Source organism: Haemaphysalis longicornis, unplaced genomic scaffold, assembly GCF_048455015.1.
Source record: "Haemaphysalis longicornis isolate Haplotype H1 unplaced genomic scaffold, Haemaphysalis longicornis Haplotype H1 scaffold_8, whole genome shotgun sequence".
In the NCBI taxonomy this organism is placed as follows: Eukaryota; Metazoa; Arthropoda; class Arachnida; order Ixodida; family Ixodidae; genus Haemaphysalis; species Haemaphysalis longicornis.
In genome coordinates this window covers 129,817,179-129,888,334 of record NW_027526445.1, presented here as the reverse complement: position 1 = coordinate 129,888,334, position 71,156 = coordinate 129,817,179, and the positions used below count along the sequence as shown (strand labels likewise).

Here is a 71,156-nt window from a genome sequence, read left to right as displayed (position 1 = left end):
CGCGTAAACAGTATAGACGTGAAAATAAAAGCACTCGCTGCATAGCGAGTGGAAAGAATGGCGGGGTACGTCTGACTTGGACGTGGAAAAAGCGGTGTAACGACCGAGGAAAAGGGTGTACGGAAACCGGCTGGCGGACGAAAAATAACCGCTTAGATTGAATAAGTGTTGGGTCAGAAAAGAGAAAAGGCGAGGAAAGCGACAGGGGGGAAACAAGCGAAAACTTAGAGAACGATAGAACTTTCGAGGGTTTATTGGTGTGCTGCAAGGGGTGCCTACGTATATATATACACTAACTCGACGCCGTCCAAGCGCCCCAGCGGCGTTCCCCTCTCGCGTAAAAGTCGAACACGGACCGACGTGAGCTGTGAAAGCCATAAATCGGCTGGCGATAAAAATCGCGCGCCGTACTCACCGAAAGCGAGAGGTGCGAGGGCACATTCTTTACTGGTTTCCCGTGCTTCCCTTCACGCAGCTGCAGCGAAAAGTATATATATATATATATATATATATATATATATATATATATATCTTGCTTACGAGTGAAGTTCTCTTTGATTTGTATGAAGAAAAGCCTTGAAGCTGTCCAGATTTGAACGCCATTCCGGAGAGAAATGGAGTGCTCTCGATTTCTTGTACGGGTGTTAAAAATAAAGCTGCGTTGACTGGAATCTAACCTAGGTTTAACGGAAGACCGTTGTCATCTGCGATTAGGTAAAAAAAAAGAGACCCGCCGCGGTGGCTCAGTGGCTAAGGCGTTGTGCTGCTGAGCACGAGGTCGCGGGCTCGATTCCCGGCCGCGGCGGCCGCTTTTCTGATAGGGGCTAAAAGCAAAAACGCCCGTGTGTACGAGATTTCGGCGCACGTTAAAGATCCCCAGGTGGTGTAAATTAATCTGGAGCCCTCCACTACGGCGCGCCTCATAGCCTGCGTTGCGTCGGTGCATTGAACTCCACGATAAATCAATCAATCAAAAGAAAAAAAAAAGAAAGAAGCGCCGATCGCGCAAGGTTTAGGTGCAGCGCATCAAACTGAGGAAATGCGGGGTTCTCCGCTAGGCGGTACAGTTCTTCTTGCAGGGAGGGGTCTGGGCTTTAAGAAAGTATACAGGTCATTTTTTTAAAGGTTACGCTGTAACCTTGACGATTTCTAATGGGTGGTGGTACGGGACTATCTATACTCCGCGTCACAGCACTCGCTTATTCAGTCACTCACTCACTCACTCACTCACTATAACTCTCTGTCAGTCAGACAGTCAGTCATTCGCTTACTCACTGACTGACTCATTCACTGACTCACTCACTGATGATGATTGATGATTGATAGTGGTATCACCTTTGTAGCGGGGGGATGACGTGTGTCATCTTTCCAAAAAAACGACAAAAAGACTAAAAAACTGTTTAGCTATGTTTTACACTGTTTGTTTAATACTAGTGCTGCTCTTAGGGCAGGCACAAAAACATTAGGCACAAAATAGTTATTTTTTGTGTTACAGGTGGTAGCTGTCCTAGGCAATATTCCCCTCTCTGCTTTTCGTCCACCAGCATCCTAATATTCTTTTCGTCGCCTCGACAGCCTTGAAGTTAACTCCCTCTGTGCCACCTTTAAATCCCAGGGCTGCTGGAAGCCGAATATTTCCCTCAAGTAGATTTGGATGGATACCCTTGCATTCTAACATATGTGCTGCATTGTTTCTCTTTCTTTTCCGCAGACCACGCATGCCCCATAATTTTGTGAATACTTCCCCACAAAGCTCTATAACTCACTCACTCACTCACTCACTCACTCACTCACTCACTCACTCACTCACTCACTCACTCACTCATTCACTCACTCACTCACTCACTCACTCACTCACTCACTCACTCACTGAGTGACTCACTCACTCATTCACTATCACTCACTCAATCATTCACTATCACTCACTCACTCACTCACTATCACTCACTCACTCACTATCACTCACTCACTCACTCACTCAATCACTCTCTATCACTCACTCACTATCACTCACTCACTATCACTCACTCACTCAATCACTATCACTCACTCACTCACTATCACTCACTCACTATCACTCACTCACTATCACTCACTCACTCACTCACTATCACTCACTCACTCACTCACTCACTCACGATCACTCACTCACTCACTCACTCACTATCACTCACTCACTCACTCACTCACTCACTCACTCACTCACTCACTCACTCACTCACTCACTTACTCACCCACTCATCACTATCACTCATTCACTCACTATCACTCACTCACTCACTATCACTCACTCACTCACTCACTCACTCACTCACTCACTCACTCACTCACTCACTCACTCACTCACTCACTCACTCAAAAGAGAGCTACAGTTACACTACCATTGCTTCCCTAGTTGCGTCGAGAAAGCGTGCCGTAGTCGCATTTCAGAGACCCCGAGTTCGGTGCTTATCCCGTCCGAAAACTGTCCCCTCCCATTGCACTCACTTACTTTACGTTTATTCTCTTTGCCCCTTGGGCTGTTTTAGGGGCCGGTTGCAGTCGCCGGCCGGCTGGTTTTCTGCTTAGTGAGTCATTTAGTGCTTTCGCGTTGAAATACGTCTCGTATGTGTTAATATTCCCCAATCGTATTCCAACGACACCTACACGTGGCTTTCGCCGACAGGGTATCCAACAAAATCGAATCGCAGATCTTCGGAGTCTTATCTTCTTTACCTCAAACGTTTCAAAATAAAGGTGCAAGTGGCATCAAAGCAAAATAATAAGACACTCCCAAGCAATAAAACGTCCAAGCAAGGCAATATCAGAGCCTTCATCACCTTTGCCTTGATCATAGAATTGAGCTGTTGCATTTGTGACGACATTAAGCTTTTAGATGCTCTGATGATGACGGGCTCGCTTTAAAACTAACATACACACGTGTAGTATTGCAAGTTATTCCGAATAAAAACAAGCAGCTTATGCCCGATCATAAAATTGAACGATCGCTCGTCGTGCCGTGAACAGAATTATCGGTGCGATGTTCCGTATTTTGCCAACCTGCAAAACTGCTGCAAGGTTCGTGCCCTTTAAGGGGCGAAGCCCCTTAGGGGCTGGGACTGTCGGTGTCTCCTGTCGTCGTCGTCTCATGTAGTCATGGAACTAAAACACCTAAAGCACCGGGACACTAGTTTTCCAACGCCTCGCGCCGGAAGGTAAGGCGCCCTAAAAGTAAAGTGTATAATGAATAAAATCGGTTCAAAATAAATGAACACGATGTAATGATTTGTGGGACGCTCCCTGTCCGTTTCAGCAATCGTCAAGCACAAGCAGAAGCTGTTTGTAGACGGGTTAGAATTGTGTTATACTCAAATACCCATCGGGTCGGGTGGTTGGTCGAAACAAGAAAATGCATACTTACCTGGTCTCGTTGATTACAGAGGACGAGACCCTATGGCGAGGCGTGGCCTCATTTTTACCGGCCGACGTCAGAGATTTCAGCTGGCAACGTGGCTGGGGGTTCTGCCCATGGCAGACCGCATTGCAGCACGGGGTGTGGCACCCTCCAACAGGTGCCCACAGTGCGGGCGGCGTGAGACGCTGCAGCATGCGATGTTCGATTGCCAGGTTGCAAAGACCTACTGGAAATTGTTAGCTCGGTTGTTTGGACACGAACTCGACGCGCGCACAAAGTCACGCGACGCACGTGTTCTATTTTTACTGTGCGTTGGTGCCCAGATCATCTGGAAATAGCGCGACTTAGCGGCTCTCAGAGCGCGGCCGCAAAAGTACATGTTTCCAATGCTTCGGAAAATGCGCTCGCGTCTTTTCGATCACCTTGAGGCTGAGCTCGCCGCGCTGGGGGAAGAGCAGTTCCTTCAGCGGTGGTCCACACGGTTTATCCGTGTGGTAAACAAACAAATAGAAGTGTCTATTCTACCCTATTGACTGTTGTATTGACCTTGACGTGTTGTCGTGAACTTTCGAGGATGTGATCTACAGTGGTCTTTCAGAGTAAGTGTGCTTCTAATAGTGTAAGTACTAGTGAACTGTGGAGAACTGTGGAGTGAACTGGGTGTGTAGTGAGTGGTGTAGTGAGTGAAGTGATACATTTAGTGTGTATGGTTTAGGCGACCCGTGTAGTAATGAGCACAGCGGGTCTTTGTATCGGCTATTAATAAATTTCCTTGATGGTATTGCACTGCGCTCGCGTTGACTCCTGTCACTACACAAAACTAGTGCAGATGGGGCATGCAAATTGACTAAATCCGGTTCAACGCAAGAGAGGGCGCCACCCCCTCAGCAAGCGAGCTGAGGGGGTGGCGCCCTCCTCCCACCGACGCTTCTCCGGCGCCCAATCAGAGCGCGCCGCGTGGCAAGAGAAAGACTTACAATCTTTGGATACACTTATACACTGCATGCTTCGCTCTTCCCCAGGATTCACGCCAGTGGATATAGCCTGGGATTTGTTTAGTAGCGTTGCTCTCTAGATTAAAATTTCACACTAATTTTGAATGTAAAGTTATTATTTTTAGAGTATAACCTTACCGAATATACTTTCCTGTTAAGTGAAATACGGCACTCTCTGTGAAAAAAATACCGGACACCTGTCCTTCCTTGCAGCAAATGACGTCGTTAAAGGTCCCCAAACCAAGCTGGCGGCATATTAACACCGGCAAGGCGTCCAACGGTGTAAGAAAAAAATTCCCCCGCACCTCCCCGAGGGGGATTGTGAGGATGCAGAAATGCACTGGGTGCACCGATGAGTGTGATGCGATTAATGGCGAAGAGAGAGGCGAGAGTGTGAGCGTAATAATTTATTTTTTTCTTTTCCCACACCCGTCATTTCCGCTTCCTTATAGAGAAGCGTCTTCGAGACCGCGTTGAGCGCAACCGCCAACTGCAGAGGATCGTTCACGTCAAAGTCGTCGGGAATCGTTTCGAACTCACCGTCAGCATCATCGACGTCGTCTTCCTGCGGTTCCTCTCGTTCGCCGCCGTCATCGAAGTGATCGAGCCGACTCCAATCGACCCGAACGTTGATGGCGCGATACAGCGGGGTGTGTTCCAGGTGCTTGAGCCCAGCCAGGATGTTGCCGCGCTTCACCAACCCGCGCTTGTACGTTGCCGGACTCATCAGCCTCCGCTTGATGTGAACGTCGAACGCAACGTCCTCGGGTACCATGCGAGGAAGGCACCGCACAACCTTCGATACGTCGATGGGCACGTTCACCGCCTGTCCCTTGATTCCAAACTGCCCGTTGCCTCGAGTCAGCCGCCTGATGCTCATGAAGGGGAGTCGAGGCGCGATGAGCCGCTCTTCGACCGGGTTCAGATCGGGAAGATGCGCCGGCCGAGGAGGATAACGGTAGCCAAAACTCACGCAGCCCTCCTCTTCGCAGCTTTGTCTTCTCCTTCTTCTTCAGCGGTTCCCCTACGGGAAGATGACGATGGTGGTTGAACGCGAAGCTATCTCGTGATGGATTGTTTGGTTGGCCAATCCCTAGGGGCATCATGCCACAATCATCATCAGACGCGCTGCGCACACCGGCCAAGGGACGCACGACAACCCCCGACTATAATGCATTTCTGCATAAAACCAAATTGTTCACATGTTTTTATAAGGCTGCTCACTCAGGGGTGAGACAGCTGAATCAGATTTGGGAGCAGTTTCTGGAGCAGCGAAATCTCGGTTTTGGAGCAGAAGAACCTTGATTTGGAGCAGTTAACGAGATTTATTACGTCACCTTAGGAGCCTGAAAAATAAAATTTTTGGCAACTCGGGGGGGGGGGGGGAGTGCAGCCGTTTTTAATCAGTTTTGAACGTACACAACACTGAAACAGCCTTTCAATAACGTTTTTTTCTACCAGAGTATGACAAGGTACGAACTGCGCTACCTTTTTACAACCCATTTTTAAATTCTTAGGCTCTATGCATAGATAGCATGGAGTGCAATTGAAAATATCGAATTGAAAAACTAAGCAATCGTAAGGCAGTCATATCCTCATGTGAATGCCGAAATTATTGTTTCTGTGAACCCAAACTCGGCTTTACGCACAAGTATGGAGCCACGGCAAAAATTGCGCAAAACGAGGTGACAGTCGTCGCACCCCACCAGCCCTCCCATTCCAATCCCCAAAGCGCACGTTCACTACAATCATAATTTGAGTAACGTTGGTATGCTTAGCCACCTCCCTCTTGGCATTAAATTTCACTTCAGATAGATGAACCATCATTACTAGCGTGCAATAACAGCCCGGGCTTGAACCTTTTGCGGCGATGTAGCTTGCGCCGCTCCTTCTGCAGTGTCGACCATCCCATTCCCGCCGCTCGCAATCTCGCTGTCAAAGGCAGCAATAACTCAGCGTTTTATAACGCCGCAATGAGTCCGAAATTTCAATTCAAGCACGCACCGCGCCTCACACTCAATGCCGAAACACGGCGAATTCGCGGGCACCGCGTTATTTTTGATCAACCGTCTTTCGAGTTGCGCAACTTCCCGTAACAGATCAATCGATTGAATGTAAACCTATCCACCCTCATAACCAAAACCACGGTAGAAATCTGCGAAGAGCGCTCGGCCTGCACTAGAGTGAACTAGCCTCCGCGGCCACGTTTTCTAATGTCGTCCCAGTAATGTCGTTCCGGAGATACGGCGCTCCGAAAATTGCCGTTTTTTCATCAGCTTAGACAAGTAGTTTGTCGCCTCAGCAAACATAAGTATTTTATACAGGACCTTTCAGTGGTTTTAGACGGGAAAACTTTAGAAAACGCACGGAATATAACATGGGCAACCCAACATTGTGACTTTCGAAAAAAACTACTTCGGGGGCGATTTTATGCGTTTTTTTTATTGAATGGTCAATCAATTAAACCTTTAAAAATAGCATCACCTTGGGGTCAGTAAGCCGTAAGTAAGCGTTTTTCCCACTGCAAATGACGGTAGCGTTAAAATCGATTATGATGATGATGATGCCCTCAATGTTTTTGAAACGTACCCACAGGGAGACTGGCCAGTGCGAAATCACTTATTGTAATTCGCCAGGGCGTTAAAATACTAATTTATTTCCAGAAAAAGTCTAATCAAACGCGATAAGTAACGGTAGTCGTCGTCAACACGAATGCTACCCCTATTGCCGCCGCTGTAAAGATAAAATAAACAAATAAAACCGCACCTGTGCTCGTGTGGGATTTGAACCCGGACCGCCAGAGCAGCAGCCAAGTGCTCTGACCACAACGCCGACCTCCTTTTTGTATTGCAGGCTTCGACACAATCACGAGACCCAAACACAGTGCGTGACTGGTTGGGGCGTGCTAAATGACAGAGCTAATTCGGAGCCCTGCCAGAATAGAACAAGAATTAGCCTGATGCCCGTGAAAGGTTAAAGTGACAGCACACGAGTAGAACAGAGTCACGCGGATGAGAGCTCTGACTGTGGGGTAGCTGCCACGTGATTTGCAGTCAGTCTGCTTCATCCGCGAAGCGAACACTTTCATGTTCATTTAATCAACTTTCGTCATCATCAACTCATACCCCCTCATCTATGCCCCGTGGCAAAATAAACACTAAAAAAATTGGGTCAAAAGATCAAGAAACGAAAGCTAAAAAGAGACGCAATAGCAGTAAGCAAACCTTTGACATTCGCTAGACTTTCATGATCAAAGCACGTCGGCAGAAATTCAGGAGGAATTTGCATTCCTTCTATTCAATCGGCGCTACTTTTGCTTCGTTGTCCTAATTAATCGTCAATGGGAAAGAGCGTTGCAAGCCACACGCACCGATAGGCAGATGGCGCCAGTCCTTTCGCGCTGAGTGCACCAGAACCAGACGCTGACGCTATGCTCGCTTTGCTGTTACGTTACGCTCGTTACGCCAGAGTAGTTACAGTGAACGGTAACTTAGCGGCACAGGCTTTACCGTCGCCGCCGAGCTTCCTGAGCAGCCAAGTGTATACTGTCGCGTCTTGATTACAGCAAATGCAATGGTATGGGGGCTTAATGCTTGGTACAGCCGATCAAATTAACCGTCGGTGATGTTTATTATGTTATTGTCACTAAATGATGCTCATTGGCACGACAAACGACGAATTTTCTCAAACGGTGGTGGTGGTGATTTATTAAGAAAGCCGACAAGAGAGAGAGAGAGAGAGAGAGAGAGAGAGAGAGAGAGAGAGAGAGAGAGAGAGAGAGAGAGAGAGAGAGAGAGAGATAGAGAGAGAGAGAGAGAGAGAGAGAGAGAGAGAGATAACTTCTATTGGAAAAGGATGACCACTGGTCACGATGGACTAAAGGAATGGGGAGGGAGGGTAAAAGAAAATAAACAAATGCTGGTCATTCAGTTCGTGATGATCGCAATAGAGATCGCAATAGAGTTCAGAGTTTGTAGAGGTTTGCATGTTCGTTTGGGGGAGGACCCACTCAGAGAACCCGTGCTAGACCGCTTTTAATTGAATAAACTGCTATTTCAAATAATAGTTGTGCATGAGTTTGTTGTGGATCTTGATGTGGTTGGGGTGATTTCAATGTACGGTGCCTGGCGAAAGCTGGGCACCACCAAACTAGGTGTGTGAGGTCTGATGGAGTGGTGGTACGGTAGTAAGGACATAGAGGGGGCAGGGGAGGGGTATACCACTTGCGAAGTGTTTCGGGTGTGTAGGCTGAATTTGCAAAAAATTACACCATCTTCCCAGAGAGGAACCCTGAGTAGTATGCGAAGCAGCCATGGGGTCGATTCAAGTGCCCATTAGTTTTCAGTTCGTCGTTTCCGTTAGGTTGAGGTACGTAGCTACCGTTATATTTACCGTTTGGTTTCCACGGTAACTACCACACTTTTCACTTACCGGAACTACGAAATGGGAAATTGCGTTGACCCCATGGCTGTTTCGCATACTACTCAGGGTTCCCCTACGGGAAGATGGTGTAATTTTATGGGAAGGGGGGAGGTGTTAGAGTGGAGAGGCATTACAGAGAGACAGAGAGACGTTGTACGTGGTATGAGTTTGTCTTTATTTAGGCATTATCATCATCATGTTCAACGTGGGTGACGTCGAGCTGTTGTTGGCGTTCCCCTTTGATTATGACTGCCTTATGGTCTGTGAAATGTAAAGTCAGGGGCTGTTGTAGTGGATGAACCCTAAAGTTGCTGAAGATGAGGTCGATGCACGTTCCCCGGATGGTTGTGGGCTGCTTGTAATCACGGCCCACCAAGACTCGCCGACGTACGCCGCTGCCGACGACGATGAAACGTCGAAGGCGCGTGAAGCGTGCTCGTCTCGTGCCGGCCCAGGAAGACAACGGATACACTGTCGCTCCAGGAGCCATTAAAGGGTAAGACACCACCGGGCGTTGAGCAAGCCGAGCATGCGCAGTGGGGGTGTGGACGGCGCACTAACAACAACAAGGGATGGACATAGCCCCGACCATGAGATGCTTCGCATCTAATATATTTGTTAATAAAGATTTCGCCTGAGCGGAGAATAGGAGGTAGGCGGCTGAGGTAGCAAGCGGGAGTTAGGGCTTTTAGACGGGCGCGTCGATCCTTCTTGTACTGGCGGATGCGCATCGCTGGGGATGGCGAGGGGGACCTCGACAGCCTTACCCCAGGCACCAGTGGAGGGTGGGAGGGGAAACTCTCCTGAGCGGCCCCATGGGCCGCCTGGTTGCCTGAAGAAAATGGTTCGTGGCCAGGTACCCAGTCGACACGGATGTTGGTGTTGTTCCGTTGGAGGAGTTGAATTTGAAACAGAATTTTGTGGATGGCAGGGTGGGTGGAATTATACGATCGCAAAGCTGTGAGGGATATGTAAGATTCTGTGAGGATGCGTATGGAGGGCGGTAGAGGTGGGTCACAATCAAAGGCGATAGCTGACACTGCGTGGTTAATAGCGTACAGCTCCGCATCGAGGCTGGAAAGTTCTCTGCCAAGTATGGTGGTGTACCCAGAGAGAACCGGGGCCTCAGGGCATGTCCAAGCAAGGCCCGCGGCGTGATGGTTTACGCTTGCGTCCGTGAAAATGTCAAGTTCGTTCTGAAGACTATCTCTTTGGAGGCGTCGGATTCGCCGATGTCGCAATGATGTATTACTACGCCCCATAGGTTTGCTGTGCGTAGAAGTATCACGTGCTGGTCGCCGCCAGGTGCAATGGGGACTGGGTAATCGGGAAGTACTGGTAGTGTTCTGGCGTCCCACGCTGCTAAGGCGTGTCCCTGGTGTGTAAGGGGTCTGTTAAATCTCCTCCTGGGTATGCATCCGCAGTCACCACTATCATTGTCATCGTGCGGACCATGTCAGTAAAGTGATGATCCTCATTCGCAATTTTTTTCCTGACTATCCTGTTCAATTCAAAGATTTGCTTTTCCTTCTCTCAATATTTTTTCCGTACTCCACTTTTTTCTCTCTCTCTCTCTAAAATAAACCGGGTCACAGCCTAATCATTACAGGCAGCTTCTTGGCCAATCCCCCGCGTGGGTACGCGCCATGACTTAAGGATCCAACCAACCAACCAACCAACTAACCAACCAACCAACCGTAACGGGCAGCCATGGCTTCGGTCTCGCTTCGGTCGTTCTTCCGTTAACATTTTGGTGCCGTTAAGCCCGAGAGAGTGAACATGTGGGGCGAAGGAGACTACCTACGTCCCCTTCGGCTTGAGGTTCGAAGAACCCCGTAATTTGACTGACGTCGACCGCCGTTGCCCCGCCCTCAGCTGGAGGTCACCATGGCTGGCCCTGACTGCCCACCTACGACCGACGGGAACCTTCAACGGGACGCAGATACGCACCGTCACGTCCAGGGTACCACGCTTGGGATCAGCTGCACGTCCCCCGAGAACCAAGCTGGTGACGACGTGGACGCCCTGCGTTCGTTGAGAAAGTTTCTTCGCGCTGCAGTTACGAGGCTGCTAAAGGCAGCGACCCAGCTCCGGCAAGCTCCCTCACCGTGTGTGTTGGACTTGCTGGAGGCAATCAACGAGCTCGATCGGAAAGACACTGAACTTAACGAGCTGAACGAGGCGATAGATGAGCTTCTCGAAGGAGACGAGTTTGAACATGATTTTTACGACGTGATGAAATATCAGGAAAGGATATGCGGGGCCCTCAGTAGGTTGCGATCGACCTTGAAGGACCTGCGGGCACCTGGCATTAAATGTACAGGCCAGGGCACTTCACCCCGTCCAGACGACCCTTCCCACGTCGGTTGGCGCACGTCGACCTCGCGAGCAGTACTGCCGAAGTTGATCGCGACGACCTACAGCCACCTGAACGTTCCCGATACTGACAAAGTACAGAAGCCTGATACGTCAACGTTCCCGTCTGCCACGCTGTCTGCAATGTCGACTTCTGATAGGGTGAGGCCAGGACGTCCATTGGACTACAATTGCTCTAGGGAGGAGATGCAAGCAGATCCAGTTCCGTCAAACGCGACGTGCGACGAGGAGAAGTGCTTCTGGCCCCAAGGAGAACGAGAGAAGACATTGAAGACTAATCTTTCTGGAAACGTCTCGCATGTCTCCGTACAGGATCAAGCCGTCATTGCAGGGCAGGATTCAGTATTCCCAAATGCCGAAGACGACGCTGAGCGCAAAGACATGCAGGTGGGAACCAGCTACGAGGTAGTGTCGAGCGTCCAGATGAAAGGCAACCGTCATGAACACGAGTTTGCGCTTGTCATAGTAAAGAACGAGACAGCGGCAGTAATCCAAGCAGACGACGAAAGCCCCAAAGAAGTTAAGTACGTGAAAGAGAAGACATTTCCGCCATCATTTCCGCCACCGTTCGAGTGTGTCTCCGGTTCAGACGCAAGGAGAAACGAATACTTCCCGGAAGTTATTGAAAGCCGACCATGTCTAATAGACGAAGTAGGGCGGCAGGTTGCCCCCAGGCGCAAGATTGAGGTGTTACATCTTAATGATGTGGGAAAACATGAGCAACTCTTGCTCGGCCTTTCTGTTCCATGCAAGAAGACCGCGCAGCCTGGTCTAGAACCACCAGAACAGAACAGTCCCCTGGCTACGAGCACGAAAACGAGCTTGTCAAGAGAAGGGAATACCGAAAGACCGATCCGAGGTAGTTCTAAGACTTTTCTAAGAACGCGGCTCGACTGGATTCACACGAGCAACCGCACCACCGAGACACTAACAGTTGCCCGAGAACACCTTCCGGCCACTGGTCGCAAGACTGCAGTACATCAAACCTTTCAGGAATCTGAGTGCAGAGCTTAGTGGACATCCGTTTTGCCTTGTCGACGCCTCGCTCCACTGAAAGCTGCACGACGAGGCAGGCACCGCTGGAAGCAGAAAAGCGTGGTAGCATTCGAGGACGGCTACCCAACTGTATCGACTTTATGCCAAGAAAAACAGAACTAGGATTGCGGACAAATTGTTCATCGTCGCCACGAATTTCTCGCGGGCTGGAGTGAGAGCAGCAACAAGCCATTTCAAGCCAACGAAGAAGCAACCCACCTTTGTTGCTACGCCGCTCGGATCAGCTAAACGTGCCAGTCACCGAAAACAGCAGCCCTCGTTGCTTCTAACTACGAGCCCCGGCAGCCGGAAATATCGTGATAAAATGTGTACAGAACTCGCTTCTTCAAGGCTGATCTGTGACTCAACGTAAAGTAGCCTGAAACTCGTCAGGAGCAGCGTATCAGCCGTGTGCCGTTAAAGGAGCACACAGAAGCGGGATCGAGACGCGGTTGCAGCTTGTGTTGTGCTGGTACACTGAACGCTTGTGCTGGTACACTGAACGACGTTGCGCGTATTAATAGCAGACGTCAACGTTGCGCGCGCGGGAGTGTGTTAAATCTCCTCCTGGGTATGCATCCGTAGTCACCATTATCATTGTCATCGTGGGGACCGGGTCAGTAAAGTGATCGTCCCCGCGAAGGGCAGCCATGGCCCAGGTCTGCCTTGCGTAGTTCTTGCGGTACAGGGTATTTTGAAGTCCGCCTGGGCTTTGCCTCTTGAATGATGGATTCAATAGGAGGAACATAGATAGATAGATAGATAGATAGATAGATATATAGATAGATAGATAGATAGATAGATAGATAGATAGATAGATAGATAGATAGATAGATAGATAGATAGATAGATAGATAGATAGATAGATAGATAGATAGATAGATAGATAGATAGATAGATAGATAGATAGATAGATAGATAGATAGATAGATATAAACCTTTTTGTTCATGGAATGGCGGAGCGAATCAGCCGCCTCGGTCAAGGCAGCCGCTGAGGGTCCTGATGATGTGGGCGGCCAGTTCCCGTTGCTCCTGGAGACTCACCACAACAGCCAGCCACTCTCAGGTGTAATTGTGTGGTTGTGTAGGGTCGTAGGGGCACTCCCACAGAATGTGGTCCTGGGTAGGGGGAATAAGGCAGTGGGGACAGAGTGGGACAGGGGTGTCTGGCGTGCGTTTAAATAAATGGAGCCGAGTGGGTGTGTGCAGTGTATATGTTTGCGCCTGCCAAATTACGAATGAATACTTGCTCGCGAAGGGTAAGCCCGGAATGGAGGGGAGGGAACGTGTGGCGTGTGCTTAGAAGGTCAGCTAAGGTGGGGAGCGGAGGGGGAGGACAAGGATTTGAGGTACAGATTGCTCCAGTTTACCAATGGGTGTATGCTTTGGTAAGCTAGAGAATGTCCTAAGCGTCGCCCGATGTAGCACCTGAATGGTTTTGATGTGGGTCTCGTTGAGGTCGTAAGCCATTTACCCGTACGTGAGGGTGCTCACAGCGACAGCCCTGGCCATATTCAAGCTGGCTTTCTGCGACGCTCCACCATATTTATTAGACAATCGACGGATGGAGGAGGGAAGAAAAAAGAACTGGGGATATTGTTGAACTCAACGGGGAGTTCACCCTCATACAACCCAGTCCAGGGATGGGAAGTGGGGGTTTCAGGATAGGATGAGAGAAAGAGAGGGAAGAAGGAAGTGAGTGGGGGACAGTCTATGTCGCGTTCGTCTCGTCCAAGGCTCGACGGCTACAGACGATGCACTAGTCCTGTCAAACCAGGAAGTTGAGAAGGTGCGGGAAGACCTCCCGCCGTAAGGCGTCCGGACCCGTTGGGAACACGAAGTCTTCCAGCATGTGGCTTGGTGCACCGAGTCGCTGGAGGGCGGCCCGGAGTTCCTCCCTCGCGGTGTCATGATGGTTGCAAGAGCACAGTAAGTGCTCGAGTGTCTCGGGCTCTGGGCAGTCGGCGCAGGTGGGGGACGCCCGGCGGCCCTGGTGGTGCAGGCGGGCTCCCACGTTGCAGCAATTAAGCCGCAGGCGAAGCCGGAGCGTCCGGGCAGGCTCCGTGGGGCCCGGCCACAGACCACTCGGGTATCTGGATGCAGGACCTCCACCACCCGGTCCAGGATAGTCTTTGCAGCGTCGAATGACACCACGTCCCGGGTGGCTGGGACCCCTGCCTGGCGAGCAGCACCCTTGGCCAGGGCTCTGCTACCTCGTTGCCCATGATGTCCACGTGCGATGGCAGCCAGTGAAGTCGCAGTGAACAACCCTGGGCCTCCACCGCATGAAGCTTGGCCGCCAGCGACCACTCTATGCAGCCGCTGGAGCTGCCTGGCTGGTCGGCAGCTCGCAGACGGAGGAGGGCAGACAGGGAGTCAGTCAGGATGATGGCCCCACGGACCTGGGTCCCCTGCTGTAGAAATAGATCCGCGGCCAAGTGGAGTCCAGCCAGCTCTGCGTGGGTGGATGAGGCCGGAAAGGGTAGGCTGCACACCTGGCTGGTGCCAAGTTCCAGGGCCGTGCAGGTGGCTCCGGCTCTGCCCGTCGACTGTTGCACGGAGCCATCCGTGTACACCTGCAGAAGTCTGGCAGCGTAGTCCTGCAGCAGGGCGGCGACGTCTTGGCAGGTTGCCTGGGATGGAGTGGACCTTTTGCTACGCACCCCCGGCAATGTGGTGCAATGCGTAAAGCCTGCCCCGTGCCTAGTGGTGGTGGCTCCAGGCGGGGCCGCTGCGGCAACGCGATATGGTTCTCGTAGGTACTGAGCAGCATGCCCATTCGAGAATTGCGCCGGCTGCGGTAGCGCTGGAGGAGTACCGCGCCGTACGGTGTGCCCTGCAGGCAGTGGATGTGGTGGATCCCCCCACCCCCCCTACAAGGCCCGCATCTGGATAGGCCAGGAGCCTGCCTCCGGCCGCCACCGTCGCCGCCACCGTCGCCGCCACCGGAGGTGTACTGGGAAGGCACAGGCAAAGGTGGATGGCTCGGCGCTGATCCACCTCCAGTTCGTCCTACCGGCGCTACTTGACTTGCACCAGAGGCAGAGCATAGAGGACGGCGGACGACGCCACCCCGTGGAACACCCGCAGGGCCACGGTGTGTTTGCAGCCCTGGCCACGCGCCAGCAACCTCCGCATGCCCTGGTGGGCCCTCGTTGTGCATTACCGGAGCACCTTCCCCGCAGGTAGCCAGGACGACTGGCAGTCGACCAGGAGCCCCCAATACTTGGCACTAGTGCACCACGGAAAGGACTGGCCGTTCAAGGAGGGCACTATGCCCCCCTCCCCCTTGTGCTAAGCCTCGCCTGTCTCAAATACTTTGGATAAGTTACTGAGTCCGCAAAGCGCTCTTACCCCTTCAAAACTGTACTGCGTAGGCAAATGTAGGTTCTTGCGTAATTATTAGCAGATGCTTTACTTCTTTTATGAATAAATATTTAGCCTAAGCGGGAAACCTGGTCAACGTTATTTTATGCAAATGTGCCCAGTTGATGGCGGCATCAAAATCATGTTTTCTTTTTTAATATGCACTGGCGTTTTCTGCATTATTAAAGAGTTTTAGCTGACCGTTTTTGACGGTTCGCTCCGGTACCGGCGCTTAGCGCAATCGGAGCCAATGCCGTTTGCGGACAAGCGCACCACGCATGCGCAATGGTGCTCCCGCTTGCTATCAGAGCGGAGCGGCCCGTAAAAAACAGCCAGCTAAAACTCGCTATTCTCAAAATAAAATAATTGTTTGGTGGATACTTATTCCAAAGCATCAGAGAATTAAGCTACTTTAAACAAAAGTGCATACGTCTGACTAACAAAGTTTGTGTCATTTAGTTTGAGACTAATTCGCCAGACGTCGCCACTCGCATTACGGCAGCGCGTAAGCCAGAATATGGAAACCGCAAACGGTGTGCTAAAAGTGTCCTACCGTTTTCAGCGGTAACCAGAAACTCCGGCTGCCGGTAACACGGTGAACCAGGCGTATAGCCAGAAATATTTTTCGTGGGGTGTATGCACCATCGCTTGGAGGAGAAGGAGGAATAAACCTTATTTCTATATTAGTTCTGTAGTAGGGGTAATGGGGGGTCTTCTCAGTACAGAAGTCCCTGGGTGGTCGCTGCCAGGCGGGCCCTTTCAACCAGCCGAACCTGATCGCCGGGGTCCGGGCTGGCTAGCATGCCTTCCCACTGCTCATAATTGGGGAGGGAATAGGGGGTGTGTGGGAGCAGGCCCAAATCATATGGTAGAGTGTGCAGGACTGGGGACAGTACTTGCAGGTGGCGGAGTAGGAGGTGGGATGAATGGCGTGGAGGAGGGTGCCGTGCGGGTAGGTGTTGGTTTGAAGGCGGCGGTAGGTGGTGGCTTTTTCCGTGGGGGGGTGATGTAGCGTTCGAGGCGGTAGTGTTCGAGGGTGTCTGAGTTTTTGAGGTACAGAATGGTACGCTTCCGACGGTGACGCTGGAGTGTTGGAGGGGAACGCTCGGTAGATATGCGCGCGGGCGGGAGCATGTCCCGGGGTCCAGAGAATGTAGAGGTAAGGGGGGTTAGGGATGGATGGTAGGATGCGGAGGGCTGAGGGAGCCATGTGACCGGGGGCGTAATGGCGACAGGCAGCTCGCGAATCTGTGACTATGGTGATAATGTCTTGAGATGCAGTGGCTGCGAGGGCTATTGCGATTTCTTCTGCAGTTGTGGAGTCGTTGCCAATTACTGTTGCGGAAGTCAGTTCAATTCCTCGGTGATGTACTGTTGAAATTGCGAAGGCTGGTTTATTGGCATATTTGGCAGCGTCAACGTAGCGGATGTCTCGTGGCTTCACTTGAAGCATCTTTGGAAGCATTCGAATGCGGGCTTGTCGGCGACCCTGGTTATGAACCGGGTGCATATTCTTGGGTATTGGGGCGACGGAGATGCAATCGCGTAGTTCCAGGGGATGCGTTGGCGGGGGGGATGGGTGGCAGGTACTAGTTGGTAGCCGAGGTGACGTAGGAGGTGACAGCCAGTGTGTGAGAGCTTGAGCCGTTCGATCTGGTTGACATGATGGAAAAAAAAAAGAAAGAGATCCTGCGCCCCACCCCCCAAAAAACGTTATTAATTTTTCGCCTTTAATAAGCCGACACGTTCCCTTGTTATTTTTGTTTTTACCCTGCAGTATATATCGATTCGCTGTGCAAAAGCCACCAGAGAAAGATAGGGGTAAATATTAACACGAGCAAAAAGCCCTTACCCATTGGTGTTTTTCGTCCTTCATTTACGTCACAAGAACAGACCCTCCCCGGGCGGAAGTGGAACACGCGACACAAGCCTTTCCATGCGCCACTATGGCCTATTGTAATACGAACGCCGTAATCAGTTCCCCAATTGAAAACCAAACCTCGAATGTTCGGTATGAGTAGAAGGAATGCGTGGGAATCTTGTATTTCAGTGGACATTAGTGGGGTGAATTTGTACCAGGGCACACGGCGCGGAAGACAACGCGCTTGTTCTTGCCCTTCATCCCCGCTCTGGCGAAGTATACGTCTTGGCAGCGATGGAGTGCTTTTCGCGAATTGCAAGTAAACCGCAAAGAGAAGCTGGCCTCGGGAGACAGATAATGATCAAGTGGACGACAGATACAGATCGAAGAATCTTTGGCGACGGCCGTAAAACCGTCGCTATATTATGCGGTCAGGCACATGTGCTCTATCGGGATGCTACATTTTCTTTATTATTTATTTAAATCATCGGCGTGGACAGGGGCCGTCGACACAGCGACACGAGGGAGCCTTGTAAACGACGGATGACGGGCGTAAGCTTCAAGAATGCACTCCCGAACACGACCTGCGCGGAGAAGAAGAAAAAAACAGATTTTGCCTCTTAATTTCTTTTGCGCGTCACTTCACAGAGCACGTAGAGAAGCTGCGCTGATTGCTTCTTCAGGCATGTTTCACCACTTGCAACTGCGCTTGCGCATTGCTAATCCTCCAGACTTTTCGGAATGTGGACCTGATTGGCAAGTAACACCAGCTCTCTATTTGCTACATTTTGTTTTGTGAATTTCACTCTCTCTCTCATTCTCTACTCCATCCTTCCTCTCTCTCTCTCATTTCTGTCGCTGTCTTGTCTCTTGCCTATATCTTATAAAAGGAAGGTCCACGCAGTCGTCAGTCAAAGCAGATCTTGCCTTGGAAGCTTTAGGAGCTCCCACCAGAAGGACCATGATTTCCGTAAGCGCTGCCTATCTTCACAACCATGTCTCCCTCGTGGTGAACAATTTTGTACATCACCCGTTCATTTTAAAGATTGAGTTGAGTCGTTCTGTAAAAACTTTAGTACCCATCGTGAAAGTTGGCGACTTTGAAATCCCGACACAGCGAGTGAAAGTTGTGGAGATTCCTAGATATTCTCAGCAATTATTCGTCCAGATTTTCTCCCACAAAAAGTGCGCGAAGTGGTGCAAAGCAGGGCTTAGCTGAATACTTCAACTCTCGGGACCAGTGAAAATATGTGAGCTTGTATGGTAAAAATGGCGCGTAACGCCTTCATTGGCAGTTTTAACAGAGGTGGTCCGTGAGAGTAGACGGGCCAAACCACCCGTGTGTTCGAGATTTCGGCGCACCTTAGAGATGCCCAGGTGGTCAAAATTATTCCGGAACCCTCCACTACGGCGCACCTCAACGCCTTTTTGGCGTCGGCTCGTTAAACCTTCCAATCAATCAATCAATCAATCAATCAATCAATCAATCAATCAATCAATCAATCAATCAATCAATCAATCAATCAATCAATCAATCAATCAATCAATCAATCAATCAATCAATCGGAACTGGAACGGTATCGGATGATACTGGAAGTGCGACGGAACTAGTTATTTTATAATGGGTTATATGAATGCTTAAGGTGGATAGTAAAGAAAAGAAGAGAGGTTACCTTCGGGATGCTGCACTGTAACATGGTCAGAATCGGGAACTAGGAACGACACGGAGTCTTTTTAATCACTATTTCTTTCTTTTTATTGCTCCTTCTTCAGCTCGTCCTCGTCGTCGCCTTGGCCAGCGCTGCCTACGCGGGCTTCGTGCCCACGTACGGCGTCCCAGTGGCCGGCGTCCCCTACGCCCACCACGTGGTTCCCTCCGTGGCCTCCACCGTCCACCATGCACCCACCGTCTCCAAAGCCACCCACGTGACCCAGTACCAGTCCGTGCACCCGGGCGTGCCCCACACCGTGGCCAAGGTGTCCACCTACACGCCCGCCGCCACCGCCGTCCACACGGCGGTGCACGCCCCGGTGGCCACCGCGGTGGTCGGAGCACCCGTCCACCACGTGCCCGGGTACACCTACCTGCCCCGCTACAGCCACCGCGTGGACGCCCACCCGCTCACCTACCGCTACGCCTACGGCCTCAGCCCGTACGGGCTCCACTACGGCTACGGACCCTACGGATACACCACACTCGTCAAGCACTGTGAGTACGGCGTCATTTTCTTTTATTTATTCCTTTCGTGAGTGGATGTCGCGACTGTAAGAAGTTCGCTTGAGAAAGGCACGCGCCGTTACGAAGCAACGTCGTCGTGTCAAAGTGCAGAGCTTCTCATTCAACGTCTTTGAGGGAAAGAATGCCGCGCAAGCAAGAAAACGCGTTGCCGCGGAACATTCAGGATATTCGGGGTGGGGCGCTGCAGTGCAGACGGGATCGTCCGAAGCGCGTCGTCTGCTGCCGTGTAAAACCACGCGAAACGCGCTCATTTGGCCCGAGCGCTACAGAAAGAATTAGGTAAATAATACGGTAACCTATTAGATAAACAATAAGAGAATATTCCGCAGAGCAATTAATGTAGAAATGAAAGTGCGCTTAAACGAAATACGGGTTCATTTAGAGGAAGGACCCTTTAGTTTTTTTACACCCTTTCGGCCTGAGCCAGGTCTGTCTTTTTGCTTCATCCTTCTATCATAGGTATAAAGTGCGTATAACACTGGGTGGTGGGAACTTTAAAGCGGCCACGAAGGCAAACTACAATTTTGTCCAATTAAAAATAAAACATTTCGTAACTCGGTCTGCTCCATTCCAGCCGTGGAAGACGTTTTTGTTTTAACACCAAAAAACAAACACCGAAATTATCAAAAACGGTTTAAATTTTGCGCCACAGTGACACGTGATATGGGAAGGAGTGACGTAATATCGGGCAGCAATAAAAACCGTTATCAGTGTGTTGACTGCACGTTAGAATTCAAGTGACACGATCCAAGGGAACTATAGAGGCCCCACTACAATCGCCCAGTCAGGTTTCTTGGGGCTGGCTTTCGTCGGCGGCAGCCAATCACACATGCAGGATTTTGTGACGCCACAGTAAATGGGAAGTGGCTGGGGAGTCGCTTCTGCTTCATGTGTTCCTTTAATGTCAATTATTTGTTGGAAGTGTGCGATGGAATTGATATTGTTATAGGGACAAAGCGGTCTTTTTAGTGAGCGAAACTTGCATTTTGTCTTGATGGCCCCTTCAGAGCTCCCGAAACTGGCCCTGCTACTGCATTTCTTAAGCTTTAAGAGCTGAGCAGGAAATTGGTATCTCCGTGCCCTTAAAGTCACTGTTACAGCGCAAAGTTGAAATTCCGAGTTTCTACAAAAGAAAAAAGAGTGCGTTCGTGAGCCCGTAGTGAAGTTGTGCGCCCTTATACCTTGCGAGTGTAATATTTGTAATGTGTCTTGGATTTTTCAGAACACGGAATCCCAACCGCTCTGAAACAACACCATGAAGATGGGTGCCTTAATTGGTGGCAGCGAACCTGAACCAGCTGGCATTGTTGCTGAATGGCCAACGAGGCTGCGAATCCAAGGCTAGGAATAAAATAGTTTTCGCTGCTACACTCTCCCACTGCTCATTTCTTATTCCGAAAATCTGTAGACGCACTGCCCACCTACCAAACGCTAATTAAACCACGTTCGTAGTGTTGCGACATCAAAGCAGGCTCTTCATAAATCGGCTCTTATAACGTCCCGCATCGAGCCTACTCCCAGCCACAGGGGACAAAAAAGCAACGAAGCGGCTCATGCCACGGCCCGTAATTACCGACTACCCATATTAATACCCAACCCTTCGCCTTGTCCCCAACTCCATCGACTCCTCTCCTTGTCTACGCCGATACCCTTATCCACCACAAGGTACAACGATACAAATACAATCACCATATTCTATCCAGATACGGCGCATGCAGTGACATTCCGTAAAGTACGAACACTTTCCGTCTCAATACGCTTCACCACGCCAAGATATTTACCTAACACCCAGCCGCATGTCAATACAGAGGTTTAGCTTATCGTGTGTACCGTGGGTACCGGGACCCGACTGCGCATGCGCGCGCGGGCACGCGAGGCGGGCTTTCTTTCAACTAAACGAATGCACGTGCACGGAAAGGGCCGGCCGCCCGTCAGCGGAACTAGGCTAACCTACCGGTCGGGTCCCGGTGCGCACAGTACGCACGGAACACATGGTACACACGGTAAGTTAGCACGCTCTACCACATCACAGTAGAATGTCCCCGCACCCGTACCCAGCCACTACAATCCCACCTTAACTGCACAGTAGTGGGTGGAGTTTTCATTTTCAGATAGATTGCACTACGGCATAACAGAAAGTCTTCAAAGGTACAGCACTGAATCCGTTTGGCGCAAAAATTCGAGACTAGACGGGTTCTGTGTCCCCCATATTAAAATCTGGGGGTTTCCCAGGATGTATATTTGGGTTTGGAGGTGTTGCGTTCGTGGGTTTCCAAGAGCTGGGAAGGTCCACAACAGGTGTTCAGCGTCCCCTTCTGACGGAGCAAGAACACAGAAGGGACAGTTGTCCGCAAACGGCGCGTAATTTGACCCCTCTACCAGACTCATGTCGGTGGAGAGGGCAGTACAAGCTCGCAACCTCCAAGGCATCTGGACTGAGGATGCCTATCACCAGGCGGGAGCCCTAACATCGCACTTGCTGTTTGCAATGAAGTTTATTTGATTAATAAATTACGAAAAAGAAAACCCCACCAGTGATGTGAGGTACTCCTAGTGGAGTATAGGGGGGATGTAGGCCATCATGCTGATGTTCATTGACATTTTAACTAACGCAAACAATCTCTTACGCAAAGCCGTTTCACAATATTCGCCTACATCACAGGAACAGACAACCCCGTTGGAGGCATTCGGGCCCTCGACCTTACGCTTTATAGCGCAAGGCTTTTGCTCTACAACACCACTACGGTGGGTTGTATAGCTCACTCCAAAAACCATTGATTCCATTAAAATCAATAATCTATGAAGGTTTGGTTTGAATAGAGGAAATATGTTGGCTTGCACTATTGACTCTCCATCAGCGGTGTGAATTCGTCCAACGACACACATTTACAAACCCGCCGCGCGGAGTGTTGAAGTATCTTTCAGTTATTAAGAGAATAATCTTACGGGGCAATATCGGCACATACTATTATAAAACATGCCTCATAATACAAACATGCCTACCCTGGTATTCTGAGTCCTCCCTCCACTCGAACCTCTCCTGGAGGAGATCCTTGAAATTGATTTATGCATGCATTGCGGAATCCTCCCCTCAGCCGAGTGGAGGGGAATACGGCCACTCAGAGAATACGGCTCAGAATATGGCCCCTAGTATTGCAAACATGTCGTAAGGTGGAGCTGATATTCCAGAAATGGGGAGAATGTGGATTCGAATGCACTCGAGGACTACGAGCTCTACAGCAGTACATACCACATCACTCACAAATAGGCCGGGTACATTCCGCGCCTCAATTTGAACACACTCCCTTAGGGCCTCATCCCAGCAGAAGGAACCTCTTTACCTCCACACAATTTTTAGCGCTTGGCACCACATGCACAGAACTAGGAACTCTGAAACAGAATAGTGGGTGGCTGAGACAAGTCAACACTTTCCAACCTCAACCTTTTCACCTAACTTTAGTTGAGAGTGTTGGTTAGCTCTGGCGTCAAAGATGAGGTATCAATGCCTGATCGCACAGGCCATCGCCGAGACGCAGGATCAAGGCACCTGAACTGAGTACGCCTCCTTGAAGAACTTTTGGACACAAAAATTTTTACAGTTCAAAGGCGTTCAGGAGCGTAGCCAGAAGGGTTGTTTTGGTGTCAGAACAGCCCACGAAATTTTGAGAGCACCGTGTCCCAACGTCCCCTCTTCCGTTCTTTTTACCACGAAAGTGCTTTATGCCGGAGTCCACCAAGATTTATATGGCGTCATATCCGTCACAGAAATGACATCGCCAGAAAAACTTCGATTGACGCGGCTGCGCCCGGATTCGAGCCACGACCTCTCGCGGCAACGGGAGGTACGAAACGCGCTCTCGACTATAGGACGACAAACGCGCCCTATATAGTCGAAACGCGCCCTATATAGTCGAGAGCGCGTTTCGTACCTCCCGTTGCCGCGAGAGGTCGTGGCTCGAATCCGGGCGCAGCCGCGTCAATCGAAGTTTTTCTGGCGATGTCACTATAGTCGAGAGCGCGTTTCGTACCTCCCGTTGCCGCGAGAGGTCGTGGCTCGAATCCGGGCGCAGCCGCGTCAATCGAAGTTTTTCTGGCGATGTCATTTCTGTGACGGATATCACGCCAGATCTGAAGGCACATTTCACTTTCTTGTTTTACCAGTTCCCATGGAAGAGGGAACAACCTAATTTTTTTCCCATGCTGTAGACAGCCCTCATATATAACAGCGTAAGAAGGACGATAAAAAAATCAGAGCCAGCTTGTGCTACGGCGCAAGCCTGATTTCGCAACAGCTTTGTTCGTCTCACTAAGCTAAACTTGACGAGCGCCATATAAGTCACTCAAAACCATTTACCCTGTGTATATATATAGAGCTCGTCAGCAGAAGACCAAATCAAACACAAAGTAAAGTACATAAGCACTTTATTTGTACAGTACCCTATTCAGTGTTCGTAGAATTCATTGTCCGCCGCCGCAAACTCTTCGTCGAGCGCACCCTCGACGTTGAAGACCTGCGTTACTGCTTCTTCTTCTTGCTCTTATGAGCGATTGCATTATCGCTTCGCAGCGCGGTGCGCTTCTTGATAAACCGCTTCTTCCACGACGTCTGGATCTTCTTTGGTCGCCTCATCCCCCATGTGCATGGCACAGAGTCGGAGAGTATTATGATCGCAGGTGGTTAGCCCTTGCAACGCGGAGCGGATGACGTTAAGAGCAGACGACAGTAGTTCTGTCGGCGACGCTGTTTGCTCAAACCCTGCGCCACACTCGCTCATGGAAACGCGCTTCGGGCTCTATGGGAGATTCACCGAAGTCTCTAACCTAAGAAAAAAATGCGACTTCCGCTCTTTTCTACCTTCAGTCTCAGAAAATACCCTGTTACCGTTGAACATGATATTATTATGGCTTTCTTCCCCAACGCACAACTCAATCCCCCTCCCTCTCTTCCACATACCCATTTTCTCGCCGCAGGACCATCTCGTCCTTCCCTCCACGTTCAGTGACCTTTAGTGGACCATTTGTCAAAGTAAACCTAAATCTGCCCCTGGGCATGACGGCGTAACCTGGAAACACCTTCGCAACTTGCCAAAACCTTCCCTTGTCTTACTTGACCGTGTTAACCGCTGCTCGTAAACTGGCAAAGTTCCTGAACATCTTAAGTTAGCTCTCATTTTCCCTATTCACAAACCCAAGAAGCCTGCTACCGGCCCAACTGACCTTACCAACCTCCGTCCCATCTCGCTCACTCCTGTCTTCTGCAAACTTATAGAACGGCTCACCAATAACCGTATCACCCTTACCCGGAATATGCCCAACCGTACTTTCTACATGCACAAACTGGCTTCCGCCCAAACCTCAGCACTCAAGATAGCCTCCGGCTATACCGCCGTGTTATCAATCGCTCCAATCATAACCACTCTCCTCCCGACCTGATGAGTTGACCTTCGAAGGGCTTTTGATCGCGTCAACTATAAATGCGCCGTACTAGAGGAACTGGCACACGCCTACCCAATCGCCCGGGCTCAAATATGAATCCACAATTTTCTGAACACCGGGCCAATATGAATTCAAGGATCTCACCCAGGCTGGACTCCTCGCACATACTACCTTGAACGCGCGGTACCGCGAGGATCCATACTTTCCCAATCCTATTTAACCTCTCCATGGTAAGGGTAGCTCGAAATATCGAACGTGACTCTGTTGCACGCTTCAAAAGATATGCAGACGACGTAACCACACGAACGAAATCAATCGCCTTTTCATGCCCCGAAGATATAAAAACCGGATTCCAAGCCGCAGCAAATAGCCTTCAATGGTCCTTGGCCACTCTTGGTCTCGAATTAGTCCCTGAAAAAACTTAATTCTTACCCGTATTTGGACACAGACCCGCTCCACGCTATGATCTTCCAACTCTTCTCGCCGGTATTCCTACAACCGCCAGTTTTTACCCCATGGGATTGCTAGGAATCCTAATGGAACAGAAAAAGTTGTATGATACCCTTCATAACAGCATAGATCAGAATGAGGTTTCGTTTGGGTTATTTCTTGATGTTAAGAAATGGTTCAATACTGTGAACCATGGTATACTCTGTACTAAATTATACCGTTACGGCTTCCGCGGACCATTTCTATCTCTGCTACAAAATTGCCTTCGGGATCGTTCTCAAGTGGTGTCACTTCGATCGGTGCCCAGTGATAGCATAAGACTTAAAAGATGAGTCCCGCAAGGGTCTATCTTGTCACCTCTTCTTTTTAATTTGTATGCTAATGACTTAGCTACTGTTATTAAAACTTCAGAAATTTATCAATACGCTGATGACACCTTGCTGGTTTCTGGCAACTCTGGTTATTCTCTCGCTCTCTCAAATCTTCAAGACGATGCAAGAAATGTTGCGGATTGGTTCCAAGCAAATTTAATAACAATCAACCCTGTAAAAAGTCGGCTGGTTTGTTTCCGAAATCGACAGAAAACAGTGCCGGATGACCGCTTCATTAAGATACACACATCGAATTGTATATCTTGTTCCTGTGCCCGTATATTCTCTGTCGAGTCTGTTAAATACCTACGTGTATATTTTGATGGAGATCTTTCGTGGAACACACACATGACTCCCATATGTAAAAAGCTTTGAAGTACTGCCTGTATGTTGTACAACTTAAAAGTGTTTCTGCCTTTCTGTGTTCGAAAAATTCTAGCTCAAACTTTGGGTTATAGTGTTCTTCGTTATGGCGTGTGCTGTTTTTTCAACTGCTCTGCTACCTGTAAAAAAACATCCCCCTCTCGAGGGGCACGATCAAATGCAGAGCATTTCCGCGGGGGCGCGCCTGCAAGTCGTATGGATTACGTATTGGTTGTTGTTGTTGTAATTGTTGTCTTCCAGCGTAGACATTGTCGATGAAGTCGATGGTGAAACGTGAAACGTGCCGTGAACTCCCTGCCGCGGCTATGACACAACGTGGCGCGACTGATGGCGCGGCTGCTCCGCTGGAGGTGGAGGCAGGGGGACTACACTAGTGGCAGGGGACGACGCCGATGGTGAAAAGCGTGAAATGTGCGGTGGCGATGCGTGCGCGGAGCGTGCGGTCACCTCTTCAGCTGCAGGCCGAAACAGGTCGTCCGTGAGGCCGTAGTGCACGAGCACGGCCGCGCGAAGGTCATCGTAGGGGGTTTCGCTGGGCGGTGGTAGGATGAGGACGCAGCGGAGCTCGAGCTGAAGCGTCTCCCAAAGCATGGAGTGCTTGAACGGCTGTATTGTGACGTAGTTCAGCGAGAAGGTAGCCTGAACCTTGATAAACCAATCTCTGAGGTTGCGTGACTCGAACTCCGGTACGGGCGGGTCCCCCCACGTCGCCATGTCGGTGTGCCGCTGCAGGCCGGGTGACAGGCGCGGAAAGTCCGGGTCACCACTTTGTAGGAAGCAGGCGTGAAGCTGATGCGGCTTCCCACATTTATTTAGGTCGCGTAGGCCCGGTCAGAACGAGCGGCCACCCAGCTGCTGAGTCACGTTCCAACTGACTCTCGTGGAACTGCCCACGTGCCAGTCCAGTCCGCTGATGATGTTCGTGGTGCTGATGGGGACAATGGCGATGGTGTCGCTACAGTACCATAACTTACGCAGCCCAATCCTACGACCTCAACAAAACAGGCCATGAGAACACTTCAACATCTGCACAGAGCCACCCTTCTCGCCATCAGTGGGCTGCCAAAACGTACTTGTCTAGAAATTCTGCAAGCTGCAGTTGCTCTGCCCCCTCTTGGAAATTATTATTCAAGAGCAAGTAAATCAATCCCTTCATCAACGCCCAATTACTCATCAAGGTGCGCCATCGTCGCCTGGGATACACTCAAGCCACTACAACCCCACGACATCCCCCCGCCTCTGGCTCCGTGGAGCCGCCCTTCTGTTACGGACTCTACGGCCACCCATCCCGTCCCGCGTAACGCCCGACCCGTCCGGGCCCCGACGGCAGGCGCGTGGTTGCAGAAAGTGCCAACAGATGGCGAGCGCTACACGAACGCGGGAAAATTCAACTGAGTTCTACGCCCAGAGGGGTGTGAATTAAAAAACCTCGCTTGCCTTTTTATCCGCATGTTAGGAAAAAATACTGAAATTGATTTTTGGGCAATTGTATCAGCAGAATTTTCAAGCAAAAACAAATGCGATATATCAACTGGCTGTATTCCTATTGACGAATGTGTAAAAACACACTGACCCGCCACGGTGGCTCAGTGAGTGGCTAAGGCGTTGCGCTGCTGAGCCCGAGGTCGCGGGTTCGATTCCCGGCCGCGGCGGCCGCTTTTCTGATGGAGGCGAAAAGCAAAAACGCCCGTGTGTACGAGATGTCGGCGCACGTTAAAGATCCCCAGGTGGTCAAAATTAATCCGGAGCTCTCCTCTACGGTGCGCCTCATCGCCTCCGTTGCGTCGGCGCGTTAAACCCTACAATAAAATAAAAAATAAAAAAAACACAGTGTTTTCCGGAAATCCTCTGTCACGTCTCGATGCCGTTTATTGCAGGAACCAGAAAGATTCCAGCCGATGGCTGCGGCTAAAACATGGCGTCGGGTACGCTGCACCCTCTGGCGCGCCGGGACTTCGTCTTCGTCGTCTCCCATTCGTGGGCACGGGCACCCTAGCTCGGTACATAGCGTACCGATATGTAGCAAAACCATCAGACGCAACACACCCCCAGGGATGGACGACATAACCAACAAGCTTCTAACGAACTTGGATGATGACTCCATCATTGAACTCACCGCCCACCTCAACACGGTATGGAGGTCGGGCCAACTTCGGAAAGAATGGAAGACGGCAGAGGTGAGCCTTATTTCGAAGCCTGGAAGACCACAGAGCGCAGTGAACGTGTGTCCTATATCACTAACCTCGGGTTTGAGAAAGCTTCTAGAGAACGTCATCCACAAAAGGATACAGCAGTACCTCTAACAAAATAAGATGTTCCCACATACCATGTGTGGATTCGCAATCCCCTCTCCACGCAGGACATCCTTCAACTGAAGGAAGATGTAATGCTCAAAGCCTCGAGGGATAACCCGAAAGCCATCTTAGCGTTGGATTTGAAAGGGGCATTTGACATTGTCAGTCATACGGTCATACTTACACAACCGAATGGCCTTAACTGCGGGGAACGCACCTACAAATACATTCGAGACTTCCTCGATGGCCGAAAAGCCATTCTGAAGGTGGGACGTTTAAAGCCCAATGCAGTTTGTCTCGGCAACAAGGGCACACCCCAGGCTGCGGTACTGTCCCCCTTGCTTTTTAATATAGCTTTCGTCGGCCTCCCTCCGCTCCTGGCTGCCATAAAAGGCATACGCCATGGATTATATGGGGATGACATCACCCTAAGGGCCACTCATGGGTCAGTGGGAGATATGGAAACCAACCTACAACAGGCAGCCAGCGTTGTCAGGGAATACGCACGACAATGTGGCCTAGCGTGTGCACCGCAAAAATCTGAACTGCTGATCGTCTCACCGCGTAAGAAACTCCCTCTCGGGTCGCCAACCACCTTCCTGGAAGAGGATGGCCACCCTATTGTTCCAACTGACCAGGTGAGAATCTCGGGCGTTTTTTCTACAAGTGAATCGCTCCAACACCAAACTGCTGGACCGATTTGAGCACACCACGGAGCAAGTCTCCCACATGATCCGCAGGGTAAGCACAAAAACGAGAGGTATGCGAGAGGCGGTTGTGCTCTGGCTAGTCGAAGCCTTTGCATCTCTAGGGTTACTATATGTATGCTCTCGAAGGCTGAAAAGGACAAGGTAGAAGCTATCATACGCAAGCCATAAAGCTGGCGTTGGGACTACCTGCTAGCACATCGGCGCAGAAAATCTTACACTTATATATATAATACCTTGGATGAACTCCTCGAAGCTCCTCTTATTAACAAATTATTACGCCTCAGCTCCGCCTCCACCGGAAGAACAATTATGAACCAACTGTACCTGCGCTCACCGCTTCAACACCCCCAGGCCGATGCGACTCAGCTTCCGCATGAGATTCGCCAAGTCATTGATGTGGCTCCACTGCCCCGGAACTTGCATCCAACACACCACCAGGATCGCAGAGACACCATAGCAAAATCTATCTTCAAACGGCGCTGCCACAACTACATCACAGTGTACACAGACTCAACAGGAAGGAGAGCTATGACTACAGCTCAAGCCCTCCTCACAAGTGCGTAAATTCTTACCACCCATGCACTACAGCAAGAAGTGGCCATCGCCCTAGCAATTGCCCAAACCCCTGCAGAGATCGTTACTACGGACTGCCAACAAGCATGTAGAACTGTCTCGAACGGCTTCAGCTCACCGCTCGCCGCACAAACTCTACTGCAGCGCCCTCCACAACACCGCGTAAGAATCATTTGGGCTCCAACCCATGCCGACGTGCCCGGCAACGAAGCTGCCCACCAGCATGCCCGAGATCTGATACACGGGGCTAGTCAGGAGTTCGGTGAGCAGTGGCGTGTCTGTTCCCTCTTGTCCTTCAAAGAAATCACGCAGCACTACCGCCTGCTGCGAACAATGTACCTTCCTCCACCCAAGAACCTCGCAAAGGAACAAGTACGCCACCTTCGAGGCATCCAAACACCTTTCCTCACCCAACTATAGCCCACATTCTGGCCCCCGCCCTGTACTCCTCGCAATGTCACTTCTTAGAGGCTCTGGGCACCCTTTACCATATTATGTGGGGCTGTGATAAAAGCCCCAACCTCACCCCTCCCCTCGCTCTTCCCCTCCTTGAGCACTGGGAGAGAGCACTGTTCATCTCGGACCCTGACGACCAGCTTTGTCTGGCGAAGAGAGCCCAAGAAGCCGGATGGTCTTAAGGGGTCCTGAAATAAGGACTCTTCCCCTGGGCTAACTGCTTCATGGGTACGTTTATTCCTCCTCATCCTCATTTTCGCCAAATGAGCCAAGTGGTTCTCGCTCAACAATGTGGAGCAAAGCACTTCATAATATCGTGGAGGGTTAATTCGAAACTCCATAACTGACCAACTGGCCGGAGGTGCCGCTCTCCCCAAAGTGCAGCAGGCCGCCATCTGAGGGGGAGAAATACAGAAAGGCTCCCACTTCCCCTCCCTCCTTTCACCCATTTTAAGGCAAAATAAAGTTACTATCATCATCATCATCATCGTTACTCACCACTATCGTCAACATCATTACCCACCCTCGTCGTTGTCTTCCTCGTCATCATCATCAAAGAGGAGATTATGAAGCCAGGTTAATGAAACAGTTTCCCATATATGACATATTCGGTACGGCAGCATACAACCAGCACAGTGCGGGACTAAGCAAGCTCAACGCGCCGTTCTAGTGTTTACCAATCAGGGACAAGGCCCTGGCGAATAGGGCGCGCTTGCACGCGGCGCTATTGAAACAAGAAAAACGACGAGAAAGAAGGGTATACAAGGAAACTCTTTTGCCCTGCATCCAACCATAACCCGTCAAATGCAAATTTTGCATACCGGGCACTCTGAATCACTTGGTATTTGAGTGCTAGCAATCCCGAAACCCTCACCCTAATCCCAACCCTACCTTGAGCTACCTATGAGAGGTGGAGCTTCGGACCACGTCCGACCTCTCAGACCAGCGACGATTGGGGGAGAGGGCACAGATGGTGAGCACGCTCCAAGGCATCCCGGATGCCTCATAACAGAGCCTCGACTGCCGCCAATAAAGTTTATTCATCATCATTTCCAACAACCGATGGAAGGCCGATTCCCTGACTGGGTATGTGCCACACTCAAAGCAACATCAACAACAAAGCACGCAGAAGAATTCGAAGAACGGGTGTCTGGTGGCTTAATGGCGACGCTCCCACGACGCTCTCCCTCCCGGAGACACCTCCTGTTGGCGTTGATGGGCGCCGCGGCGTCCTTTCTGGGCTCGTCGCGCGCCGAGATGTTCACGTCCATCGCGCACCTTCGCTTCTTTCAGGACACCGAGAAGCAGGCGGCGCTGGGCCTGGCGGAGTACCTGGAGCGCGAGCAGGACTGGCTTCAGTTCTACGGCGCAATGCTTGAAAACATGCGGGCCCTGGAGGACCTAGGCCATGACGACGACGACCGTCTGTAAGTCAACCGGTCTTGGCGATGCCTTCCGACCTCGCGAGAACGTACCTCTTACGTTGCTCTTTACGCGCTTAGAGGTAGTGTCTATTAACCCGGCAGCCATGATAATAACAGTCAGAAATTTCTCACGGCAGTCGCCTCTTACTGGCTAAGGACGCTACCCGAAGATTCTATGGGGTAAATATTCCCTAAAAAGCCACGTTTGCAGCTGTTCCTGTAGCGCTGTGGAATAGTACTTGGTTTTTAACGAGAAAGCTCCTGTTCGAGTCGCACATTGCGGTGCTTTTTTTTTTAGCTTTCGAATTTTTTCGGTCATAGGGACTTTTTGATGCTTTTTTACTCTGGTTTTTACTATATCAAGAGGTCGACGTACAGGATTTCTAGAATGGGTTGAATTACGTTTAATATAGGTTGTGTTCTGTGTCGTTGGGCTGGGTTAGATTAGGTTTGTTCAAGTTTGGCTGGATTTGGGTAGGTTATGACGCGTTCGATTAGGTTACGTTAGGTTCGGTGAGGTTATGTTACGTTGGGACGTAATATCATTCAGCAAATTTTAGTCCAGCCAGCTTTTATCGAAACTGCCGTGAGATTTACGTAGCCGCGCTTAGAGGAGTAATGACACGAAATTTTCGTGTTATATTTCTTGCGCTGCTATGGGTGCCTACCAACCCAGTAATAATATGTGGCACATTACATGGTCCATCGCAGCGTAAACAATTGTTTACAAACTCGTGCATCTGCGTCAGTTTTGGTTTTGACCAAACAAACACCGAGGCGGTCGCCCTGACAAGAGCATACCTGTTCTCGTCGCACTACGGCTGACGCGCGCGCGTGGGTCATGACCGGTTACTGTCGAACTCAACCGGACAGCATCACGTCAGTTCCAAAACTGTGACGTGATGCACAAGCCAAAGCAGCGCGCGCCAACAGCAGCCACTGCGTTGGGTACGTCACGGGAGCCGCGGCGTCGGCACTTTGGGGGCAAGGCACTCAATGTGTCATTCTGATGCCGATGCTGAAAGGGAATTCGATCTGAGCTTTCGGGTGCGTGCAAAGGCTAAAATTGATTTAAAATATGTTATACCGAACGCTTATGGTTTAAACTTCCTGGGTGTTGTCTCCATACACAACGGAGGCTTTACATATTGTCCTCTCAACTTCGAAAGTATTTTTATGGGGCTATAAGCGAGGACACCCGCCTAACATTTTGTAAGGCTTAAATGAGCCGTGAAGACTGAATGCAAGCTTAATTCCATAAACAATGCTTTGGCCCGACAGCAATGATACACGTTTAACGCCGACAACAATAATGCAGTAAAGGCTCGTTAATTCGAACTTGAAGGGTACCTTAAAAATGTTCGAATTACTCGGAGTTCCAATAAGTGGGAGGGCGCTAGAATGAATGGAAATCGCGCCACACTGCACGCGCAGAACACGAAGCAGCCACCTCTGGACTCGTTATTGCGAATTAGGCCCTACTACATGTTTGCGGCAGGTGATTTCGTAAATAATGTTCCGTAAATAATAATGGCATGCGCCCGAGCACTGGCGCGGTTGCGCGGCGCCCTCTGCAGATGTGAAATAAGCTGTTGCAGGAGCGTAGCGAAAGTTGCGCAGGAGTTCGGTGTAAAGCGGTGCATAGGTGTATATTGGTTTTTACTGAGGTATTTGACACAGGGCCGCATTCTTATAGTGGCATCAAACTGCTTACCAATACAATACACCTGAAAAAATGTCGTCTCCGCAAGAGACCTTTGGTTAACCGAGAAGCCAACTTTAAAAGGACTTGATGTGTAGCGGAGTTGCTAAAACAATCTCTTCAACCATGAATACTCACTTGAGAGCTTCTGCATTTTTTTTTCTCCTGGGGCTTTCAGTGTGTCGGTCATGCTAAACGAGGAACTTGTGCGTGAGTTCACAGCTACGTGTTCGCACTCGAGTGCTAACGATCATGCGCGAATTGGCCGATTCTGGTTTTTCGGTATTACATAGCACCTTCTTTCCTTTTCGTAAGACGCGAGAGGTTTCTTACCAACTCTATACCAGTGAAGTGACCTGCATAGCCCTGGCGAATCGCCTCTTCGAGGCGTTCCATTTTCATCGATTGTATCACTATCATCATCACCGTGGCGCCGCATTACTTTCGTGACATACGTTTTAGGGGCGACTATGACTTTCATTGTTCCCTGAAACTCACACGTCCACAAGCATAGCTCCTATTCAAGCCGGAGTAATGTTTTGGGGAGTTAAGAGTTGCGGAGTAGTTTATTAAAATATGTCCTTTTCCCACTAAGGCGGCCACGCTGTATAAACGCTGGAAGCTCTATTCGTACTGTTTTGAAGGTTCTTCGGCATGCTGACTGTTTACGAACGAATTCGGAGAAGAGGCGTTGTTTCAACACCGAATCGCCGCACAAGTTTCGTAACTTAAGTTTTGTGCGATGAACGTGCTTGGCTGGGAGGACGTAAATATATTTCCTTCAAGAGGAGTGTCCTTCCCGCTGCACACTTTACAGGAAAATCTTTAGGGCCATTCGAAGAGGTGCAGAGCGTCATACGTGTGAACGCCCGTGTCACGGGAAAACGAAATGATTCGCCATGTTTAAATTTTCAAAGGGGATGAGTGGTTTGCGTAAGGGGTAACATTGTTGTAGGCTCTCTAGAGGGAGCCACTCAATGCAAGGTTCTGGCCTTTCAGAGGCGTTATACCAAGCGCGTACAATACTTTCCCAGTGTTCTGGAAGATTTAAATGTAGCTCACAGGTTTAATTCGTGCCGCATGGCAAGCGATAACATTTGGTGACAGAAAACGAACGCAATCTACTCACATGGTACAAAAAAGAAAAACGTTTACCTGGGCGGCTGCTGTGGAGACTAACTCTGAGGTGGACGTTAATTTAGGTTACTTTTATGTTGAGCAGGAACTTCTCAAAGCAATGCTTCATCGCCTTCTCCTTTCTTCTCGAAAAGGAGATTACACTGTCCGGTGTGAAAGAACGGGATCACATTTTGAAGGAGGCGGTCTTCCCTTTTAATGTACTTCAAACTTTGACTGCTGACGACACGCCGAACGAGGCCGGTTTTGGGAAACACGCCTTTATTACCCCATGTTAGGTACACACGCAAGGATGCGAGACCACCCCCAGTCTAAAATCACAACAGGAATACCGCAAAAACTAACAAGAAGTCCTGCCGTACGACAAAAAAAAATTGTTGTGACAACAGAAGTCTTGTTGTTACGACAAACCCATATGTTGTTACGACACACATTTCTGTCGTAACGACAAAGTCAATTTTCTTAACGATAAAATTCCTGTCGTCAAAACAGAACTGCCATTCCCGCTACTCTTCACAATGGGCAATAACCATCAAATTATGTGCAACTACTGATAAAACATCGGGATCACGACAAGACAGGAATTCTGCACGGCGGAACATCAAAATCAGGACAGCAATACGAAACACGACAGAACATCAGAATCCCCACACGACAAGAATACGACAAGACGACAATACGACACGCGAAAATACGACAAAACTACAGAAAGTTTTTCTGTCGTCGTTTGCGACTGGGCCCTGCATGATTGAGTGGCCCTTGTGACCAGAGCCTAAAGTGATGCGATCAGGAGCAAATGCTTAGCGAGGCGTTTCATAGGTTGCAACATTTTCCCACCCCCGCTGTTTGATGGACCCATTTCAGAGTGGGAAAGGAGCGCCTCCTGCTGACCTACGCGCGTATCACGTGGCTGGCGGGGAGTTGGCCGAGGTTGGTGTCGCAGCACGTCGCTGCGAGCGCTGCCAGCAGGCACCAGTTGTTAGAGCCTCCTGGTACTGAGACGAGCCCGTGGCCCACCGACGAGGACCTGGCGGGCTCAGCCGTTGGCATCTGCCGCCTGCAGCACACGTATGGCCTCAGCGCGCAGGAGATGGCAGAGCTCAGGAGGTGCGCCGCCTTCTCGTTCTCCCTGTGGCCTGTATGTATGTATGTATGTACGTACGTACGTACGTACGTATGTATGTATGTATGTATGTATGTATGTATGTATGTATGTATGTATGTATGTATGTATGTATGTATGTATGTATGTATGTATGTATGTACTATTATGAGCAATATGAAACTGAACACAGGAACGCATAGAAAACACCCTCAGACCCAGCTATGCGTGATACGCAGCGGCCGCCGTCGGAAACAAAGTGGAAAGGGGGACGCTGTTCTAACAACTGTTCCCATTCCCGCCAGCGTCTTATCGGCTCTGCGACGATACCATATTATCGGCGAAATGACGTTAGCTGCTGCTTTGTAGAAATCCCAGCGTGGTGGGAGTGCCAGCAGTTAGTGGAAGAGCGCACTCCTTCCCCCTTTGATTTTAACAGCGCCACCCGCGTATCGCTCCGAGTCTGTTTCGAGGCTGTTTGCCACGCGTTCCTGTGTTCCCTTTCATATTGCTCACAATAGTACGTGTGTATGTATGTATGTATGTATGTATGTATGTATGTATGTATGTATGTATGTATGTATGTATGTATGTATGTGTGCATGTATGTATGTATGTATGTATGTATGTATGTATGTATGTATGTATGTATGTATGTATGTATGTATGTATGTTAAAGCTGAAAGTTAGGCTAGTTGGTGTTGACGGCGTTGGCATATTACCAGCTAAAAACACACGGACCATGAAGCAGACAGGACAATATGTTTTCATGTCTGTCTGTCTGCCTGCGCAGCCCGTTTGATCCCGAGATTGTTAGCTATAGCCGACATCGGCAGAAGACTCGTCGACGAACCAAGCTAGCCGCAAGAAACGCTTTTTCGCCCTGATTTAAAGAATGACTGCGGCTTAGCTCAGCTTGCCCTGAATATGCAAAGCGAAAGCTTGGCTTAACCTCGTTAGGTATTGTTTCCACTAGGCTATCCTTTAATTTACCTTCAATTACTATATTATTCGTCCAAATGCTGCTTTGGTCTGCGGTTGTGGTCCCACTTCCGGCGTTTTCCGAGCCAAATGGCTCGATCTGCCTCAGTCTCCGACGCTAGCTTCGCGCTTTTGGCATTCCGAACCATCTCTAGGGAAGCAGCTCGCCGTACGATATCCGTGGGGTGGTGAGACATCACTTGCCGACGACGGCTCAAAGCCTCCATCACCCACGCAACGCTCAGAGAAAACGACCCGGCCTCGCCCTCATCCATGACCAAGATCGCATGCGCGCGGGAAGTCACGTGGTCAGGCGCGAACTAGCTGCAGAAAGCGCATGCGCGAAGCGGGCAGCGGCTGCAGCGGCTTGAAAACGCGGCCGTCGGTGGAGCTCGGCCCGTCGAGTCACGTGATGCGTGGCCAAGGTTACGGCGCAGCAGCGGTCAAATGAAGGTCAAAGTCCCCGCGACGGCCCAACCGCTCGAAGAGATTAGTAAAACTTTGCTTTAAAAGATTACGCTCAAAGATCCTTTCAAGCAAGGCTAAAATGGGGGATAGTTGGTTCTGCATCTTCTTGAACCGCGCTGTTTTAAAAGAGGACCAGGAAAGAGCACACAGGTGCTCTTTCCTTGTCCTGTTTTAAAACAGCGCGGTTCAAGAAGATCCTCTCAAGCTATGTTGATACAGACGATGAGTTTAACCGAGGTGAGCTGGCCAGCCATAGTTTAGAGGGTAGCAAGGTTATGGCGCCGCTATCAAGCATGTTTTGGGAAGGAAACTCACTATGAATGCATGTTTCAGGTGGCTGCTCTTGAAAAGAGGGTGCGTACAAAGCGCGCAGTGAATTGTGAGCATTGGTCCAACCTGCAGCCATGACAGAGCCGAGATGCGGCCGCTCTTTCTAGAAAATTGGCGTCACAAGATCGGCAGTGTTGTGAACAGCATGGTGGTTGCTTGAAGGGCTTAAGATATGCCGTCTTGCGACGGCACTTGTGTGAAGATGGTTCTGCACATAAAAAAAAGAGAAAATTACTACAGGGGAGTCGCTATTCCTGTTACTGCTTACTTTAGGAAGATTGTGGATTTTATGTTATTGATTTATATAATCTGGACAAATTGCTCCTACTTCAGAAGAAACCAGTCAGAGTAATAGCAAACCTGCCATATAACTCTCATACGCATGAGCTTTTTCAGCGATTTAAGGTTCTTAAGGCTACAAATTACTATAAATATCGTCTCACGCAATCATACATTACTGCCGTAAAGCGTCAGAATAATTTTTACAGTGAACTAGCGAGATTGAAACAAAACACTCCGACTTACCTTACTCGGCACCCAGATGCATGGTACACACCGACCCCACATAATAATTATGCCATGCCATCGATCGGTTACACCCTACCAACGGTATTAAATGATCTTGCCACGAAGTCAACTGATAGTTTGTCGTTTTCCAAAAACAAGTTGACAGAAATGTTTATATAATTTGTCCGTGATTGGTTAGTAATCATTCTTCATAGCTTGCCTTTGTAGCCTCCGGTGTTGCAACTTTGCACCCTTGTAGCTAGGCTGTTTTTTGTATCCCTGTATAAGTAACTTTTTTTTTTGTTGAAACCCTTGCGCCTGTTTCAGACTGTACTTCTGTAGTCCTATTGGATTGTAAAAATACGTACAATTGTGTAACATGTATATACCCTTGTACGTGCTGTTTGGTATTTTACCCACCGCTGCTGTCACAAACGGGGCAGCCGCCACGTCAAGCTGTCACTCAGCTTTCTGCGGCCGCTCCATCCTTGTACAAAAGGAAAATAAAACTTTATTATTATTATTATTATAACAAGTTTCAAACCCTTAAGCACTTGATATATCCCATTTCGACTGAACATGATTAATCGATTGATTAATTGTGTTCAGTTCAACGACCTTCAGTTCAAGCGGGATATATTGCATTCGAAGGCTTTGAAAAATTGATACATGAATTCAGTTTCTTAAAATCTTCAATCACACTAGAGCAGTGTTTCCAAATGCGGGTCCGCGGACCTCAAAGGGTCCGTGAGGACACCACAGGGGGTCTGTCTGTCTACGACACTCCCCTTTTCGTTCTTCTTGCCAAACCTAGCCACCAGGGGGAGAAAGTGGCTTTGCCGCATGACCCTACAACTTTCCCGCATAGCAGGTACTGCACAAACGTCGGACACACAAAAGGCGGGCGTAGAGATACATGAGTGGGCATCGTTAGCTGCGAGAGTAAATTGTCTGACATCATGACGACTACGAAGACGGTTCATCGCGGGGTCCTCTACCACTTTTTCTAAGCACTGAATGCGTCCTCGGCACGATAATGGTTGACAACCACTGCGCTAGAGAAGCGCGAACAAGTTAATTAATTGATGGATTGATTGAATAATTGATTGATCGATTGATTTGATCGATCGATTGATTGTTTGATTGTTTTTTATTGTTTGATTGCTTGTTTGTTTGTTTGCTTGTTTGTTTGTTTGTTTGTTTGTTTGTTTGATTGTTTGTTTGTTTGTTTGATTGATTGTTTGTTTGTTTGATTATTTGATTGTTTGTTTGTTTGATCGGTGTTTGATTGTTTGTTTGTTTGTTTGATTGATCGATTGATTGATTGATTGTTTGTTTGATTGATCGATTGATTGATTGATTGTTCGTTTCTTTGATTGTTTGTTTGATTGATTGTTTGTTTGTTTGCTGAATTGATTGATTGCTTGATTGATTGATTGATTGATTGTTTGTTTGATTGATTATTTGATTGATTGATTGTTTTTTGATTGATTGATTGATTGATTGATCGGGTGATTGATTGATCGATCGATTGATTGATCGATTGATTGATTGATCGGGTGATTGATTTATTGACGTGACTCACTCCATTGCGAAGCCCCTTGCTGAACCTGACGGCGCACGACCGACACGAGGTGGCACGGCATTGCTGGGACGGGGACGATGCTGGCAGCGCCCTAGGATGGTGGACCTCGAGCCTGGACGCCCTGGAGGAAGAAGGGCACGAACCCACCGACAACCGCGAGGCCATCCTGGACTCCATGGCTGACATCAGCCGGCGCGTCCAGAACGAGGGCGCCGCCTACCGCCTCCTGTCGGCCCTGCACGATGGAGCGCCGACGCACGTGTGAGTGAGAGCAGGCAGCAAAAACAAACGTTTGGTCGGCTATGCAGTGGAAACTCATTTTAATGAGCACTGAGGCTTGAGCTCAAAGCAAATGTGTCTGGACGTGGCGGACACTCCCCATGGAGCCACGGCCCACCATCAACGACTATGACGACGAGGAACACGCTGTGTACGGGGCGAAGCAAGCCTAGGCTCCGTTATTGCCGCTTGTAAATAGATCCTCTCATCTCCTAACAAATACAAATGTCTATCATCAGCCATAGTTTGAAACATCTGCTCTGTCGCCACGTTACACGAAGTACTGATGTTATCAGTCATCGAAAGAGCCATGTCGCCACGTTACACGAAGTACTGATGTTATCAGTCATCGAAAGAGCCATGCCGCCGTACTCCCGTTAGCAAAAGCAGACCGACTAAATGTATCATTACATGCTCGCATAGTGTAGACGCTGCTGTAAATGGTACATAAGGTCAGTTCTCCTGCAACCTTTAAAGGGATAGTCGACCTATTCTTGTGGAGCATATGCTCTCTATGCCTAGGGAAAGCGCCTCACTTAAAAACAATTGGCGCAGCTTGTACTAGTGGTGCAAGGCAGGAGAAACAGCTGTGCTGGGGGTCGACTTAGCTTTTCTCCCCACATTAACACCGGATCCCAGGAGAGAGGGAGCGGTCGGACCCCAGCAGTGCAAAGCCGTTTTGGACGGCACTGTAACGTAAATGCCACTAAAGCATGTACAGTGTTTTATTCACTAGCAGTCTGCGGCATTCCTCTCGTTGTGTATACGATGGCGCAGCCGCGTTGGGCGAATACTCTTGTGGCGCGTCCTCGCCTCGGTAGACCTCAACTTCTTCGCCAGCTGGTCCGGTGGCCGTCTCCACGTATGAATTGAGAAAAGATGGCTTGTCAGATTCGTCGTCATCGTCGCCAACGCGTAGCGCGCCTGTCGCTACAAGATGACGACGACCAAGGCGGAAGCTCCTCACGTGTCGTATACGCCCACGCGCAAGCCTGGACGACGCCAAGAGGTCGCATCGATGCCCGCTCTCACATGACCTCGGGGTTTTCTATCTACACCGGACTAATTTGTGCCGGCCGAAACACATCTACAGTTAAAACCCTGTGCTGAAACTGTTTTACAACCGTAAGTTCGCCGTTGCAGGAAAAAATAGTGAGAAACTGCCGAGTGTTCGGGAGTACGTGCTTCGCGGTGACCGCCGAGTCCCCGGCTCGCGCAGGGGCTTACAAAAATTTGTCCCGCCTCCCCTCGCGGGAACCCCTGTGTAGATGCGACGCATAGGGGGTTCCGTTGTTGTTTCCGTTAGGTTGATTCTCCCATCGCGTGAAACGTGCCGTGAACCCCCTGCCGCGGCAATGACGCAACGTGGCGCGGCTATGACGCAACACAATCCAACACAATCCACTTTAATCCAATCCAATCAACACCCAATCCAATCCAATCCAATCCAATCCAATCCAAGCCAAGCCAAGCCAAGCCAATCGAATCCAATCCAATGACCCTCGCGAGAGAGTGTTCGCTATCGGAGAGGAGAGGGGGTGAGCGGCGGAGAGCGCAGCTCGCGCGGCGAGGAGAATGGGGGAGGGGTGTGGACGGACAACAACGCCGTATGGAGGGACAAGGCGTGTGAATGAGATGCAGCCGCGTCTAAAAGCCGTTCAGAGCGGCCGCCGCATTCTCTAGAAGCCATTATGTATAATTGGAGACAGGGCTACGAGTGTGCCACTCCTTCCCGAGACGACTTGCAGATTACGCCACCGCTGCCTCGAGCCGATGACGAAGAGCTGGTGGAAGTCTACACTGCTGAGGATGACTTCGCATTGACCACTCGCCGCGAAGAAGACGACGACCGCTTCGGTGCTAATGACGACGATTGCTAGTCCCGAAACTATGCAAATGAACAATGGTACTGAAGCTAAATTACCGAGCTTAAAGTTCCGAGAGAACACCCCCGCACGAGACATCGCCGACCCCTTCTTTAAAGGTGAAATATTCTATTTACTAAAAGGCCCCGAAGATCGCCCACCCCTTAAAACCAATTGCTTTACCACCGATAAGTGAGGAAAATAAACGCGAATCCTATATTCATGTGTTGATGCGGTCACGTCTTTGTCCTTGCCGCACTGGACCCGAAGGTTCACCCGTCCCGCATCTTTCACTCGATATCTCTGTACTTTGGATGGTCGTTCTTTCGTAACTTTATGGCATGTGTACGGCAATGCTCATCTACCACAGCTTCGCCAGTCAAGTCGAGCGCGGGAGCGCACGCTTCCCTGAATTTTTCACTCATATTGCCCTACGTTTAAAACACGAATTACTAAATCTACAAGTCTTCAGTATGCTGTCGAGAGGAATGCTGGCAAACAACAGTGAGTTGCGATTCAACATACTTCTCTCTGTACGTGATATCAAAACAGGCATTTAAATCTAGTCATCCGCTAGAACAATATTAAAATGTAATTTTCCTATATCCTTTACGAGGTTTCTGAATCACGCACCAAAACTGACTAAACTATTTGTATACTTACGATAGTGCCCCGTTTATACACTACACAAAGCCACCTCTTAGATTTTGGAAAGTTCAGCGCCAAATTGGAATCATTACCGCCAGTATGTCTAGAAATTCCTTGTGATTACCCCAGTATAAAACGCTGGCTTTAATATGAGCCAGAGGACATTCAATCCACAAAAAGTGGTTGGCTTTTCCTGAAGTGCTAGTCTGGGAGGTGTCTTGGCGGAATAATTTTGAAAGGATGTCGTTCGTCCTAGTTTTTATAAATTGCGTTCTCGTTGTTATCGATCCGCAGGCGCGACACGCTTGTCGAAGCGGTGCTCGACGACGAGGCGGTGAAGAACTCGGAAGTTGCGATGGACGCCATGAAGTTTGAGAAACTTTGTTCGTCCAACCGCACGGGACTCGAAAGACGCTCCCCCACCGACCGACTTCGCTGCACTATCCTGCACATCACTGGGGTCAGTGACACTTCGTTCTCACGGCGACCAATACCGCGCGAGCTGAAAACTTACACAACAGCAACTCACCGAAACCCATTGGCGTTAACACACTTTCCGAACGCTCTTAAGCTAGTCAAGAACTAAACACGGGCACAAGTACGCTACTAATGATTATGTGTTCCGTACTTAAGGTGTAACGGTATTGTTCCAATTATATCAGTTGCTACAATCAGGTGGTAACCACAGGATGCACGGCGACCTCTCTACTACCTTGAGCTCGCTGAATGTCTACACGGGTGGATGCCTACCCGCGTGAAGCTGCCGAGTGATACCTTCACGTAGGGCTCCATAAGAATTTTTTAGAAATCCACCTTCGATATATGTGCCAGGGCTACTTTCAAGGAAGTTGAGGAGAAGGTGTTTTCCGGTATTTACTTCGTACATGAAATGCCTTTAGAAACAGCGCCTACGCTTTGCATTTGAGTGCTGTGCTGCTCCGCGCCATATTTTTGCTATTAAGGCGGCTTATTCATGGCGCAGGACGCTATGCTTCGGTGGCGCCCCCTGCACGTGGAATTCCTGAGCGAAGAGCCACGCATCGCCCTGGTGCACAACTTCCTGACCGGCCGCGAGCAGCGTGTCCTGAAGCAACTGGCAGAGCCTCTCCTCGAAAGGGCCGCCGTCCTTAAAGGGAACAACACGTATCTCCCGTCAAAGACACGCATTACCAAGGTATACTCTGCGCCAGTGTAGCGTGAGAAGCTGCATAGCGGAAACAGGCCTCTGTGAACATGGATAACCAGCAGAGATATTAGAACACTACGTAGAGGTGTCAGAGAGTTCAACTGGAAGACATGCGCAAAGTTTGCATCTCTTGAACAAGTGACGGCGGTCATCTCTAGAATATTTCAGTGCACGCATACTTCACACCTGTATTTTGACTCCACTGATCCAGGAAGCTCCTTTCCTGTCCCTAACCGCTAAACCTACACTGCTTGCTTCCATGGCCCGTTGAGTATAATTCACTTTCCTTTCCTGTTTTAGTATGACGCGGAGGCAAAGCAAACCCGCGGGTGTCTTTGGGAGCATACATGCAGTGTAAGCACGACAGCTTGAACAAGCGCACCCCCGCTGAAACTATCCCCTTCTCCTGCACTTTCTGTGCCCACCTGTCTCCCACCCATGCAGGTGGGGTGGCTGGCGGACGAGGAACACCCGCTGGTGTTCCGCGTGAGCGCGGCCGTGTCCGCGGTGACCGGCATGGACGTCGCTTGCGCCGAGGATCTGCAGGTGGGGAACTATGGAGTGGGCGGCCACTATTCGCCGCACCCCGACTACGGCGAGCCCGAGGAACCCGCGGAAACCAGGGACAGCGTGACGGGACAACGTGCCGCCACCTGGCTTATGTACCTGTCCGACGTGCGGCGGGGAGGGAGTACCGTCTTCCCCGAACTGGAACTACAGGTTTGTGCAGCCCTTTCTGTTGGTGAAAACCAGCAGTAATCGGTGCCACATTTACAGAATGTTTTAATGTAAAAGCATTAGATGACTCGGTGGGAGGCAGTGGGCAGAACCTCAAAAGTAAGGCAATTCTGGTAGGAAGATTGCAAAAGTAGCAGAGGTGGGCAGCACGGCACGTAAGGAGAGTTTTTCTTTTTTTTGGTGCGCGACAACTCATTGATAAAGAAGGCCATGCTATGAGTAATGCTGCATGCACGGTGTCGCTGTCCACTGAGTGTGCCGTGAAAGATGCGCCGTGAGAATAATTTGACCGCAATAGCTTGCACTGTCCGCAGGTGGAGGCGAAAGCTGGCCGTGCCCTTTTCTGGATCAACCTGCTGCCAGAGCAAAAACACGGATTCCACTTCGAGCATCGCTTCAAGTACGGCCTGCTGAGTGAGGGGGACAGCCGCACGACACACGGTGCCTGCCCCGTGCTCGTTGGTTCCAAGTGGATTGCAACCAAGTGGATACACGAACTGGGCCAGACCAGAATTCCTTTCGACTGGCCCGGAGGGGTTCACTAGAGAATCGGCAATTACCCGCCGTGCACGCATGCGCAGATGATGCCCCGCCTGTGTTCTCCTCTTCATATTACCGAATATTGTACACGCAGCCTGAGAAAAGTGGCCGGTGGGGAGCGTCAAGTTGCCAGGAAGTTTCCTGTTGGACGGACACTTCCGGTCAACGGGACACTTCCACTTCGAGCCTTTAGTGTAATTAGTTTGTTCCTATTAAGATGGCCTGGGAGGATTAAATGTGTCGTCGAAGATTTTATTTATTACCGGTAGTGCAAAAACTATGCTACTAACGCTACAACTACCATCACCATTACCACCATTGCAATCATGCAAAATTAAACGAATATTAATCATAACCCGATGCAAGTTGATGTGGTCCCCGCCGATGTCTTCGGCCGATGGCGACTAAAACCTACAACCGGTATCATTGGTATCATGGCAGTTGTCCATTTTTTACCCCTACTCTGTAAACTAAGAGAGCAGCTCACCAATACCCGACCCCAGTTCTGTCTTGTATACGCTCAACCATTGCTTTACCCATCGTAAACCGGCTTTCACCCTCATCTCGGTACACACGACTGGCTGCGGCTTCTTCGACGTGTTATCAATCCCTCAGCAAGGCGTCGTGGCCTATCAGACTACGTTTTAGCTGTCGACATCCGCAGGGTATTCTGCCGAGTGAGCCAAACCGCTATAAAAGAGGAATTAGCCCAAGCGTTTCCCAGCCAAACACACAAGACTGAATGCGCCACTTTCTGCGGAGTATACCCTTAAAATATTAACGCTGCTAATTACGGCACTGGAAAAAGCCGCTGCAATTCCTCCCATAGATTTGATAATGAAAGAAACTGGAGCGCAAGCTGACTTCAATCGGACTCTAACCCCACAAGGGCTGGCACTCTCAGATCGAGACAACCAACGACCCATCCAGGTACGCAACCTGATGATCCCGATAGCTCCACGGGCTCCGCGATGCGTAAACAGCGCCTACAAAAGCTGGACCGCTCCTGTCTATCCGGGAAGATTGGCGGTGCCAGTGTCAGGAACCACACCGTCCGTCTGGCCTGACACTGCTCGGAGAATCTAGACCTCAGCGGCACAGCTATTCTCAATCTTGCCCACATCACGCCATCGGAGACTGAGCTCCACGCCGTCATCTATACCCTTCACCACGCAAGCTTTGACGCCTCGCGGATGCCCTCATCCCACTTTCGTATCGCCCCGGACTCCGTCGGCGTAATTCGAGAATTCAGACGCCCATCCTCTCTCAACCCCCTCACACACCGGACTCCGTCGGCGTAATTCGAGAATTCAGACGCCCATCCTCTCTCAACCCCCTCACACAGCAAATCCTGACACATGTTGCCATACTACGTCGCAACGGCGTATCTGTATTGGGTTTCCGTCCACGAATCAGCTTGCACGGGTAACACAGGCGGCTGAGTGCGCGGCACAGTAGAGCAGTATCATTACACCTCCGCTTGTTCCTAGTACGTCGTTTCCGACATCGCTACCTCCTTCCGTGCAGTTAACCTCGACATAAACGCTACATCACTGCCACTTCTCGAGGATACTTAAAGAAGCCATAAAGACAAAATACAAGTTGGGTTTATTAGAAAGACTGCTAAGTCCCGATAGCAATGATACCAATATCATCGCAATGTTCGAACAAATAACGGAGATATTAAAGAAAACGTGTGAAGCAGTCGCGACCCCCTAGCCAATTTCCCGGAACTTTTCTATAACGTCACGGAACCTTGTTTGTGCGATTGGCGGCCGTCTAACTGCCCTGTCGCGACGACACATGACTGGATGTCTGTAAAGGGGCCTCTAGTTCCATTTGACCACATCACTTGAATGCTAACGTGCAGTTAACGCACTGAAAATTATGCTTTATTGTTGGCCCGTATGACGTCATCCTTGGTCATAACACGTCACTGTGGCGCAAAATTTGAAATTTTTAAATACTTCTGGCTTTTTTTTTTGTTAAAAAACACCTTTTGTGGCTGTAATGGAGCTGAGTGAGATACTTATTCCTAGTTCTTTCAAATTAAACAAAGTTGTATTTTGTCTTCATGGCTCCTTTAACCGGAATTCTCCGCTTCCACGAGCTTATCAACAAGCTCCTCGCAAATGCCTGTACTCCCTGCACATTACACAAAAATAGTTCTCACCGAACCTTCCTCTTAAACGGACACTGAAGACAAGATCCCAGTGGCTCTATATCGATAGATTAGCTCACCGACAACACGGACATACCACTTCTTTACGTAGCTTTTTTTGTAAAATAAGGTAGAATATAGCGAGAATGGGAATACAGGTGAGGCCGCAACCGGTGAACTTGCACTGAAAGTGGTTAAAACGTCTGGCATGCAAACATTTTTCCTGTCTACGGCTGGATGGCGCTACTCGTCCATACTTGGGGCAGCGGTACGCCGGTACCGCTTTTCGAGGAAACTGTCTAGCTGCTGACGAGGGATTGGTTCTGCGCCATGCATCATTAGTGGGTGCTGAAATGGACATTTTTTTTAGATGCGGAGCATCTCTTGCTCGGGGGGATGTCACTTGTCCGTGCCCCATCCGCAGCGCCTCTGATGATGATTGTGGCAGGATGCCCCTAGGGATTGGCCAACAAAAAATCCATCGCGAGATAGCTTCGCGTTCAACCGCCATCGTCATCTTCCCGTAGGGGAAACGCTGAAGAAGAAGACAGCTGTGAAGAGGAGGGCGTGTACGTTGCTCTCAGCCGGTGCACCAACGTCAACAACCTTTACCTCACCAACGCTGACGGAGACTACAGATTCTCCCACAGAGACGACAACATCGGCAAGAACATGTTGGACGAGTTTCGGCGCCGCGAGAACCACCGCCTACTCACCGTAACACAACAGTACTTGCGTGCCTTTGCCACTGGTGTAGACCCGGACGCGGAATTCCCTCTGGCGCTACTAAACACCAGATCACTCAACATAACGGCAACACAATGGAACCACACGGAACCCCCAGTCTGAGTTGACCTTCAGCTTCTGTGCAGGTAGTGTAGTAGCCTCATGGTAGTGGTTCTGGAAACTAGTCCTTGCAGTAAGCCCGATGGTCAGGTTGTATGCTAAGCGTCGACAAGAGCAGCAGCCTCGTCGGCGAAAGTAGCCATATCGATATCTCGTGTTCTCACCTGATAAAAATGACGTCGATAAGTAGACGTCGATATAGTGGAGGGCTTATAGCACCATTGGATGACACTCTAGACACATCCTTTCGCAGAAGGGGCACTTAAAGAGACGGACAAACCGATTTTTGTCGACTATATTCTCTGTATCCCAAATGAAAGGGCATCACTCAAAACACCTCAACCCGAAACGACTTTGCTGATAACACCCTGGAACTTTCGCAATCTGAATTTTTAGATCTGAAAGCCGTACGTGTCCCGCCAAAAGGTATGCTGGCAACCGTGACAGTGGGCCATGCTGTGACCAGCTGCAACACCCTTTCTACTGTACGTGAGATTAAGAGAGGTTTTAACCACTTTTTCCCGGCTAAAAAAACAACATGCCCAACTTTTACTTTTGCTTCACGCGGTTTTTGATTAACTCGTTGAAATTGACGGTGGTGGTGGTGGTAACACGCATTGAGCTGTTTGGACGCGCAACGTAGTGTCACGTTTGGACACCACGTGTCGCCACCTTTTAGACTTCTGAAATTTTAGTGCGAAATTAAAATTATTTCCGCCTGTTTATTTAGAACTGCCTTGCGGTTAAAGTATATAGAACGCTGGCTTTCATACGAACTGAGGGACATGCACCCCCCAAAAATCGGTTGTCTGCCCCCTTGAAGGCCGTCCCTTTAATAAAACTGCAACTAATTTTTATGTCAACCGGTACATAGTCAATACCTATTTTTTGATGTGCGAAAGTGTTCGAAACTATTCACAACAGCACGTCACAGTGCACGGTTCGTGGCTGTTGTTTAGTAGACCTTCAAGGGCTCTAGTAGTGCGCAAAGAAGAGAAAGTCTAAGGAGGGGGCGTGTGGCAGCAGACCGGCAGAGGCTCGGGTATGTCAGCGTTCTGGGCTGGGCGGCCCTTCGGGGAAGGAGAAATTCCCGTCATTTACAGCTAGGATCCGCAAGAGATCATCGCCGCACAGCCGTCCACGGTGACTGCAACCGACTCGGACCTGTGCGCCAGCCGGAGAGGTTCCTCAGTCATCAAGGCAGAACTGGTAAGAGGAACGCATCCAGGCTTTGAAGATAATACATTTAAGTGATTTCTAAACACCGCGGGGTTACTATCGCAAATTGTAGTCTGGATTTTCTAGGCCACGTTTCGACCACACTGGCTGCGTTTGTACGCGACTTTATTCAGTAGAAAAATCAATTCGAAAATGCTGTCCTCCTCTTTGCATCCTCCTTGCCTATTTAATATGACGTTTCGTATGACGTCAAAATGAGAGGGCTTGGCTTGACTGCGCTACTGCATGGCTCGCCAACCGTCCGACAAAATCCGTCGGCCCAGCGGTTAGTCGGCCGGCCGCTGGCGGATTGTCGCAATTCGTTCGCTCATTTGAAAGTAAGCCACGACACGTTTGTGCCTGGAAGATTGTGCGTTTAACTTGTTAGTTTGTAGACTGTATCAAGCTCTATGTCAAAGTCGATCCACGCAAGCGCACATGCAACGCTTCGCTGACAGTTGGTAGCGCGCTGCACGCGTTATGCGGAGGTCGTGGGTTCGATTCCCGCTTCCGATCACGGCGGAATTTTTCTCGACTTTGATTTCTTTATTCCTGTAGCATACAAAAATAACAATCACCTCATTCGGCGCTATAAAGCACCTTCAAGTAGCCGAATAGCACTGGCAATAAGGACTGCATCTTTGAATCCTGCTCTGGTGAGGGAGTGCGTCACCGGCAATGGTCGCCGGGGTCAGGCCGCACCCCAAGCCCCATTCTGCAATTCCCTCAATACGCGGATTTAGTAGCACGCGGATGCGTGCTACTAAGGTGGACAGCGAAAAAAAAAAAACAGGGACAGCGGAATATAAAGGGCACAGGACAGGCACTGTCCTGTGCCCTATCTTGTCCGCCCTCTATATTCCGCTGCCGCTGTTTTTCGCGCTGTGCACTTTTGGTAAGTCTACTGTAGGTCGTGCGTCACGCTGGGGTAGGAGCAGGTTCCCAGACCCGCAGGCGTACTCACAGAAACCGGTTCCCAGACCCACGGATAGAGGGCACATGCAGCGACGGCGCCCCCGTTCTCAACGGTCGAGAACGGGGCTCCGTCGTGTTGACGTTCGGTCCGACACAAGAGAACAACAGCACGCTGTTTTAGTAGAGTTCACAGTGGGTGGAACTGGGTTTAATTATTTCCTTTCGGTGTTTCAGCTCGACATTTGAAGAGCCGTGGCTTGGGACGCTCAGTCGGAAGTGAGATAACAAAATGGCCGAGGAAATTGCCCAAGCGCTGCAGCCACCCGACACCGGAGAGTGCAGTGGATGCTTCACAGGAGCCGTTATCAGTTCACCCCACCGGTGCACAGCCACGGACAGCAGCCCATGCCACATCATCGCGCAGATACCAGTCTGCAACGAACTTCTTTACAACGTGCAGCTGGAACTGCAAGAATACACCCCGGGTCAGCTGTGCCTCGTTCCCTTTGACTACGAAGAACCACAGCCTCACCCCCAGGGCCAAATAGACCAGGCCTTCCGTCTCGTGTCCTGTCTTCTCCAAAACCATCGCTGTATAGCGTCTCTCTGTATAAGGCGTTGGAATTTATTTCCAGAACTTGAAGCAATGATAAGCACTTCATACCGCCCCAGCACAGCACTCAAGAGTTTGAGACTTCTGGAACCCAGTTGGATGCTTGCAAGAAACGGAGCGTTGATACAGGCAGTCGCCCCCACGCTGCCATTTCTCACCGGCCTCGAAGAGTTAGACTGCACCCTGAGCGTGAATTCGATTGAACCCCTATGCTGCCTTTTAGAGACGTCTTCAGCACTGAAGAAACTCACGTTGACCCACCAAAGTATGAATCTTCATGAAGCAGCGCAGTTTCACTTCTGTCTGTCGAAAAATTCTACGCTGACGGACCTCTCCATTAACTGGGGCTGCATTATGCCAGAAGGCGCTAATTATAGCGTAGTGTTTGGAGCATTCTTGGAAGAAAGCACCGTGCTTAAAACCCTTTCTATTTTATGTGATGGAAACTACCGATTGGGACAGTTAAAGCCCCTTACTGATGCGATCGGCCGCAGCACAAGCCTCGTAAATCTTACCTTGAAATTTTTCGGCATCGACAATGAAGATGCCATCGCGATCAAAGATCTCGTCGCGGGAAACTGCAGCCTGAGAAGCTTCATCATGAAGTTTTGTAGATGGTACCCGGAACCAGCTGAAGCCTCCCACTTCGATTACTCCCCGGACACGACCGACGTTCACTCTACCAGAATCCGCGCGTGGGTAAACATCTTGCAAACTAATCGCTCACTCGAAGAATTGCAGCTAAACCGTTCGGCATTTAAACCCGCAGACTGGGACATTTTCTTTGCCACGTTGCAAAACAATAACACCGGCCTGAAACGGGTGTTTGTTGAAGGTCTCAACTGGTATTTTCACTGTCGTGGTATCCTGGCGTCCTGTGGTTCGGAACAAAAGACTGCGGCGCCGAGTCGACCCGATGCCATAATTACCCGATGCAAACAACTCTGCAACATCGGCTTCTGGCTCGAAGTCAAACAAGATGTCGTGTGGTTTGAAAAGGCCATATCGACACTGCGCTCATGCAGTCACGTCACCACACTCGCGGTTGATGTTCACCGACCAGAGCTGGAGCGTGATGTTCAAGAGCTAATCGCAGACTACATTAAACACACAATCACGCTAAAGACGCTGAGGCTCTCTTTTCCTATCATCTGCGGAACCAATGCGACGCAGTCCGCTTCCATCGTGAAGACAATTGCAGCGCTGAAGAACAACTCCTCAATAAGGAAACTGTTCCTGGTATACAGAGAGTTCACCGATGAAGAAGCTTCCCTCTTCACCGCCCTGATGAAATCAAACAAGACGATATACGATTTAGAAATTTTCACAAGCATGGCCAGCACCGAAACTCTGGTGAATCGTTTGTCTCCGGGGTTCGCTGCTAATTACACGCTCGTGTCACTGCGGTTCCACTGGAGACGCCTTCCTTTGACAAGACACTTCTACTACGTTAACGACGTTGTGCGTCGCAACACTGACCTCTTCACTCGCGCGGCTCACTGCACGGCTGGCAACGTTAGCCGGACGTGCGCAGAGGCACTTGAACTCGTCGCCGAAAATCCGGCTTTGTTGGAGAAGATTTGTGAACTTCAGTCTTCGGGACAAAAGGACGCAGCGCAAGTTGTGCGCAACACTCGCGCCACTCTTCTTGGCCTGGACGACTTCATGCGGATCACCGACGTGGTTAAGACACGCGTCACGTGCTCAAGTAGCGAAGACTACAATCTTCAGTTGAATGACGTTGACGAGTACAGCTGGCTTCAAGTTCGGCGTCTTCTGAGGCTCTCGGATGTTTTGACGCCCGCCTAGCGCCGTTCTCGTCAAAGCAAGCGAGTGTTGTGCCTGCAGCGACGGGCTACCTTATTGAAATTGAAAATATCTGTGAATATTTCCCATTTTACCGCGAAAGCTGGTTGATTTGCAAAATTTTCGAGTTCATTTACGATGCTGGTCCCGGCAGTCATTAAAGCGATTAGATGAATCAGAACTCGAAGGCGTCTTTCCCTCGCATGCTTCCACACCAGAGAACAGTAACACGTTAAGGAGCAATGTGGAAATAAAATTAGCCAATAAAGATACGTTAAAAATGCTGTTGGCACGTGACTCCCATTGCAAAGTGCAAAAGTCCCTGTGACCCCCCTCTCCCCCTTTTTTAAAGAGTCGTGGAGTGTAAGAGAGTCTTAGTAGAGTCAAAGGGAGTCATTGCAGCAGCGACTCCCTTTTGACTACCCCTTTTTTTAGAGCGTACACTGGATTGATTGATTGTAGGGTTTAACGCAGCGACGCAACGCAGGTGATGAGGCGCGCCGTAGTGGAGGGCTCAGGATTAATTTTGACCGCCTGGGGATGTTTAACGTGCCCCGAAATCTCGAACACACGGGCGTTTTTGCTTTTCACCCTCACCAGAAAAGTGGCCGCCGCGGCCGGGAATCGAACCCTCGTCCTTGTTCTCAGCAGCGCAACGCCTTAGCCCCTGAGCCACTGCGACGGTTGAGAGCGTACACAGGAGCAAATAAAGCTGCTGGGAGCAAAACGACGAGTTTGCTCCCAAGCACGAGCGTTGCGAGTTTCAGAAAACTGTTCTTAAACAAAAGTTGAAGCTGCGCAATTCAAGGAGCAGAAGCCGAGGATCGTGCGCCGGGAATGTGAAGCAGCAGAGCGGGAGGAAAGTCGGAGGAGGACTCTGATAAAGGGCGACGCAGCGCGCACGGGGAAATGGCGATGGCTAGTGAGCGGAACGAGCTTCAAAGGGCGCTGGGACGGGCGTGGCCGCACAGTTCGACAGAAAGTTCAATCAACACACGGAGACTTTCGCCTTGGCATTCTTATAAAGTTCTAAGCATTCCCAGATCCGCAGATTTTTTTTAAAGCGAAAGCTTTCTTAGTGGCACCGATGACGTCCGGCGAAAAAAACTCATGGATTTCACCATAGACCAGTTGGTCGACCGAAAAGCTGGACACACGGCGCATGCGTGACACCGGGCTTTCCATTGTGTCGAAACGATTACTTGAAAATCGCGAAAAAGGAACGATTCTAGATAAGACGGTATACACGCATCGATCACGAAGGAGGAGTGCAATAGTACACCTTTATCTCACATACCCCGTATCGTACACATTTATATCGTCCGTAGGTGCGTGTACTTGTTGCGCGACAAATCTTCGCATGGGTTCGTTTGCGGTTTGGGTCTTTGAAGGTTCGAAGATGAATTTGGCGCACTTTCAGTGAAAGTTAGACACACTTTTATGCGAAGGTTTTGACGCACGTTTGTCGCAGCTTTGGTGTCAGAAAGCTTTCGAATTTCTCAACTTTCTTTAGAAAAAGACGGTGATTTTTTTTTTTTTTTTTTTTTTGCTAGCCACGTGCCTCACTATTCTATTGGAATTAAACTGCTTGAGGGTGGGAAGTACCACGACGAAATAGAGGATGCGTGAGGGGGTCGCTATACAATATTCGCATGGTGGCAGACTGGTAAGCACTGACGTACCCGAAACGCCGAGCTAAAAGTGCCCAACATAGTGTACGGCAACAGCAATAAAGCTGCACCCGCCGCCTTTCGACCAAAACTGCCACCCTTACATCATGCTCCGGCGCTTCCGCCTCGAACGCTGTTGGGCAAACGGCAGGCACCGTCGTGTACAGGGCACAGCGTCGTAGCCAACACCCACCCGCGTGCAAAGGCTATAAGTAACCGTAGAATTGAATCGTTAACATACTAGGATCACCAGTTACTTCGCTACGAGTGGCACAGATTCAAGACCGTTGTAAGTGGTACTGCCGACGCGGCTAATGAGACCACATAAAATGTAACCGGACGGGGAAAGGTACACACGTCTCGGTACCAGTAGACATCGTTGCCCGCGTCGGGCGGGACGCGAAAGGGAAGAGTTGACGTAGCGTGGCAGCCACTTGGCGCTTGATTTACGACGCTTGCAGCGGCGTCGCGTGCCCGGCCCTAGCGTGAAACAAACGGGGGTGGCGTCGAGGAGCGGAGGGTATGACGAGGACGTTGCAGGGAACGAATGTGTGCGACGCTGGCGCGGGCCGCTATGGGCCCCGATTTATCACGTTAGTCGTGCTGTGTGTTTCTTGCGCCTCCATCTTCCAACTCTGCACGTTGGCGGCCATTCCTAGCGCGTTGCTCTTTTCTGTGAACATTTCTTAAGCTAATACGAGAGCTTTACGTAAGAGCGCGACTGCCCTGCCCCGCAACGATGCACTTCAACCGGAGATGTCTTTTTCTGCTTACATGTTCCCGTCTATTTGGAAGGGGAGTGGAGAGAAGGGTGACACAGTGCACTTGCGTTGACGTCAGCCACAGTAGCACGGCTTGAAATCCAACCCGTACTCTTCCGTTGCGTGAGGGAAAATAAGATGGGGAATTTCGGCAAGAATTCTTTACGTCAATCCACTGGGAGTGACAGAGCAGGGAGCGAAATAGCGCGTCGCTGCCGACGTTGCTATGGAGACTGCAAGTCGAAGCGCGGCTCGCCTGCCGCCTCTGCCGATGCGTCCGTCGCATGCCGCCTCGACTGGTTCCGTGACTCCCGTCGCCGCTTGTACGCGTTGTAGTATGGAGTGCGCAGCCAGCGTAGCGCGGTAAAAGAGGAGAGAATGGTAATGATGGCGACGAATCGCCGATACACCACCACCACCACCTGTTGGACAACAAAAGGCGCGACAGGCAGGCAATGCCGCCGCTTCAGCAAGAAACCGTGGCCACTGAGGAGGTTTGAACGCTAAGCACGGCTGGTACGGTGTACGAGGTGAGGGCGAGAAACGCCCTGTTGCGGGCTTGAGCTTGATTGAAGAGGTCATGAAGACAATATGCAACTCTAAAGAACTAGGCTTCAGCACCTTACTCAGCTCCATTCTAGCTCTTGAAAGATGTTTTTTAACCGGACAAGCCCAAGAAGTATTGAAGAACTTTCAAATTTCGTGCCATAATGGCGTGCTATGCGCAGGAGTGACGTAATATGGGCCAGCGATAAAAAAGCTGTTATTTTAGGGCGCAGCCCTTTGGCGGCCGTTTCTGGGCTCAGCAGCGTCACCGTCCTACCTGAGTGAATGATGACAAGACGACGGGTGGAAGAAACGCTGTGCCCGAGGACGCGGGTTCGATTCCCGCCAGCGGTAGCCGTTTTCCTGATGGAAGGAACATCCCCCTCGCGAGGGGCACGATCAAATGCGGAGCATTTCCGGGGGTGCACGACGTTAAGTAGTTTGCGTTACGTTAATGTTGTTGCACTTGTGGCAACTGCTGACGAGAGAGCGCGGCGATGAGTGCGTTCCAGCCTCGCCGACAGCCGCCTTTATCACGCCACGATCGCGCCACGCGCGCGCGATGCTGACGTCGCGATCACGCCACAGATGTTGTTGATAACGCGACGCGCGCGCCCCCACCTGTTGGGCGCGAACCGACCGCCGAGAGAGCGCGCGATGTGAGCGGAGAGTAGGCGAGGAGGAGCGGGGCTGACGAGAGAGCGCGGCGATGAGTGCGTTCCAGCCTCGCCGACACCGCCTTTATCACGCCACGATCGCGCCGAGAGGGCGCACCTGCGAGCGATGCGGACTACTACGGACGCCTAGAACGGGTGACATCGTGAGTTAAAGAAATGCTCTGAATTTAAAACACAGTATCAGTGTGTTAATTGTGCATTACCATTCAAGTGATACGATCAAACGGGACTAGAGGCCCCACTGCAATTGGCCAGTTATGTGTCTTAGCGATGGGTTAGTTTGGCGGCCGCCAATCGCACAAAAGTGATTCTGTAACGCCATGGAAAAGTTGCCGGGATGGGACTGGGGAGTCGCCACTGCTTCACATGTTTTCTCTAGTATCCCCATTATCCAAAGTTTGCTATAAAGTTGGTATTATTGTTATTGAGAGAAAGCAGTCTTTTTAATGAACCAAACTTGTATTTTGTCTTCATGGCACCTTTAATGCCGAAGCCCCGCTTAAGGTAATACGGGTGAAAAGCTGCAACGCTTCCGACCATGTGCTTTTTCGTGCCCTTCTGGAGATAAAGAAAGTAAGCAAACCAAAGTGAAAGCAACTTCTTTGTTTAATCGTGTCAGCCCATCCTCATTTTAGGGGCGAAGCCCCTTAGGAGTTCGGGCTGTCGGCGTCTCCTGTCGTCACCGTCTCATGTCGTCATAATATCATGTAGTCACGGTAGTACAACACCGGGACACTCGTTTTGAAACGCCTCGCGCTAGAACGGAGCGCGCGTACTAAATGACACACTTGGAACACTCGTTTTTCAACGTCTCGCGCTAGAAAGTTTGATCTCCATGGGCAAAAACGCGGACTAAAAGAACACACCGGGACACTCGCTTTTCGTTCGCACTTGCTCGCTTGCTTGCTTCTATTTCGCTCCGTACTCGCTTTAACTTTAAAATTTGCCGTTTTCAGTTTGGAATTTTACATCTTCTCCGCCTTCGTAATTGAGAGATCGGGATATCAGCGCGCCGTGCGGCAGTGGAGAGAGAGAGAGAGAGAGAGAGAGAGAGAGAGAGAGAGAGAGAGAGAGAGAGAGAGAGAGAGAGAGAGAGAGAGAGAGAGAGAGAGAGAGAGAGAGAGAGAGAGAGAGAGAGAGAGAGAACGGGCCATCTTCACTAACCCACGCTTCGGGTTAGTGAAGACGGCCCTTTTTTTCGTTTTTTTTTCAAATTTCATCTATCGCCGTTTCAACTCACCCAAGAAAAGAACTATTACATTATGGACAGAGAACTTTTTTTCATCCTCTAAGACATCCTATTTCTCTAGATTTTTGTTTACTGACAACATTTGTACCTGGGCGTTTAAAGCTATCCACGCGAAGGATAAATATCTGATACCACCAAACACTGGACTACAGTTGTGTCGGGCTTCGTCTGTACTTTTTAAAAGAAAAAAAAAACCTTTTCACGTGAACCCTTTAAAATTTCTCATTGCACTAGAAATATGTGGGACCACGACAGAATAATAATAAAAAAAACTCAGAGAGGAAATTGATGTGCAATATGGCAAAAATTTCTCAATGTATTTATAGTCTGCCGACGTTAAGGGCGAAAGCCTGGAGATACCAATCGAAGACTTTATTACTAATATATACACCACGTTCAGGTCTTTTTCTTAGATTCTTCTTAGATTCCGTTTGGAGCGAATCACTTTAACACGGTTTGTTACTGTTTCATTAGGGTTGCGTCTCTTACTTCTTTTTCGTTTCTTCAGCTTTTTGCGCGAGCTGTGTACTACAGACGTGCCGTCGCGTTCCCTGGTCGTGCGTCACACCGCTGCTAGGTGACGCCTGGGCGTGCGCAGAACCACGTGAAACGCAGAGAGTGCGGCGGCACTGCAAGCGCCGCTGGACGTCTGTTCCTCTGGAGATTTGGGGAGATAGCGCGGTAGTGACGCGCAATTCTTGTGCTCTGGAGACTTGGGCTCGAATTCCATGCGAATCTAACTGTTTTTTTTTTGTTCTTCTTTTTTTACTCTGCGGCGGCAACCATTTCCTGTACCGGACAATCACACCGCCGTTTTTTTCGCACAACTGCGCACTCGAGGCGTTCGCCTTAAAAATATTTTGTGGGCATTTGCACCACCTACGTTTAAGCGCAAGAATCAAATGCTATACCTTAGGGCGCGAAGAAATAATGTGGTACATCAAAAAACACGCTTGCGCCATTTTGTGCTCTCGGAGTTCTGATTTCAAAGAACTCCCGCATTAGTGGGCTACGTCACTGGGGTAATGTACGCTCGGCATCCCATTTTTCTAGCCACGGGGATTTGTGCTGGGAGATGATGAGTGAGTGAGTGAGTGAGTGAGTGAGTGAGTGAGTGAGTGAGTGAGTGAGTGAGTGAGTGAGTGAGTGAGTGAGTGAGTGAGTGAGTGAGTGAGTGAGTGAGTGAGTCAGTCAGTCAGTCAGTCAGTCAGTCAGTCAGTCAGTCAGTCAGTCGGTCGGTCGGTCGGTCGGTCGGTCGGTCGGTCGGTCGGTCAATCAGTCAGTAAGTCAGTCAGTCAGTCAGTCAGTCGGTCGGTCGGTCGGTCGGTCGGTCGGTCCCATCAACTTGTTTTCACTCGTAGGAATTCGCACTGACCCAATTTTGTTTAAGCCAACCAGGCATAAGGTATTTGTTGGCTTCTGCTTCTCTTTACGCAGGTATTTATGCATTTTTAACCCATTATTCGAGATTCCCCTCATCAAATTTTTTTTTGACCCGCATTATATTTTTAGTCGCGCGGTGTAATTTGGCATCTCACCTAGAAAAATGAATTTCTCGCTCCGCTCAGCGATCTTCTGCAATCTAGGTCACGCACTTGCATCGAGATGTTGCCGTCATCACCGCTTAATTACAGCGCATCGCTTCTCCTGTCGACAGTCCTGCAGAGATTTTCCCCCCTATTTCTTAAAGCGTTTTCTCCGGTCGTGACACGCTCTCCGCAATCGTCGGGCAAATCTTGTTTCCCACAGTCTCGTTGGAATGCGGCGCATGAAAGCCCCGAGTTCAAAGAACGTAAACATAGGAAGGAAGGGTGATAGCAATCTCACGTGGTATGACCGAGTATACCGACATCGCTGCTATCCGACACACCAGACAGAATTACTAATTGTGTGGTGGAATATGTCTCGCTAAAATGGATGGTTAGAGGTGAGTTGGTAAATTATCGAGTGAAAGAAAAAAAATCTAGGGCTAATGAAGTCATGAGCCACTCCACTTAGCGAAGGTGGATGACCATCAGAGCTGGGCTTACACACATTATTGAACAAAGTTACGAACTCTCGACGGAAGTCGTGCTGCGACGGCTCGTTCCTCGACGTCGTTCAATCTGGGTAAATTGTCTGGAATCGAGCGGTGGAGTGGGTAGACGTATTTGTTCGGGGCGGGGAATCGGGGCACGACACGTTTAAGTTGGAGAGTCTTTACACGCCTCACACATTTAGAAATGTTTTTACCTGCCGAGCGTCAGAGAGTGCGGAGGATACGTTACCTCCCCATTACGACGACAGAAGAGAAGCGAAACTGAAAATAGAGCATTACAACTTGTTGAGTGATAACAAGCGCGGAGCCAAATAAAAACAAGCAGGCGCGCAAACAAACAAACAAATGCACGTGCGGGCCCACACTAACGCCTCGCGCGTTTGCAGGAATTACGGGAGGTGAACTGTTACACTACCAGATTTGTTGACGGACACGAAAAATCCACGGAACCTTATCCATAAACAGCTTCGCTGTAAAGCGTAACTGGAGGGAGAGGGGACTTCTATATACAGCGCTGAAGGTAGGCATTCCCCTTAGTGCAGGCTGTCACTCAGACAAGAAGCCGCCCGCCTGGCCCGCAATAAGGTGATATATAAGGAGAACAGGCGAATGCTCCCCAGGCGCTAATTGAATTTCCACGAACGCCAATAGCAAAATGCAGGTGACGCATTTAGTGTCAACAGGTATACCGGTCGGGGTGGCTCAGTGGCCAAGGCGCTGTGCACTGGTCACCAGGACGCGTGTTCGATTCCAGCTGCGGCGGCCGTTATTCTGATGGATTCGAAAAACGAAAGCGCCTGTGTGTCCATATTTTGGAGCACGTTACAGGGACCCGGGTGGTAGAAAAATAATCCGCACTACTACAGTACGGCATGCCTCGTAGCAGAGGTGAGCTTCGGCGCGTTATAAACACTCCAAAATGTTCGCTGTCGACCGTCGGGAACGAACGTGAGGTGAAGACTCAAGTATTGCTACGGCTCCAGAGTACCTCGAGCAAAGCTCAAGTCGTGGTCGCGTAAAGTCACATTTTGTTGCCCCGTGTTGCCATTTTCATAGTTTGGCGGCGCCGTTTGTATACAATGCTTGTAACACGCTGTTTGAGCAGAAAACCACGTACGAAATCAAAACATTAGCCAAGCGCCCCTTGTTATAAATTCTTCTCTTTCATTTTTGTAGTATTTTTTTTGCAAACTAAATACCGCATACACGAGCAAGTAACATCGTGGACAAAATAAAATTCTAAAAAAAAAGAAAAACGAAAGGTTGTTTTCAATGAGGCTTCAGGAATGCTATCTTCCCCGAAACAAGCTCGCTTCTTAGAAGGTCTGCCAAGACTCCCTCTCAAGTTTCCTTTAAGTCGGTGGTCATTACATGCCGGAAAAGTAAGTGAGTAAACACACATTTAAAGTTTTTTTGGAACAAAAAAATGATATTGAGGGTAATGTTCCAACTTCTTAGTCAGAATGAAAAGGAGAAAGGGGAGGGGCGTCAGAGTAGCTTTACTGCAAACATGTTTCAAACCTGCGCTCGTCGTAAAAGAAGTCTCGACCACCATCAGCACAATCCAAACACTTCAAGTGAATAATGGTTATGACGGTTCCCCGCAAAGACCTCATTGAAGTTCTGTACATGCGGCATTTGCAAGATGCGGGCTGAAACAATTTAATTTTTTTTCTGCTTTTGTCATTACAAACTGCTTCAGTTTAGTGAGGTTAGTCGAAACTACAGGCGGTCGTAACGGTACATAGCACGCACTTTTTTTCCAGCTTCTGTAATGAGGCGCGTTGATGTGCCAAATTCACGCATGATCCTGCAAAGTAAAGCTCTGTTAACTATTACTCGGGTAAAAAGGCTTACACTTTAAAAGGTAGAAGACTAACGTGGATTTGTTTCATATGTTTCCGGCGTTGTTGGTTAAGAGGGGTCTGGGGTTACGAACCACACGTTGCTCCTCACCCCCCCGCTCCCGCATGACTAAATTACAAAATAACAGCGTAAGCAAAACTTTTCTCGTGTTTTCCTCAGGAAGTGAATGTACATGAGGACACGAAAACAGCTGGAGGTAAAAAAAGTGCTCAAATGAGAAAATGCTTCCATTAAGCGTACGTTGGGGAAGATATATGGGTGGTTTTTCAAAGCCCGTGATTTTTAGTTTTGAGCCTGGAGAAAAAACGGTCGGCATTGTTGTGAAGGCAGTGGATGAAACCCGAAATGATTTATTCTGCTTATTCCACTATGAAACAATGTTTCTGAGCGAACCGTGCCTCGTTTGTTTATTTCTAATTACCTCAAAGGAATTATGAGGGCTCCAGTAGAAGGGTAATTGCAAAATGTAAGTAACATAAATTAAAAATAATTAACATACGCCAGCAGTAAAAAGCGATTATATGTTAAGGAAACGTGAACAAATTACACCGGGAAAGGGGAGATTGGAAAAGGGCTAAAACTAGGCTGGATAATAAATATGAAAGCAGTAATTAAAAAAAAAGAAAAAAAGAAAAAGAAACTCGCGAATTCCCGGGTTTATATTCACGGGTTAGCGGTTGAAGGCTTACATTGTTGGTTTATATTTTGAGGTGATACCTGTCGAGTTAAAGAACTCGTTTAAAGCACGGGCAACCTTATTTTGAAGGCCAGCGACAAGCCATGGACCTAGTAGAGTTGCTGGACACATCATTCGATGGTTACATACTGCGAGTTTGTGGTACAGCTCACGGGCTTGCCGGCAAGTCTAATAACTCACGAGAGACATCTTCCTCAGGCTCTACGCATGCGCAGGATGGTAAGAATGCGCAGTTAATTCTAAACAAAACCGGATTTTTGTAGGCAACACTGAGTCGCATGAGGTGGAACAGAGCTTCCACATTTCGCGGGAGCTCCACATTCAGTCGGAACTGTAAGGCTGGGTCTATTACGTACAGCAAGGAGTGCTTCGTGGTCTCATCAAACTACGCCTCTGCCGACCGTTGGCCGCTCAGCTTCCGTATGATGCTCCTTTTATCATCGGTGGCGGGCGCAAGGGCGACTCGTCACCTTGGTCGTGTGCCTGTTTTGCAAGTCGACCGGTTATCTCATTTCCTAGAAAGCCGTAGTGGCTGCGTACCCATTAATATTCTACGAAACGCCCATGATCATGTGCCGTTTCAAGATGTTCGGCAATCGTGAGAATAAATATACGGTACCCATTCCTGGCGTGAACGTTTGACAAGAGCTCGAGTGCTGGCGTTGAGTCTGAGCAGACAACCGACCTTGCACCTTGCGGCCTTGTGGCAATGAACTTTTACGGCCTCTAGAATGGCCCAGGACTCTGTAGTAGTCGTCGAGCATGTTACGTGGGGCAGTCGGAACATGGGCTCTTCACCTAATGCTGGCACTGCGAATGTGCAAGCTCAGCTGTGTGCAATGCATGAACCATCCGTGTACACATGTAGCTTACTGACATGCGCGTCGTGCAGTGCGGTCCACTGTTAAAGGGACACTGAAGTGAATTTGTCAAGCTCCCGTTTTTGCTTGCACTGTGTAGACTGGCTCAAATTAACACACTATTCATCGTTCATCCGGTTGACAAATCGGTAATTATTTTACAAAGCGCGAAAGAAGAAAAACTACTATGCGCGGTTTGCGGCGGCCGCACCAACTAAAGGCTGTGACGTCAGGAGGGGGGGGGGGGCACCGTGATTGGACGATGCCCAAGGTTAGCAATCAAAAGTTTCGGTTGCGGTTTCGGTTCTGTAAAACAACATGCTTGACATCTGATGGCGTTGTTGGATGGGCATTCTCGATTTCTCGATTATCGCCGTACCGCGCTTCTGCCATGTTGTCGGCTGTCAAATGTCTAAGATAAACCTCCCAGGGCGGCTTGGAATCGTAGAAATCACTAGACGAGGCCTACGCAGTGGATGAACGCCCTCCGCGTCACCGCAGACACTCAAATGCCATGCGCTTTTCCCGCATTATCGGAGCTTGCCTCACTCATGTCTGTTCGTAAAAAGCTAGTTCGCACCAGGCCAAGGGTGTGCTGATTTAGGCCTAGGCCCACTGCCCGCAAGCAGTCGGTGCTTGTCGCAACAGCACGCCACCGAGAACTCGCTAGCGCGTCATTGTCAGTATGCGCACGTTCTGCGATCTCGCTCGTGGAGCAGTGAACGTTACGGCCCAAAAATGGTGAACTCAGTTCAGAAAACATCGGCCGCATACGAAAAAATCAACTTACAAAAAAAAAAAATATATGTACCCTCGGGGATTCGAACTTGCGCCTTTCAAAACAAATTCCAGCGCCTCAAACCCCTAGGCCACGAGCCGGCGCTGGCCAGTTTGGATATATGAGGTTTATAATGTATGACCAGTTTACGTTTTTATTTATTTTAAGCATTTTAAGTACTTTATGTGACTATTTGTTGTATATCACTCCTGCAGTAAGTGTCCCCCAAACTTCCACAATATCTCACGTCTAGCAATTGCATTTCTTTGACGGAAAAGCGTTCGCAGATGTGCGGTCGTGCTGCTGACCGCTGTGCTTGTTTACCCAGCGCAAAAAGTGCTTCCTGCTCCCTAGTTTTGCACTGTACGGTAAAAGTTTCAGGTGATTTTATTTTCTTAGTACCTATATTTACTTCGCTGACTCTTCTCCCGCTTTCAATTGGCCTTAGATTTTCCTACTAGCGTAAAGTCAGCGAAGCGTCGCATGTGCACTTGTGCAGCGCTTGTGTGGAGCGACCCGGACTCTGAGTTTGACACAGTGTACAAACTAACAAAGTAAGGAAAGGCACATTCTTTCATTCACAAAGGTGTTGTGGCTTAGTTTAAATTGAGCGAGCGAATAGCGACGACCCGTCGGCGGCCGGCGGACGAAGCGCTGGGCCGACTGACTCGATCGGTAGGTCGGCTGGTCGGCGAACCGTGCAGTAGTGCAGCCATTTTACAGCTCATCTCCTGCTGACGTCACACGAAAACGCCGCAGAAAATGGGCGAGCGTAAAGAGAGGAGGACAGCATTTCCGAATTGATTTTTCTACTAAATAAATTCGCGTAAACGCGGCCAGAGTGGTCGAAACAATGCCTACGGACTCCGAACTACAATTTGCGCTAGTCATCCCGCAATGTTTACCAATCACTTCAGTGTCCCTTTAAAGGCAAACGGCGAGCGCGTGGCGCCGGCGCAGAGAAGTGGCGAGAATCGGAGACAGCCAGCACATGCGCACTGCCCGCACGAGGCTGCAGCAGCCGCGCGCAGCCGTGCCGCTTAGCTTGCGAGAGCTGGGAATTTGCGCGCTCGAAGGGCTACAAAAAAAGCAAGAAATGCACTTTCGGTTTACGCTGAGAAGTAATTTAACATTGTCTATTAACATTGTCTATTAGCCTGGAAACAGGCAAAATGCTGATATCCTCTTTGACAAAATGCTGATATATATATGCGCCTCGTCGCTCGTATATACATTTGGAGTAGATTAGTTATCAATAGGCCCCATTTTGAAGATCGGCACAGTCAAAGTAAAAGTTTTTGCGTGTATATGCAAGTGTCTTCCTTAGGGGTGGCCGCCGTTAAGTCTCGATATAATAAAATTCGCCAATACATTTCACCTAAATTATGTCTCTTCTATGTCATGCGCTAAAATTCTTCGCGAAGGTCATTAACCGTCACAGAATGGAATAATGCATGATTTTTTAAATTTCTTTAACCACCCGGCCGCGCCACAACTTGTCATGTGCAGTTCTCCCGCTCATGCCAGTCCTTTCTACAGTGTTTACTCTGTAGTTATTTAGCGAAATCTAAAATTTTCTCGCGCTGCTCATGTTGGGGGTGAAAACTTCCTTTGTGCACAAGTCTTGCACGTTGCGCGTCTACGTTCCAGAGCCATGGAAACTATCCAATAGGAATGCATGGGGAGTAAGATTTGACAACTAATTACACAAACAATATTCATAATCCTGGATAGTTCTTTTAGAGATTTCATCTTCCCGTTGACGTTTTGCTTTATGCCAAATATCACTTTCCTGAAGTGTCTTTACTAGGTTCCTCAGAGGTCAAAATTTTGAGCGAGAAAGCTGGGTATGAACTTCTTGGAACTGAAAACTCCAACGCCTGTGAGGTGAGTTTCGGACTTGCATTCTAGCCGATCTGCAATCGTGCAATTATGGTACGGACTACCTCACGTTGTCTTCATTACTATGCATTGGTGCAAGCGGGGAAGACATTTTTTTTTTGTTGGAAATATAAGCAGCGTATTATCAGCGGAGTGGGTAAGGGAACTGGCGCGTGTTAAGGACGTACCAGTAGAAATTAAGAAGAAGAAATGGACGTGGGCAGGGCATGTAATGAGAAGGCAATTATAACCGTTGGTCATTAGGGGTAACAGAGTGGATCCCTAGAGAAGGCAAGCGTTGCAGAGGGCGACTGATAGTTAGGTGGGCAGATGAGATCAAGAAGTTTGCGGGGATAAATTGGTCGCAGTTAGCACAGGACCGGAATAATCGGAGATTAATGGGAGAGGCCTTTGTCCTGCGGTGGGCGTAGATAGGCTGGCGATGATGATTGATGATGATGATCAATATATATGGAGGTCATAGGACATCCTTAAGATATTTCCATACGATTCTAAGTCCCCCTGCAGATGAAGAGTCGGCTTCTCTACTGCACATAAAAGGCATCTGTGAATGCACGGGAAACAAAACAATGCTCAGGACGGGTCGAAGGAAGACGCTACACGCGCACAGGGCTGTTGCCGCTTTATTCGTACTGTCCTGAGCGCTGTTTTCCGTGATATGAACCAACAAACCATAACAATTCACTTGCTTAAACTGGTTTAGCAGCGCTATAAAATGACGCATGAAAATATAAAGGGCCTAGTGCATTTTACTAACTATCTCTTATGAATCAATGTATGCCTATTTAGCACATCTGACCACGTGTAACAAACAGACTTAGGAAGGGGGGGGGGGAGGAGTAGCTTGAGTATGTTTGCGCAATATTAATGGTACTCGCGTACTCTCGAAAAAGTAACGTTGTACGTACTATAGGCTAGCCATTTAGCCAAATGCGAACGTTAAAATGCCGCCCGCTAGCTGAACAACATTCTCATGACAGCGTTTTACCAGCGGCTAAGCATCAATCTGTGCCTTTGTTTCACAGTCACGGAAATTTCGCACGCACAAGCATCTTCGCTCTATCTCCGGGCTGGAGAACTCTAGCCACGGCCTGGAACGAAGCACGATGAAGGACGCGTTATAAAACATTAGGAGACGCGTGCATGCAGTGTATGACAGCACCCTCACATGGTTTACATTAATACGGAGCAAGGGCTGCTGTGACGCCCCTGCTAAGTTTGGATCAATTAATTCGGCTCATACGTATCGGATTCCTAACTTGCTTTTCTTTTTTCGCTTTGATGGCCCCGCCGTTATTAGTTTTACCGCTCTAGTGCGTTTTGGACGCAATGTAAGTTTCTCGGCCCGAAGTTTCTAATTAGAACACTTCTAGGCAAAACTTTTTGCGTCTGAACTTTCGCAGACAAAGTGTAATAAGGTTTGGAGGTGGGCCAGCTGGTGCTTCGTAAAGGGCGGGTGGACGCCAATGCGAGGAAAATCGATGACGTCACATGGAAGCGAGCAGAAACGTGATGAAGCGCCAACGGCGTTAAACCGTTCTTCACCTCGTCTGGCCTGCAGCTCTCGCGTCATGGCACCAGTTTTGCTGTCCCGAGAACAGCGTGTTCGTTTGGTACGTTTCAATGACCTGCAATAACGTGCACTGCAAACAAACAAACAAACAAACAAACAAACAAACAAACAAACAAACAAACAAACACACACACAAACAAACAAACAAACAAACAAACAATCAATCAAACAAACAAACAAACAAACAAACAAACAAACAAACAAACAAACAAACAAAAACGAACAACTAAATAAACAAACAAACAAACGAACGAACAAACAAACATACAAACAAACGAACAAACAAACAAACAAACAAACAAACAAACAAACAAATAAATAAATAAATAAAATAAAGGAGCAAATGTGCCTTAGTACAAATTCGAACTTTCAAATTGTAATTCAGCTATAAAGAGAGCAACGAAAGTAGCCAAAGCTGTTAGGTTATTTCAGAAGGGATGCGGGCTAGCGAGCCTCTTTATCACAGACAACACAAAGTGGAATAAGTCAGTGGAACAACTACAGAAGAGGAGTTCAGCTGAAAACATTTGGGTATTGCGACTAAAGCTAGAGCTGGTTATAAATAATTGGCGGAAAAACATCATTGCTTAGTTCTTAAACCACGCAAGTGACCCTAGATATGTACACGTTAGCGTTGGGATGCTTATATCTTTATTTTTTTTCGGTTTTGGCCTTCTCTCTTTTTATGCCCATTTTTCTGTTCAATTGTGTTTGTTCTCTTTTTTTGCATTTTATGACATTTTATGGCATTTTTCCCTCTCGCTGCTTTTCCCGCAGTGTCCTATATTCACTCCTGGCGTAGCAAGTCCTGCCGGCAGAAGGGCTGATCACTTACGACACGGATACGATTCCCGGCAACGGCGGTCGCTTTTCTGGTGGTGGCGACAAGCAAAAACGCCCCTGTGTACGAGAGTTCGGCGCACGTTGAAGAACCCCAGGTGGTCAAAACTAATCCGGAGACCTCCACTACGGTTCGCCTTATCGCCTGCGTTGTGTCGGCGCGTTAAACCCTGTAATCAATCAATCAATCAATCAATCAATCAATCAATCAATCAATCAATCAATCAATCAATCAATCAATCAATCAATCAATCAATCAATCAATCAATCAATCAATCAATCAATCAATCAATCGATCAATCAATCAATCAATCAATCAATAGAAGGGCTGACTTCACCAGTTAACTTCAAACAGCCTCCTCTCTCCCTCTCTCCTTCTCACTTACTGTCTGCAGGCGTCCAAACAAAGAGGCCGATACGCGCAGCAGGAAAGAAAACAGTTACATGCCAAATGAATAGTAAGGCCACAGTGACGTCATGTATCAAACGTGGAAGAAACACTTGGTGGACTACAGGAGTGCGAAAGGCACACATTAATTCCCCCCCCCCCTGTATAGATATTCAGTTCCTCTCTATCTTCTTCTCAATGCCCGCTATCTATGTAATGCAGTTCGCCACACACTTCGTGTTTATTTCCTAACTATTACAAAGTTGCTGCACTTATCACACTCAGAAGACGCCGGAGGAAGCAGATCGGTTTGTCGTGGCAGAAGAACACGTGACATTTGTCGGCACCTGAAAAAGAAAAAAAATCCTCCCGGATCTAAAATTAGAACGTGTGCGCCAAGCCGGGAAACACGCCGACAAGGATAAGGGCAGGTCAACAAAGCTGCCCCGTGGTACGCACAGACCGGCTGACCTCGGACGAAAGATACAGATCGAGACATTCCAAGCGTGAACTGCCCAAGCTTGTAATCTTCAAACGGCCGCTCACCTGCCCGAGAAAGCGTTGCGGTGCAGGTGGTTTATGGGGCGAATAGTTTCTTTATCTCTTAATTCCCTCTGTAACCGTTGACGCAGGGACTCTGGGAAAGAATCAAAAGTAACGACGACGTCGTAAGCATTAAAAATGCACCCCCGTCCCCCGGCACTCAAAAAATGGATGCGCTATTTTTTTACCTCCTTTTCGTAATTTGCAAGGGTGTGTAGAAACACTACGCTGACTGGTTTCATAGAATGCGTTGCCGCTTACATTAACCCTTTCCCTCTCTTTCTCCTTAGAATTCACGCTTCCAAAAGGGGTACTGATCAACAAACATCCCTGCTTTCCGTTAACCTTCCTTTCTTTTTACTCTTCGATGACCCCGTGTTTTATTCGCCCTCGTCGTGCTGCCCTGCGACTAGTTGGTATAAAAGGAACCCCTTATTCCTGAGCAAATCACATCGTCCTTTGAGAGCCTACCAAGCCCCACCAAAACGAAAACCATGATTTCCGTAAGTCCAGCTGTGACGGCCTTTGTCCCGTTCGCCAAACCTTCTGAGGATGTTCGGGCTACCGGCACCATTTAATTGTTTAACTAGTTTAAAAAGGTGCCAAAGCTTGCTGCAGTTTGTTTATGATTATTAGTTTCTGAGAAGCGCAAGACGGGAGTTATTAGATGTCAATGGGAGAGGCCTTCATGTTGCAGTAGACCTATATAGGCTGTTGTTGAATATGGCTGAACAGTTCGCACTTTATAGATTCCCGCAAAGGAAGTTGTGCGCTCACCAACTCAAGGCAAACTCTCGGCTATCCCTACCGTCGTTAGCAGCGTGGTATACCCGATGCTTCAAACTGTAAGGAGCAGAATATAGTGTCAGGCGTTTCGCTGCTTACAAGGCTGTTCTGAGAGCGGCGAAAATGGCGCCTACGGGGCGGAGTGTGTCATCGCTTCCGAGTGCGCACTCAGGACAGGTTAAATCCGCGAACGACACAACTTTCCGTTTTTTATCCTGTTGGATTGCTTTATGGGCGCAAGGAAAATGGAGGACGTCGAAGCGATCCTTCCTCACGGCCGCAATAGCTATGCACAGTCGTTGCTGAGAGAATATTCTAGGAAAGTCGGTGTGCGACACACTTTTTAGAGCATCACGCGTTGTGCATACCTGGCTTCATTAAACGTTAGAAAAGGGAAATTAGAGGTGAGACGTGCAGCATGGCTGTTTCGACCACTTCGCACCGACGTCCGAAACTACGAACCACACAAAGACTTCACAATGCCATTTCACGTTTTCACCCCCTTCTTCAGCTCGTCCTCGTCGTTGCCCTGGCCAGCGCTGCCTACGCGGGCTTCGTGCCCACGTACGGCGTTCCAGTGGCCGGCGTTCCCTACGCTCACCACGTGGTTCCTGCCGTGGCCTCCAGCGTCCACCACGCACCCACCGTCTCCAAGGCCACCCATGTGACGCAGTACCAGAGCGTGCACCCGGGCGTGCCTCACACCGTGGCCAAGGTGTCCACCTACACTCCGGCCGCCACCGCCGTCCACACCGCGGTGCACGGCGCGGTGCCCACTGCAGTGGTCGGAGCCCCCGTCCACCACGTTCCCGGGTACACCTACTTGCCCCGCTACAGTCACCGCGTGGACGCCCACCCGCTCACCTACCGCTACGCGTACGGCCTCAGCCCCTATGGTCTCCACTACGGCTACGGACCCTACGGATACACCACGCTCGTCAAGCACTGTGAGTGTGACGCAGTCTGTTGTCTTTTCGGCGGGAGCCACACTCACCTCCACTTAAGTCTGTTGTACTAACGTGAAGATCACCATGCTGGGCAGAGTGCTCGCACAAGAGTCACGCTAAGAGACCAAAAAGGCGCTCATGGTTATCGAACAGGGGTTAGGGAGACGTGGTTTGCGTGAAGCACGATCACACTCGTATAACTGCATTTGAAACCCCGTTGCATAGACAGTTCCCCGCTGTATCAACGTCCCTGTGGTGTGGACCTTTTTGTTCACACCTTACAGATGCACGGGGACAAGTGCCCCAGATGGATCACGCTATTCTGCCTTATTAAGTGGTCTTTTGCAACTTCGTAGTATTGTGGCTTACTTTCATTGCGTAGTTCTCGAAGAAGAAAACCTAGTTTTGACCTTATTATTGCGTGCTGCATAAAATCACTCTTTTCATAAACGTACCCAATGGCTTCCAGAATTCACTTTCTGCGTGCTGTAGTTCGAGCGCAGGAGCACAACTGCCAATTTCGGACAGCCTCGTTTCCACGATACGTGCGCGCGAAAATTAAAGGGAGGAATTCCTAGAAACTGAAAACCTTCACGTGCTGGCGTAACTGCTTTAAAGGTGC

The 71,156-nt window shown here is 49.4% G+C and overlaps 3 protein-coding genes across 3 annotated transcripts; all 3 read left to right on the top strand.

The window, feature by feature from the left end:
* The first annotated feature begins 10,698 nt into the window (after window positions 1-10,698).
* Window positions 10,699-21,014, top strand: LOC144148478 (uncharacterized). Its single transcript, XM_077680013.1, has 5 exons — window positions 10,699-10,840; window positions 15,103-15,192; window positions 15,332-15,366; window positions 19,166-19,658; window positions 20,911-21,014. Coding segments are annotated over exons 1-5 (762 nt in total). The 3' UTR covers window positions 20,913-21,014.
* Window positions 21,015-28,383: 7,369 nt separating this feature from the next.
* LOC144148477 (prolyl 4-hydroxylase subunit alpha-1-like) lies at window positions 28,384-44,859 on the top strand. Its single transcript, XM_077680012.1, has 8 exons — window positions 28,384-28,506; window positions 31,656-31,789; window positions 35,490-35,732; window positions 39,611-39,859; window positions 42,685-42,850; window positions 43,373-43,564; window positions 44,021-44,296; window positions 44,629-44,859. Exons 1-8 carry the CDS (start codon window positions 28,384-28,386, stop codon window positions 44,857-44,859), a joined length of 1,614 nt encoding a protein of 537 aa, XP_077536138.1.
* Window positions 44,860-70,005: 25,146 nt separating this feature from the next.
* On the top strand, window positions 70,006-70,868 carry LOC144148475 (uncharacterized). Its single transcript, XM_077680011.1, has 2 exons — window positions 70,006-70,534; window positions 70,819-70,868. The coding sequence occupies exons 1-2, from the start codon at window positions 70,006-70,008 to the stop codon at window positions 70,866-70,868; spliced, it is 579 nt and encodes a 192-aa protein (XP_077536137.1).
* Window positions 70,869-71,156: the final 288 nt, after the last annotated feature.

What these genes read in the sequence shown, in the direction of transcription:
- LOC144148477 (XM_077680012.1), top strand. Translation starts at nt 28,384, where the DNA reads ATGGACGACATAACCAACAAGCTTCTAACGAACTTGGATGATGACTCC. An exon ending in GATGGAGCGCCGACGCACGT is followed by an intron (nt 39,860 to 42,684) that starts GTGAGTGAGAGC and finishes ATCGATCCGCAG; the next exon opens with GCGCGACACGCTTGTCGAAG. An exon ending in CAAAGACACGCATTACCAAG is followed by an intron (nt 43,565 to 44,020) that starts GTATACTCTGCG and finishes CCACCCATGCAG; the next exon opens with GTGGGGTGGCTGGCGGACGA.
- LOC144148478 (XM_077680013.1), top strand. Translation starts at nt 10,699, where the DNA reads ATGGCTGGCCCTGACTGCCCACCTACGACCGACGGGAACCTTCAACGG. An exon ending in TGACGACGTGGACGCCCTGC is followed by an intron (nt 10,841 to 15,102) that starts GTTCGTTGAGAA and finishes CCCCCCTACAAG; the next exon opens with GCCCGCATCTGGATAGGCCA. An exon ending in AGCAACCTCCGCATGCCCTG is followed by an intron (nt 15,367 to 19,165) that starts GTGGGCCCTCGT and finishes ATCGGGAACTAG; the next exon opens with GAACGACACGGAGTCTTTTT.
- LOC144148475 (XM_077680011.1), top strand. Translation starts at nt 70,006, where the DNA reads ATGGCTGTTTCGACCACTTCGCACCGACGTCCGAAACTACGAACCACA. An exon ending in CACCACGCTCGTCAAGCACT is followed by an intron (nt 70,535 to 70,818) that starts GTGAGTGTGACG and finishes CACACCTTACAG; the next exon opens with ATGCACGGGGACAAGTGCCC.